This window comes from Carcharhinus amblyrhynchos, chromosome 4 (genome assembly GCF_965287045.1).
Source record: "Carcharhinus amblyrhynchos chromosome 4, sCarAmb.v2.hapA, whole genome shotgun sequence".
NCBI lineage: Eukaryota > Metazoa > Chordata > Chondrichthyes > Carcharhiniformes > Carcharhinidae > Carcharhinus > Carcharhinus amblyrhynchos.
The window spans coordinates 31,442,192-31,514,280 of record NC_137327.1 but is presented as its reverse complement, the minus strand read 5'-3'; the positions used below and the strand labels follow the sequence as shown (position 1 = coordinate 31,514,280).

Here is a 72,089-nt window from a genome sequence, read left to right as displayed (position 1 = left end):
AGGGGGCAGGGGGCTACGATCGGTCTGGATAGCGTGGGGATGGGGGATTAAGAGGTCAGTAATGTTGGAGAGTGGGGCAACGTTTGTGGGGACCAGAGGGATTCATTAACAAGCCTGGGAGCAATGTGGCAGGGGAACATCTTTCTATTTTTTTTACTGCACATGCGCAGTTGAAGGCTTCAATTGGAGCTGCAGGATTTTGGGCATGTTAAGCCCCTCCCACAGGCTTCTGCAGCACAATTCAGAATCACTACTGTTTCTTCAGGCAGAGTGCATATGGGGCTGCCTGAGAATGGATCTGAAAAGTCGGATCTGAAACACTTCCAGTTTCAAGTCTGCCCAGAATTTAGAATCAAAATGGTAAAATGCGGCTCACAGTGTCTGAGTTATGTGCAATCCTTCAATTTATTTTTCACCAACTAAGCTATTATTCTTCTTGTCTTGGTTGGATGAAAAGTACTCGAAGAGCAAGTTCATCACTACTGTAAATTTCAGGTGCAGCTTGCTTCAAAGTGGTTTTCAAATTGAGTAAATCTGTGAGAGCAAAACAACTTTATAAACCTCCTCCCATCTCCCTTCTTTCTGTTTCCAGCTATTTAGGTATTTTTGCATTTTCTCTTCTGAATCCAGTCACACCACTGCTTTTCCAAAACTGTTGATAGTACAATTTTCTGAATATTCTTCCCCAGACACAACGTGAGAGTTAAAAGGCTTTAAACTTCAATCCAAATATTTCAAGAGCCAATATATAAGACATAACAATGAAAAGAATTGATAAGGATTTTTTTAAAAACTCTTCAGCCTGTTTAAACAGAGTTATAGTTTAAAGGAATGCAATTTTGTTGTTGGCATGGTGGCACAGTGGTTAGAACTTCTGCCTCACAGTGCCAAGGACTCGGGTTCAATTCCAGCCACAGATCATAATCTATGTGGAGTTTGCACATTCTCCCCGTGTGGGTTTCCTCCGGGTGCTCCGGTTTCCTCCCACAATGCAAAGATGTGCAGGTTAGGTTGGTTGGCCATGCTCAAATGCCCCTTAGCATCAGGGGGACTAGCTTGATAAATATATGGGGTTACAGGATCTGGGTGGGATTGCTGTTGGTGCAGCTGGATGGGCCAAAATGACCCTCTTCTGCACTGTAGGGATTCTATTCTATTCTATTCTACTTTCCACATCATCAAGAAGTACAAAAGATATTAGAAGACCCAAAAAACCAGCAGAGCCTTAAAAACGTCTGCATTGCTAGGCCTCTTGGAAAAACACTGCTGCCAGTGAGCCCACTTCAAGGCAAGCTCTCAAAATCATTCAGCATGTTTCAAAAAACATCTACAACACACTCCCAACGCCTGATTTGCTCAAAGGAAGTCATGATGTTGACTCTCCATTCACCTGACAAAGGAACAGCGTGTTCCGAAAGCATGTGGCGTTTACTATCAAATAAACCTGTTAGACTTTAACCTGGTGTTGTTAGACTTCTTACTGTGTTTGCTCAGAGGAAGGCCAGAGTTGGCACAGCTGCAGAAATTCCTGCAGCTTGGTGCTCTGGACATCAGTGCCAATCTCATATCAGTCTCTTCAGTCAAGAGAGGACATACAAAAGACAATGAAATCACTTACAAGTTTGCACTGCTGCCTCACAGCGCCACGGACCCAGGTTCAATTCCCGGCTAGGGTCACTGACTATGCGGAGTCTGCACGTTCTCACCATGCCTGCGTGGGTTTCTTCCGTGTGCTCCAGTTTCCTCCAACGTTCCAAAAGACCTGCTGGTTAGGTGCATTGGCCATGCTAAATTTTTCCTCAGCGTACCCGAACAGGCGCTGGAGTGTGGTGACGAGGGGATTTTTACAGTAACTTTATTACAGTGTGAATGTAAGCCTATTTGTGGCACTAATAAATAAACTTAATCTAACAGCTTGGGCAAACTTGAATTACAAGGTGTCTACTATCACTTTATTGCTTCCTGATATTATGCATAAATTTATAATATGAAGGGAATGTATATAATTTTACACTGTTTATTCTACATCTTCAGTTGCTAAAACAGATATTCGGGAATGAGCAGATTATGAACAAATATCTTCCATTAATTGGTATTGTTATGTAAATTTGATCACGATTATTGTAAAAAGCAGTCAACAGAAATAATTTCTCATCCTGCAGTTAACGATGTTAAGATTGCCAATTACTTTTGACGTGTCATTTACCTCTCAGGTATAAAATACACTTAAAAGGCAATCATATAGATAAAAAGAAGAATATTAATTCTGAAGGAGTGATGAACTGTTGGTACTTGTAATTTTGTAGATAAATGTCAAGGCCATGGGATGTATTATCGCGGGAAAAAGAACTTTTTGTAATTAGAGGCACTTCATTTTGGATATAATCATTCTCTCTAACATTTATTTAGACTACATCCATTAACATTCTGATGTTTGACTTATATCATCCATTCACAAGCCATCGATTCTGAGAATATGAAAGTTTTGCAATGTCCATCCATCATTCTTTAAAGAAAGAAATTACCTCTCAAGCTTAATGCTGCAAATGTCTCCCAGAGTCCTCCCAATCAGCCATTTTAATTGAGGCAGAACATTGGCAGGAACCACATTGAGATTTACCAATTGTCCAATGAAACGTCTATAATAACAGCATTAAAATGAGAGGAGAGTAAAAATAGAACTGATAAAAAGTATGGGGGTGAAATTTCCAACCTCACAGCGCCTGGCTCAGATCCTGCCAATACAGGAAAATAGGGTGCAGGCCTAAAAATCAGTTCCGCGCCTGGCGCCAAGCTGTTTGCAATTGCCTGGGTCTCTTACTGCTGGCGTAATCCAGATCCCACCCTGAAAGGACACTAGACAGACTAGCATGAGATTCACCTGATTTCAATCTTAGCAGCGAGTTTGGCATGCATTTGTTCCTTTCCCCACACCAGAATGTTCCCACGTTCCCGGCAGGATGTCACATGGGCGTAAATCAGTACTGGGCTCCCCTAGCAGAGATCAGGCACAATGGCCACACCAGGGGGCTCGGAGGCCATTGAAACCCCAGAGTGGTCAGGGAGCTTGGCTGAGCAGTATCCACCAGGCACCCCATAATGCTCACTGGACACCCTGGCAGTGCGAAAGGAACAGTGTCAGTGGGATGGGGCCTGAGTGGGAGTATGATTCGGGGGCTATGAAGGGGAACCATTAGTGAGAAGCTATGCAGCGGAGGCTATGATTGGGTGCTGTGTCGGGGGGGATTAAGCAAGACTGGAGTGTGAAAGGAGTCAGATGGGCAGATATCAGGGTTCATGATGGGTGCATGTCAGGGGGATGCATCGGGTGGGGGGCACCAGTGCCCTAATGCTGGCGACCCATGTCAGGGAGGAGGTGGGGGAACATGTCACAAAGAGGGGGTCTCCCAATGTCTGTGGGAGAAGGAGAGGTCCCCCAGCACACTGTGAAAACAGGACAGCCTTGTGAAACAGCGCCTGAATGCCCTGCAGCCGGGCTCACCGGCATGCTTAGCACCCCCCAGTTCCATCGTGCAAAGGAAGAAGTGAAACCACAGACTATCTATCAATCAGGATTAGACTTGAGGTGTATTCAACCATGAGGGGATATAAAAATAAATGTAGGCGGCTGGAGGATGATATAAATCCATTGATCTGACAGCTGAATCTTTCATGAAGCACTGCATATTGAATGTGTTACAGATCAAATGCTTCAAGTGCAATAGAGAGGGCTTCAACTTACTGAGAAGCCTCAGCATCCTCAAGTCAAAGCAGTGTACATGCATTGAGACTCAGTGCACAGCTGAGCAGACTGGAATGCGCACATCTCACCAGGTGACACTGACATCTCCTCTCTGGTGAAAGACTTCAAAGGGGCCTGCTCTCACCTGCAGTTTCTGAGGGAGAAAAGAAAATCTGTGCTGCAGAATGGAGAGCTGCAGTGATTTAAAATCCTGCCACGTGACTGGGGGCATGGCCACTTCAGAATTTGCACAGCTGGCAGGCAGGAGTGCAGGTATTGACTATTACACTGCCTGAAATCACCATGCCAGGCAGATCTCCAGGTCTGCCAGGTTGATAAGGGGCAATCCAGTTACAACACCGCCATCCTGGCAGAAAATGGTAAGGTCAACCTATTGCCCTCAGCCTGAACCTGCCCAACTCCAGGACTCTTGAACAACTTGTCCTTTGCAACATGGCAGCAGTAGAGGGACAAATGGCCACTGGACCAACCTTGAGACTCCTCCCCCACTTCCTGCTCCCCTGCACCACCACCAAGGGTCCAAGGTGTCAGGCCAGGGAGTCACTGCCTTGTTGCCAGGGGACAATGCACAATTGGCACTGCCAAGGAGGGTGTCCTGAAGGGAGGCAGAGGGGATGTCTGAGGGGGACATGGATTATGTGGGGTGTCTGAGGGGGAGGTGGCCTGAGTGGAGGGGGGGTGCAGGTTGGGTAAATGTCGTGCTTGTATGTGGTGGGGGGGAGGTGAGGGGAAGACACTTCTCATTGCTGAGGGCTTGGTGGTGGCTTTTTCAACACGCCAGCCCCTCGCTTGTGAGGACATGTACAAAATTCCACCTGGTGCAGATCCTGCTCAGAGAGGAGTGAATAGCGAGAGGTATTTGAATCAGGCATCAAGCCTGCTAATTATATGTAAAGTTGTTTACTTGACGTGCACTTGATTCCTGCCCACTAAGGGCAGAAACCCGATCGGGGCCTGGGAGGGTCACAGCTGGTTTGGTACCCAACTCAAAACCCTGCTTGTACACCAACGCCCGATTCTCCAGGCCATCGTGATTTGTGATTGGAGCGAGCGTGCACAGAGAATCCCTCTCTATGGCACTTCATTTTTTGGGGGGAAAATTCTGTCCTATGTTTGGCCTGCTGTTTGTTCGTGTCACTGAGATGAACTGATGTTTCCTTCAGGGCCAGCTGAGAATGTTAATGTGACTCTGATGCTAACTTCAGATATTACGGTTAAAGCCAGGCAGCCAGGCAGTCCTAGACCATAAGAAATAATCACTCAATCAGATACTGGTTATTGAAGTCTCAATAGTGCAGAAAATATCCCTTGGCAATGCTAAACAAACTACAGGTTTGGACGTAGCAGGAATTATAAATCTACCATGGGAATGAAGGAGCAAGATCTTTCTTATTAATCATGTAAATAACTGAGAAGGTGCACGATTTGGAGAACTAGGTAGAAAAATAAATAGACATGTAAATGTTTGCTTCCAAAGCAAATATTGCAAATCCAACTTGGAGACAGAACAAAATAATTATTCTTTTACTATTTGTCTCACAAGTAGGCTTACATTAATGAAGTTACTGTGAAAATGCCTCAGTCGCCACTCTCTGGCACCTGTTCCAGCATACTGAGGGAGAATTTAGCATGGTCAATGCACCTAACCAGCACGTCTTTCGGATTAAACCAAAGCACCCGGAGGAAACCCATGCAGACACTGGGTGACCATGCAAATTCCATGCAGACGGCTACCCAAGTCCAGAATTGAACCCAGGTCCCTGGCGCTGTGAGGCAGCAGTGCTAACCACTCTGCCACTGTGCCACCGTATAAGTAGTAAAAAGTCTGACAACACCAGGTTTACCCACATCATGACCACCGTATAAGAACATAAGAAATAGGAGCAAGTCATTTGTTAAATATATCACTGTATTTATCAGGCTGATCTATTTTAGTGCTACAAAAGTATCAAAGTGTTTAAAATAAAGTTTACTTATTAGTCACAAGTAAGGCTTACATTGACACTGCAATAAAGTTACTATGAAATTCCCCTAGTTGCCACAGTCCAGCGCCTATTTGGTTCAATGCACCTAACCAACACATCTTTCAGGCTGTGGGAATAAACTGGAGCACCCAGGGGAAACCCACGCAGATACGTTGAGGATGTGCAAATTCCACACAGATAGTGACCCCAGCCAGGAATCGAACCTGTGTCCCTGGTGCTGTGAACCAGCAGTGCCACCATGCCACCCATATTTATGAGTTGTTTACCTCATATCAACGAAATAATGTATTAGTTTCAAATAGAATGCTATATAGAATATTAATTTGTAATGTTATCTGCTAGATATAATGGCCGGAACTCTCCAGTCATTCTTGCCAGTGGGATTTTCCAGTCCCGTTGAGGCACATCCCTGCTGTGGATTTCATGGTAGTGAAGGGAGCTTTCAACAGAAAGCCCATTGACAACGGCCTGACCAGACAATTCCACCACTCATCAATATTGGACTGTCTCCCGCTGCTATGAAACATGCAACAAGTTGCACAGTAAATCCCACCCTATATATATTTATAGTATGTAGGCCACAAATCCCTTCATGGAGGCAGAGGCTGTGAGCTCCAGGTTGAAACCAGAGAGAGGCCATGTGACACAGATCTTGACTGCAAGATATATTGGATTTGAATTAACAGTCAGAGACTGCCACAGGGACTGTAGGAGCAGTGACCTTACCCCCACCCCCCTCCCGCCCTCCCCCCCACTCCCCCCGCTGCCTCTCTCAGCAAAGCTAAGTCCCATTTGTGGTTTGAAAACCCCACCAGAAGACCTCATTGTTACAAAACAAGGATTTTTAAAGGAGAATTGCAACTCAACACCACTGTTTTCAAGAGTAAAGAGAAACAATCAGCAACATATGGAGAGCAACTGCTTCAGTGACAAGCCAAAGCATCAGCTGTCCCCTTTGAAAGTGACTCCCTGGCTGTAAGCAAACATTCAGAAAATCCATGAATCATTCTTCTGACTTTGTTTTTTTTTACTGTAGCAAGTTTTAATAGTTTTGAAAGTTTTTTCATTTACTTTGTGCATGCTTGGGGAAGTTGCATTGTGTCCTTTTTTTTGCATTGGTGGGGATTGGCACAAATTCGTACATTTCAAAACTTTTTTTAACAATTTCTGTATCTTTACCTAAATGAGTTTCCATAATAAAACTCATTCCTTATTTGTTAATTCAAAGAATCTAGTAGGCTTAATTCTTACACCAGGCTTTAGATGGTTAATCACATATTAAATTGACAATATCACCTTTTTCTTAAAGTTCAAACTTTAGGAGAGGGACAAGTCAGCTCACCCTACGTAAACTGGTCATAACATGTTGTTTCAGTTAATTCACTGTATTGAAATTATGGATAAACTACTGTCACATTTCAACTGCAGCAAGACCATTGTAAATATTGGAAATTGCAGATTAGTTCCTAAAATATCCATAAGAGCTTCCCTGGGAGATCTGAAAATGCAAAAGAATTATATTAAAAGTTTAAAATACATTTCATATCTAATCTAGTCCAAAGATGTGCAGGCTAGGTGAATGGCCATGCTAAATTAGCCCTAAGTATCCCAAGATGTGCAGGTTAGGGGGATTAAATGTGTGGGGTTACAGGGATAGGGCAGTAGTGGGCCTGGGTAAAATGCCCTGATGGAGAGTCGGTGCAGACTCGATGGGCTGAATGGCCCCCTTCTGCACTGTAGGGATTCTATGTTTCCATAATCTTGGATTCTTAAATTAATGAGAAGTTATTCAAGTGGATTAGTGAACACTTAGACACAAACAATCCATGTGGTTGAATAATCTGCAGATATTTTAATTGGTACACCACAACAACTGAGTGCGATAATTGGATACAATGAGAAGGATAGACTTGATTAGAGGTAAAGCTACTCCATATTGATTACTTACCCAGCAACATGATTCTGCGTAGAGGGTGAAACTGTATGTCATTTTGACATCTTCAACTGCAGATTAGTTTATTGTGGAGGATTTATTGTTTCATCTTGCTCCTTTTTTTCTTCCCTTGGATACATGAGTAATGAAGGAAAAGGTGCACATTATAGCCATCACTCGTGACCCTGAGATGACTCTGCTGGGCCTTCTTATTTCATCATCATCATTTGGTGACCTTAGCATGATGGATATAGCTCTAATCACCAAGCAACCAGTTTCTCAGTTAGGATGCTGCCAAGAAAATTAATTCTGACCTGCATGATGCTCTTCTGGTGATCAGACATGTTACAAGACACCAGTTAAGCCTTAATGGGCTAGATGTCCTTGTGATTGTTGAAGGCAAGAAAATGATGTGATGGAGTCCACGGGGGGCCTAGAACAGTTGATGAGACCATGAACTTGGATAAACGTTTTGTACAAATCCTAGAGCTTCACTCTGCTTCCTGCAGATAACAACTGAGAAAATGATGGAAGTGTTTGCTCTATGGCATTGGTCACCTTCTCAATGTAAGCATGAACTGCTGACTGACTGATGGCACTGATAACCTTTGTGATGGTGTAGAAGCAGCTCGAGGCAAAGAAGGTGAGGGTTGGAATGAATTAAACTGCAGCGGGTAACACTGCAATAATTCTGGCAGGTGGGTTACAGAAGTTGGCATAACTCTGTCATGACTTCTAAGGTACGGCAGCCTCCATCTCCATTGTTCCTTGGAGTTCTGAAGATATGTTGTCCTGTACATACACTGTCTTGCAGGGATATGAATTCTTGCACACAGATCTTTATATTTGTCTCTCAGCAATTCTATTTGTCCCTTCTTTCTGTTGCTGCTCTTATCCCTCCTCCAATTCCACTTGGTCCTCAGCCTCTAACAAGAGTGAAGGTTTTATTTTATTAATCTGTGGGACATGGGTGTCACTGATTGGTCAACATTTATTGCCCATTCCTAGTTGCCCTCGAACTGAGTGCTTGCTAGATCATCTCAGAGGGCCAATGAGAATCAACCACATTGCTGTGGCTCTGGAGTCACATGTAGGCCAGACCAGGTAAGGACATTAGTGAACCAGATGGGTTTTTCCAATAATTGACAATGGTTTCGTGGTCATCAGTAGATTTTTAATTTCAGGTCTTTTTATTGAATTCAAATTCCACCATCTGCCATGGCGGGATTCAAACCCTAGGTCCCAGAACATTAGCTGAGTTTCTGGATTAATAATGTAGTGATAATACCACTCAGCTATGGCCTCCCCAGGTGCCAGAAAGGAAGGAAGGCATGCATCATTTCAAGTGCTTCAAGTGTTCACCGCCACCACAAACATTGATCAGAATCTAACAATCAAAAAAACTGCCAAATTAAAACAAGTAAAATGTCTCCCTGACCTTTACAGCATTCCGATAACCCTTTAAATACCATTGGAAATAACCACTTCCCAACTTGTACCATCCATCCCTGGTGCATGGGCAGGTTGAGGCACTGGTGGCTGTGAAACGAACAGGGGCAAAAGTGGTATTCTAATCTGAACAGACCCTGATTTAACTCCAATGTTTATGTATGAATACAATTCCCACAGTTTTTGATGGGAGTTTCAGCTGTTTCATACCAACATACAAATTAGAAGCATTCAGTAGCTGGGGTCATTTGCTAAGATCATAGCAGAGGTCTAATTGTGGCCTCAACTCCCCCCTTCCACCCACTATACCCTTAGACTCTCTTGTCAAATCAATAATTTAACTCAGCCATAAAAATATTCAATGAATCTACTTCCATTGGGAGAAGAGATTTCCACAAACAATCCTCAGAGAAAACAATTCTCCTCATCGCTGCCTTAAATGGGATACCCCTTGTTTTTAAACACCTACAATGTCAGGTCCCCTCAAGCCATCACAAATTACAATAAGATCATCTCGTATTTTTTTAAACTCCAATGGGTACAGGCACAAACCTTCTTCATAAGATAACCCCTTCAGCTCAGGAATTAGTAAAGTGAACCTCATCCGAACTGTTCCCAATGCAATTATATCATTCCTTAAGTAAGGAGGTCACAACTTAAGGAGGTACACAAGTCTCCAGATGTGGTGTCAACAACAGATTGTAGCAAAAGTTCCTTAATTTTATATTCCATTCCCCTTGCAATAAATGCAAAATTCCATTTGCTTTCCTAATTATTTGCTACATCTGTATTCTAACGTTTTGTGATTCTTGTACCAGGGCACCCAGATCCCTCTGTATGATCCTTCTGTACCTTAAGAGTATTGCAATTTCTCTCCTTTTAAACAATATACTGTTTTTCTATTGAGAATGCTCAGTTGAAATCTGTCCAAAAATTGGAAAGGTTGGGCTTCGATGAATCAATTCCCTGTGCTCTTGTTCCAACAACAACCCATTTGTATGGTCAGCAAGATCAAAATCACCAAAACTAATTGACCCTAGAGCAATTCATACCAGATTTAGTGTGAATAGTATACTAGGAATGACCATTATAGCAAAACTCAACAGTTATCGTTCTGAAATCTGCAAAACAGTGACTTGAAAACAAACTCAACGATCAAAGTAATGATCAGTAAACAGTAAAATCTACTACAGGCAAAAGAATGGGGCAGAGGAAGGGGAGGGCAATGGGTATAGTGCAAAGTCGCTAGAGGCCCAAACCAGTAGAGACCTTGGCCCCATTTCCAAGCCTTCGGAAAGCTTGGATAGCAGCTGACTACCAGATTATGGTCGAACTCAGAAAAAAACTTCTGCTTTCTTTGGCCCCAGAAAAAGTTGATTTGATTTATTATTGTCACGTGTTGGAATACAGTGAAAAATATTGTTTCTTGCACATTATACAGATAAAGCATACCGCTCATAGAGTACATAGGGGAAATGGAAAGGAGAGGATGCAAAATATAGTGTTACAGTCATAGCAAGGGTGCAGAAAAAGATCAGCTTAATATGTGGTAGATCTATTCAAAAGTCTGATGGCAGCGAGGAAGAAATTGTTCTTGAGTTGTTTGATACAGGTTCTCAGATTTTAGTATATTTTTCCCAGTGGAAGACAATATGTCCAGGGTGCGTGAGTCCTTGATTATGCTGGCTGTTTTTCCAAGGCAGTGGGAACTGTAGACGGAGTCAATGGACGGAAAGCTGGTTTCAGTGATGAACTTGGCTACGTTCACAACCCTTTATAGCTTCTTGCAGTCTTGGGCAGAGCAGGAGCCATACCAAGCTGTGATACATCCGGAAAGAATGCTTTCTATGGTGCATCTGTAAAGATTGATGAGACTTGTAGTGGGCATGCCAAATTTCCTTAGCCTCCTGAGAAAGTGGAAACGTTTTTGGGCTTTCTTAACCAGTGTCACATGAAGGGACCAGGACAGGTTGTTGACGGTCTGAACACCTAGAAACTTGAAGCTCTCGACCATTTCCACTTCATCACCATTGATGTAAACAGGGACATGATCTCCACTAAGCTTGATGATGCTGTATTGACTTTACCTATCTTGATATAGGTATGTTGAGCATACTCCCTTTAAATTGCATCAATATCCAATAAAGGTCCTAGGATCCAAATTGGGTATAATAATGAGGCTGTCTCCTGATTCACAATCATGCCTGAGCCACTAAACAGAAGCCCCTGCAGAAAATGTTGGCTAGCTGGTAGAATCTGGGGGGGGGGGGGAGGTACATTCATGTTGTGCAGTGACTTAGTGGGCTCTCAGTGGCCTGAATTAATATTGGCCATTTTTGATAGGGTCATGGTAGGTAAAATAATTGGTTAAACATGCTAAACAAATCTAATGATGACCTTACCACTCAGAAGATAAATGGCAGGAAACAAATAAGGATTAACTTTGAAAATCGAGCTTCAATCAATCTTGAAAAGTGCTCAAGGGAAAAAAAAAGAATGTGCCCAGACACTTGTCCTGTCCAAACTCAATGAACAAAGTAAATGATTTAAAGTATCACAAGCAGGAGTACTCCAATGTGTTCAACGATAAAATTATAAGCTGCCTCTGGCTAGAATTTACATTTCCCCTGACTGCTTCCTCCACTGCTAATACAGAATCCCATAAGAAAATATTAGAACAAATGATGAGAAATTTGGCCAAAGTAGTAGGTTTAAGGAGCGTCTTAAAGAAGAGGGGAAAAAAGGTTTAGGGAAGGAATTCCAAGGTTCAGGACCAAGGCAATTAATGGCACAGCTATCAATAGTTCAGCAATTAAAATGAGGGATGATTAAGAGACAAGAATTGGAGGAGCACATATACCTCTGAGAGTTGTGGGGTTGGAGAAGATCATACAGATAGAGAGGGGCAAATCCATGGAAGGATTTGAAAACTAGAATGAGAATTTGAAAGTTGAGCCATTAGACTGGGAGTATAGGGATGTTCTGTCAATGGGACTTGATGCAGTCTAGGAAACAGGCCACAGATCTTTGGAACAGCCAAGTTTACAAAGGATAGAGTGTTGCAGGATGGACAAGAATGCTTTTGAGTAACTGTGTCTCACAGTAACAAAGACGTGGGTGATGGCTTCAGCAACTGAGGTATTAGAGGGACTGGCAATAGCAGGTAGTATTGCAAAGAATCAGAGGTAGCGCAACCAATGACTAGTATGTTTAACTTAGCTTTCTTGCACATAATGATGTAATATTGGAGTAGAATGGGACTTCTGCCCTTCTATTTGGCACAAGGTTGCCTGCTACCTGATAATGTTATTGTGAAAGGTATGAATTGATAACAAGATGGAAAATAAAGATTTATTTTTACAATGCACCACAGTGAACTCTTTTCTTAACTAAATATGGGCCAATTCTAGAGTCTGGCCAGAAGCTAAAAAAAGGCTTTCAAAGATCTTTATCCAAGCTCCTCTTCTGATGATGGTATCAGGGAACATTTGGCAGATCACCCATGGGTAAGACACCAGCCCTAATGTCACAAGAGGTAAATGACAACAACATATATAATATAAAAAACATGCTTAGAAATAAATCTGAAAGTTACCAGGAGTCAAGCATAAAAATTCACAATAATGTGAGATAACTTGGGACAATACACATCTCCCTGCTGCCGGCAACAAAATCGATTACTTTTCGTTTAAGTCAAAAAAGCATGAACGGATAATTTAATCCAGGAAAATGATGACAACCATTATGATTGATCCGTGGTTGAGGAACTGTGGTGGTGAATTCCTCATTGTTTTTGGTTGGGAAGTAGAAGAATGGCATAAAAGTTCCAGGAAAGAATGGAAAGCAAAACACTGTAGAAGTTGGAAATCTGAAGTACTGGAAACTCACAACAAGTCTGGCAACTTCTGTGGAGAGAAAAACAAATGTTCCAGGTCACAAACCTTTGATTAGAACTGAGCAAAATAAGAAATGTTTTGACCAGGTGATGGCTGGGGGGTTAGGGGACGGTCTGGGTGGATTGGGGTTAGAGGGGGCAGATCGTAGGGGAAGAACAAAAGTGGAGTTCTATGATAGGCTGGAGGGCCGGACAGAATACATGACGAAAAGGTTTTGTGGTACACAAGCCAAAGAGAGTGGCAATGAGACAAGTAAAGAAATAAAGATGTGCCTTCCATGTCAGGGTTTCTGATATATCTTCCATTTCCCTCAACTGAGGATTCCCTGCATCGTAATTAACAGGGCCCTCCACCATTCCTGATATATTTCCCATCCTCCCAGAATGATTGTCGGATCCCCTTGATATCACCTTCCCCCCCAGCAACCGCACATGGATCATCCTCCTCCATGTGCACCATCTCCAGCCACAGCCAAGCATACCTTACCCCCACTTCCCCTGTCAGCATTCTGAAGGTACAGTTCCCTCTGTGATATCCCAAACCACTCCTCACCCAAACCGAAGCAGCCTCGGCAGGATTATCTGGCCATGCCCACCCAAGGCAGGAAATTCTACCTGAGGTCAACAGATTCTATGCGTGGTCCATCTCTGCCCAGTACAATTCCCATGGCAGGCGGGACAGGAAAATTCCGCCCCCTCACTTTCTATGCAAGTACGCCTTTCCTTCTCGTGATTCAAAGCACAGATGATCCTTCCCAGCGAGACAGCAATTATTTGTACCTCTTTCAATTTAATATATTGGGCAAAATTTTGAGCCCGTGTTTGCCCCCAGTGTAAATGGCGATTTGGATACAAAATCCCACAATGATTGGGATTCCATTTTGGAATTTTGCACGATCCTTGCCCGTGACGTATTAAGGTTCCTGCTGTAGAAGGTCAGGAACCTCATATAAATGCATTAAAATCTCATTAGCAAGCTGTTCTCCCCCCTTGACCTCCACCCTCACTCAATATTCCTTATCCGCGGCATGACATCACACCAGCGCGATTTACAACAGTTGCAACATAAAAATGAGAACCTGGCAGTCTCACCCCTGAAGGGGATGTTGGAAATGAGTGCTCAGGTCGCCCTCACTTTCCAGGGTATCTAATAGAGAAAGGGCACTGGTGGGGAAGTGGGGAAACCAGGTAAATGTTTATTGCGAGGGTTGGGTCTTGCCATGAGAGAAGGGAGGTGCATGCTCATGGGTTTTTATTGTTGCTGGCTGTAAGTCTCCAAGGGGTCTGGCACCTGTCTCAGGTCCACCTTGCCGGGGCTCAAAAGATCTTCCCTCAGAGGCAGTGCCTTTCTGCAGTAGCAGCTAGAAGTGGATAGGTGCAGGAAACATCACAGGGTCAGCACAGAAGGAGACCGTGAGGTCCATGGGTGGGGTCCCATGAGAGGCCAGACTGCATGGGTTGATCAGGGGACCTGACCCACATCAGGGTTGGCGACTAATTGCATGAGAACAAATGGACCCAGGAGTGAGGGATATGCCGTGGCACTGCTGTCTGGCACTGCCCTGACACATCTTAAATGTTACAATAAGATCATCTTTCATTCTGCTAAACCCCTGAGATTATAAACCCAATTAACACATCCTCTCATTATAGGAAAACACACTCATTCTGGGAAACCTTCCCTGTACCAGCCCCAATGAGAGACATTAGAATAAAATCTCACAGTCAGCCCTGTCAAAGGATGCAGTCAGGTCCAGTACAATCCAATCCAATTCTCTCCCCACACCTAATGGTACAGAAAAGCAGACTTTCATCTGTTTCCACAGCTAATAATTCCCAGGACAGATGTGTTGCCAGGTGCTCATAGCTTGAGAGGCACCACGCCACATCAAACATGACTGACCAGTGATCTCTCCCCCTCTTACCACCAGGCACTGGCATGGTTGACACACTCACCCTAGTTGACTGCATTATGAATGCACCTTCCTTGCATTCCCATCAAATCCTGGGGTGAAACTTGAAATCGTAGCTTCGGGCTCAGAGGTGGAGACTGCACCACAAGATCTGTTACAGGCCAATTGGATGTGGCAAAATATTTGTCTTCACTGGTCACCAGTGGAACAATTGTGTTGCATGGCACCCTGGTGATTTTCACATTCACTGTTCTTGCCAGCTAAATGCCAGAGTGCCTTGGGGCATTTTACTGTGTTAAGGCGCTATGTAAATAAATACAAGTTGCTTTGTTGAGCTTGTGAATGTCTGATTGGCAGACATCATACATTTGTCATTGTCACCATGAATAACCGTAACACGTGAGGAACCTCTGCTCAGTGAGGTCGCTCTACCTGGCTGGTACATCTGCTGCTTGGGGCAACATGAAACCTACAACTTAACTCACTCCCAGAAGGCCTCTGCTGCTTGAATTGTCCCTCTTTGCACGAACGCTGTGGATCTTATCAACGAACCTTTTACAGACAGAAACAAACTGCTTCCAACACTGATTTACTTGTAGCTGAACCAAGTTGTTTCCAATCTGATATTTCAGTTTCGTTCTAAAGTGAAAAAGATATTACTTTCTGAAAAGAGAGGCAAGCTCAATCCAAAAGTAAAACAATTTTGTTTATGACACCCAATCACAGACAAAATCCCATCAGATACACAAGGGTGAGTTGAAAAGCAATGTATGTGTCATTCACAAGCTGCATGGGTCTGTTCAGAAACTCTTCCAAAATACAATTCACAGGCTCACCACTTGTGTTTTAAAACGAGATTAATTGTAACCTCTGACTCCTTTAATCGTTGTTGGAAATGACAACCCAAATTTGAAAAAATGTGTGTGTTTCTGATTGATGACAGAGGGATCACTGGAAACTGGGAAAGGTCACTATGTATCACTCCTGATGGACTAACCAAGTAATGATGAAAAGTAAAGTATGTATCCCATTATCTGGTAAATGCTAAATTACGTTGAACAAATGGACTGACGTTAATCTGCTGTAATGCAATGTGAAACAATGCAGTTTTAGTGAATGGCAGTTAATTTAGTTTTATCAATGACAAGAAATGTCTGTAAAAAAAAATGCAAAGTGGATGATGAAGAACAGGGTACAGATTATTTACGAGCAGCAATAGATACAACTGTCCCTTTAATTTCATACTTTTGCTCAGAATGTCAATGTGAAACGGAATGAGTGCTCCTCACCAGAGGGTTCACTGATTCTGGCCAAGGCTTTAGATCATTCCGTTTCTGACTTTAGCTGGAATGGTTCTAAGATTGAAAAATGTCATTGCTGTTCACTTACTGACACAGAGACCCTACAGGAGAGTCGAACATTAATCAGTTTAGGGGTATGATTCTGACCCTTTGCTGATCTTTGAATTGAAAGAAGTCCAAGCAGGACCTGATTTCAATCTGACTGCAGGAAAATCTTCAGATGGCTGCAGTAAATCTAAAAGACATAAATCACAAATCCTGTCAAAGTGTCCGAATGCACTTTTAATCCCAAACAAGAAAACACATTTGGTCCATTTCTTGTTAATACGAGAATTGCAACAGAGGAATACATTTCATTCAATAGACTGAAGAGATTTAATGTTATAAGCATTTAGTAATTCCCCTGTGAAGCCTTTCATTAGACATTGTGACTGAAGATTTTCTAACAGCTTTCTTAAGTAAAATTGACAGGGACAATGAAGGTGAACATCTTTTCAAGGCCAGGAAAATTCTACTGGAGGAATAATACGAGGAACAAAGAAGAACAAAGAAAATTACAGCACAAGAACAGGCCCTTCAGCCCACTGACCCTGCACTGACTATGCTGCCTGACTTAACTAAAATGAATAGGATGTGAATAGAGGGACCATATCCTTCTACTCATGTATTTACAACTGCTATACAACTACTACACAACTACTAAAAGTTTTTACACTCAAAATGATGCTGAAACAGGAGTCCACTGCAATCTATTTACTTTGTTGCCACCGACAGTGACCTTGCTAAAATGTTACTGAGGAGTGAGACAAACATTATAGATAATTGGAAATAGTCACTATATCTTCTAATGTTAGTTTCAGCTGTTTCTTGAAGACTTTTAATTTTGTGTCTTCTGGATGTTGTAACAGATACAGGGCAGCACGGTGGCACAGTGGTTAGCACTGCTGCCTCTCAGTGCCAGGGACACAGGTTCAATAGCTGGCTTGGGTCATTGTCTGTGTGTAGTTTGCACATTCTGCCCACATCTGCGTGAGATTCCTCCAGGTGCTCTGATTTCCTCCCACAGTTAAAAGACGTGCGGGTTAGGTGGATTGGCCATGCTAAATTGCCCCTACGTGTCAGGGGACTAGCTAAGGTAAATGCAAGGGGGTTATGGGGATAGGGCCTGGGTGGGATTGTGGTTGATGCAGACTCGATGGGCCAAATGGCCTCCTTCTGCACTGTAGGGATTCTGTGATTCATAATCCTTGAGCAAAATGGAATTTTTGTTTTTAAAATATTAACATGAGATAACGAATAAAGAAACCAGGAATAAACATAGAATACTAACTTTGAGTTCCTTGGTAAAATCAAAAGTATTTCATCACTTCAACTGATTTTAAGCTATGTATGTAAACTGAAACTTATGCTTTCAACTTTCAAAATACTTTGACCCAAAATCATCCAATACGCTAATCAGTACTTGTGCAGCTAATTAGAAATATAGATATAGCCAATTGCATAATAAATACCATTATTAAGAATTTGATACTGAATGATATATATCCGTGTTTGGCCATATTGTTTGATTATTGCTAAAATAATGAGGCAGAAATGAGAGTCAGTAGTGGCTGGAATTTTACTGCCACATCCGCCCTGGAATTGGGGTGGGCACAGCTCACAGAACAGAATTCACTATTGGCCTCAGGCAGGATTTTAGGAGCCTCACCCATCGAAATGGTAAAATACTTCATTCCAACGGGATTTAGAGTAGCTCCCCACATTCTGGGAGCTAGCAGGAGACCTCGTTGGAATGAAGGGGGCAATCAGGGCCCCCCGGGAGGGGTTAGGCAGCAGGGATGGTACCCCCTAGGCATGGGCACCCTGGCAGTGCCAGCCTGTGCCCCTGGCACTGCCCAAGCGGCAAAGTGCCCATGCCCAGATGGAACCACCTTGGCACTGCCCACTGGACATCGGGCAGTCCCAAGGGGGCAGGGCCTAATTTGGAGAGGGTCTAGGGGATCGGTGGGGATGGGGGCTCCTGCTGCCACTCTGCATTGGGATCGGTCAGGGCTGGCCGGAGGCCAATGATCGGAGCAGGCTGAGGGGGTAGTCTGCCGGGGTGAGGGGGGGGGTGGGGGTATTGCCACTGTTGGAGGGGTGGGCTAAACATCGGGGCACTCCGGGATGGGGTGTGAGGGCTGGGCCAGGAATTGTTGTGGGGACTGCGATCGGGCTAAAGGTGGGAGGGTGGCTGGAGCGGCAGCTTTGCAGGGTTCTGGGATAACCAGCAATCGAGTGGGCCACAGACAGGTAACTGACAGATCGAGGCCACTGCACATGCGCAGAGTTCCAGAACGGTTAGGCTCTGGCGCAAATAGGCCCTCTCCCCTCGGTTTTTAGTGATATTTGCGATTGTAATCTCAGCATCGCACAGAGTGGGGAGATTTGAGTGTGAATCTGCACTGAAAAAACAGTCGTGATCTAGAACAGTTTTCCCACCAATTCAGCTCTTTTGGGAGAATCATCCCCAACATTTCAAGTCCATAGGATTCTTCTTCAGAACTGCTTCAGAAATTCTGAAGAAGAGTCATACAGATTGAAATGATTCTTTTTCTCTCTTCACAGATGCTGCCAGGCCTGCTGAGGTTTTCCAGAATTTTCTGTTTTTAATTTCAAATTTCCAGCATCTGCAGCATTTTGCTTCTACTTATGTTTTACACTGAATTTTTTTTAGGTTTTTTTATGTACATATAGCACAGAGGCAAGCACTGCTTCTTCACAGCACCAGGGACAAGGGTTCAATTCCCAGCTTGGGTCACTGTCTGCATTGGGTTTGCACATTCACCCCATGTCTGCATGGGTTTCCCCCGGGTGCTCCGGTTTTCTCCCACAATCCAAAGATGTGCGGGTTAGGTGAACTGGCTCTGCTAATATTGCCCCTTTACTGTCAGGGGGGCTGGCTTGGGTAAATGCATGAGGTTATGGGGATAGGTTCTGGTGGGATGGTAGTCGGTGCAGACTCAATGGGCCAAATGGCCTCCTTCTCCACTGTAGGAGTCTATGATTTATGAACTGCATTCGCCTGTATTCTATGTTAACACGTTTCTCCGAAAACTTGCGCCACCGGCTAAATTGGAGTTGCCGTAGCGAGTCATTGATTTTTATTGGCCTGTGCTGTTTTCACCAATAGGCCTTAAGCACACATTACTGGTAAAATGGCATATCTCCTTTTTCAATCATCTACTTGTCAATCTCTATTCACTCGCATGTACTGCAAACAAATTAGAACCAGAGATGCAAATTGATTACTGTAACAACACTTACAATTACATTTTAAAAGAAACAGAACAGAAAGGAAAAGCGCTGACAGTACAATATGTTCCGTCTTGTAATCGGTTTCAGGGTAGATGTACAAGAAAGCAGAGCAGAAGAATATTGCAGTAGTTAAATAAAAAAAAGGAGGATTTGGTTTTCGTGATGTTGATTAATGTCTCCGCAGCAGCTAAAATTATTCCATCTGTTACTTTGATTGCATTTAATTTCAGATGTGCACCATCTTTGTACACTTTTTGTGAATAATAATGCTGTATGACAGATTATTGACTGTTTGCTTTAACTTGCGAAAGCTGTTTACTGCTTGATACTTAAGCTATTGTGCAAAAATAATGAACATCACCCACAAACAGAAAAGAGGATGGATGCACTTAATAGAAAGCACATAACAGAGATTGATTTATCATGAAAGTATGCTGAAAATGTATGCAAGAACATAAAATAAGAATTATGTACCAACTTAGCATCATTTAATGCCATGCAATATATTCTCAAACTAGATCCTAAGATGACACTTGCATATTCCATGCTGTCAGAATGTATTTTAAATGAATTGAGGAATGGGCTAATAAAAACTTGAAAAAACAGCAACGAGCAACATGATGGCATAAGTGGCCTTAATGGAGTAAAATAATTAAAGAACTTGCATCCTCTCAAAACTGTAGTAAACATGCTGCACCTAAATTTGTTCATAAACAACAAAAAGGAACACAATAAAATTATATGCCCACAGATTCAGCAGTAGCCATATATTAGTCCTCAGGTGAAATTTTATGAACAATCCTTTGCGAGTCAGAAATTGTGGCAATGACTTTCCAACCAGAGGGAGCAATCTGCCCCTTATACACTCCATGAAGGAGGAGGTCCATGTAGAGTATTTGTTGGACCAAATAGCCCCTTTCCATCAGAATATACTCATAATCTTGAATATTCAAGAATACATGATACTTCAGAAGGACATGACATAGGAAAAGGTGGAGGAGTAATCTGTTAATTAAGGATGACATTAGTACCTTGGTGTCAAAGATCAAGATGTAGAATCAGTTTGGATAGAGATAAGAAATGGCAAAACATGGGAGTAATTTATAGGCCCCCTTACAGTGTCTGTAGTATGGTGTTTACAGAAAGAAATAATGAGGGCTCTTGACAAAGGTACAATGATAATGATGGGTGATTTTAATCTCCATTTGGATTAGATTAAACAGATTGGCAAGGGTAGCCTGAAAGATAAGTTCACAGAGTATTTTGGTGCTGTTTCATGGAGTTGGACATTCTATAGCAAACCAGGGAGCAGGTTATTCTAGATATGGCAATCTGCATTGAGACAGGATTAATTAATGATCTCAAAGTAAAGGTGCCCCTAGGTAACAGTGACCATAACACAATGAATTTCGCATTCAGCTTGAAGGAGAGAAGAGTGGATATATGACTAGTGTTTTAAACTTAAATAAGGGCAATTAGCAAGGTTTTAAAGACAGAGTTGGCTAAAGTGAAATTAGATTCACGGTAGGTCAATAGAGATGCAGTGCCAGGCATTTAAGGATATATTTCATAATACTGCAGAGATACATTGAAGTGAAAAAGAAAGATTCTGAGGGGAGGACTCATTGTGCATGGCTAGCTAAGGAAGTTAAAGATAATATCAAACTGAAGGAAAAAACATGCAATTCTATGAAAATTAGGGCAAGTCAGAAGACTGAACAGAAAATAAAAAGCAGAAAGCAATGATCATGTGTATAATAAGGAGAGCAAAATTAGAGAATGAGAGAAAAATAGCTATAAGTATAAAAATAAATAGTAAGAGTTTCTACAGATATTTAAAAAAAAGAGGAAGTAAAGTGAGTGTTGGCCCTTTATAGAGTGAGTCTGCTGAATTTACAATGGAAAATAAGGAAATAACGGATGAATTTTGGATCTGTCTCCACTTTAGAGGATACAAATGAAATTCCAGGGACAGTTACTACTCAAGCGGTGATGGAAGAGAGGAACTTAAACCAATTGCAATTACCAGGGAAAAGGTACTGAGAAAATGTTAGAACAAAAGGCTGACTCCTCAGGTCCTGATAGACTTCATCTTCAAATCATAGAATCCCTATAGTACAGAAGGAGGTCATTTGGCCCATCAAATCTGCACTGACTCTCTGATAGAGTGTCTTACCCAGGCCCTCATTTTAAATGAAGTGGCTGCTGAGATGGTAGAGGCATTGGTTTTAAGTTTCCAGAATTCCTTGAGCTCTGGAAAGGTCCTGTCTGATTGGGGAATAACAGACATACCTCTTCTATTCAAGGAAGGAGAGGGACATAAAGCAGGAAACAACAGGCCTGCTTTTTTGTGGATGGGCACTTGGAAAGCCTCAATGCAATCAGGGAGAGTAAGCATGGTTTTCTGAAAAAGAAATCATGTTTAACTAATTTATTAGCATTTATTAGAATTCTTTGAGGAAATAACAAGCAACACGGATAAAGACGAACATGTGAATGTTTTGTACTTAGATTTCCAAAAGAGATTTGACAACGTGTCACAGGGACCTCAACTATTTACAATCTCTATCAATTATTTAGACAAAGGGCTTGAACGTATGGCTCCTAAATTTGCTAATGACACAAAGATAGGTGGGACAGTAAGCTGTGAAGATGATATAAGGGGCCCACAAAGGGATAAAGATAAGTTTAACATGAGGGCGAAAATTTGACAGATGAGGTATAATGTGGGGAAATGTGAACTTGTCCATTTTGGCAGCAGGAATAGAAAAAAGCAGCATATTATTTAAATAGAGAGAGAACTCTTGAGATAGAGTGAGATCTGGGTACCCTGGTACAAGAATCAAATAAGGTTAATATGCAGATATAAAGAATGATTAGGAAGGTAAATGAACCTTGTCGCTTATTGCAAGGGGAATGGAATATAAAAGTAGGGATATTTTTCTACAGTTGTACAGGGCATTGATGAGTCTGCATTGGGAGTACTGTGTACAGTTTTGGTCCCTTTATTTAAGAAAGTACACTATGCTTTCAAAGTAATTCAGAGAAGGTTCACAGTTGATTTCTGGGAAAGGCTGGAGGAATTAGGCCTGTATCAATTAGAGTTTAGAAGAATGTGAGGTGATTTTACTGAAACATAGAAGATCCTAAAGTGACTCGACAAGATGGATGCTGAAAGGATGTTTTCCCTTGTGGGAGAGACAAAACTAGGGGGAGCAGTTTAAAAATAAAGGGTGTTCCATTTAAGATGGGGATGAGGAAGGAAGTTTTTCTGTCAGAGGGCCTTGGGTCTATGGGAATCTCTTCCCCACAGAGTCGTCGGGACAGGATTATTCAATATTTTTAATGCAGAGAGATAGATTCTTGCCTAACAAGGAAATCAAAGGATATTGGGGGTGGTTAGAATGTGGACTTAAAGCCACAATCACAGCAGTCAATATTCTTATCGAATGGCAGAGCAGGTTCAAAGGGAAGAATGGGCTACTCGAGCTCCTAATTCATATGTTTGTATGTAAGTTTCTGTTCAAATGAACATGTGATGGATTGGTTCAAATAATGCAAAATTGACTTAAATCTGAATTTGAGTCAAAAGTCCAATGGGTAAATAATTTATTTTAGTACCAATTAAATATTTATTCTTCCTCCACTTCTTGTCCACCAGTTTTTCTCAATTACCTCCTTGTTGAGGTACAGACGATTGGTACTAGCTAATAGCTGATGGAAAGTTCTGCCTTACTGCATGTTGGCAGCTATTCCCTATGGTGGACATCAAAGCTTTGTCTGATCCTGCCTTCACCTGAAGTCCATAGTCTTTTATTTCCAACAGAAATAACTGGATACTGACCAGGGTCGGAAAGTCTGATCGACTTTTCCTTCCCTGAAGCAGAATCCTGAATTATAGGGCTTCTCCCATTCCAAGGATGAGGTAATATAATTAATTAACTGGCTTGTGATCCAACCTGGCAATCTTTCAGTCTGCACAGCTCAGTTATTTACTTGGTGTACAGGTTCAGCCATTGACAGAGCCTCCAATAAGACTTTAGGCAGATTGGCTATGCTAAATTCTTCCTCTGTGTTTCCGAACAGGCACGGGAGTGACTAGGGGATTTTCACAGAAACTTCATTGCAGTGTCAATAGAAGCCTACTTGTGACTAATAAATGAATAAATACATTTTATTAGCTCACTCATGGTTATGAGATCTTTCCTGCACACCGAATAAATCTGGTTCCCCCAAACTCCTCACTGAGCTTAATTGATTTATAATTGCATTCAGAAACATTCAAACCAAAGTTTTTCACAAAAAGTCGATTGTTTGGGAAGGGGGATGAGACAAAAATATCTGTCACTGTTATCATTATGAAAATGATACACAAATCACCATGATAATTCATTCAAACACATTTAAATATTTTTACCTTCTATGTTTGTAAAGGAACAGAGATGGATTTGTCAAAAATGTTCCTGAGAATATCGAGTCTTTCCATTGGTAGTTAGTCTGATATTCATCATGTCTGATAAATATGTAAATAAAAGCTAATAACAGAAAGCAAAAGAACACAAAAAAAGTGTAAGTGGCAGCTAAAAGCTTTCAACAGCTTGTATGAGTCAGCAACTCTGGAGCTTTCATTCACTGCGATTGCAAAAGAGAAACTCCACACCATGATGCATAAAGAGATTACCAGAATTACAGCACATTCATATCTTGTATTTGCTGCCACTAATACAATGAATGGTAAGCATGGCTTAAAGTTCCTGAAATGGACATGGGCCATAAAGCATGTTGTTTTCACTACTGTTAACAGCTGGCTGTAAAAATTCCAGAAGGATTTGGAAATTGAGTGTGCATCCATAAAATCTCATACTTCCTTATGATTTTCCGATAGGAAGTTTTTTCATAAGAACAGGATGAGCACCTTAATTTGGAGAAATATGCACCGTAATTCTCCCTATGATGGCAGTGATGTATCCGCTGATGAGGAACCCCTTTTTCGGCAAAACTCCGATGAAGAAAGCAGAATAAATGTGAGTATATGTTATAATAGGAATTGAAAAACAAGTTTTTTTGTAATGCTCCTGTAGAGCATGAAGCAGCTTTAATAGTTTATGAAGTAGAAAAAAAAGTCAAAGTTGAATTCCAGGACTGTGACAATATCAAAATCATTGTGCGTGACATTGTGATGGATGTTTATAAAGTAGAGCTAGGAATCCAATTCAGTTGTGCATGAATGTAAGTACACATGATTGCATCTTCACAGGCGTTGTCCCATGTCAATAAATCTTCCAGAGTAAAACCTCTGATTTGTATTTTCTCTATAAGTTAGAGAAATCACTTCAGGGAAAATGCGGAATGCATGTCGTAAGTACACGGCTCATCTGAATTTCAGCGGGTCATGGAGACAATTTGCTCTGAACCCCTCAGCAACATTCCGCTGTTGTGTTTCACTAGTAGGAGCTCCGGATGTTTTGTTGTGGGTTTCTGCGTTACAATCTGACGTAGGTTGCAATTGAAATATGACAATTTAATTATATCTTTGTCTCTGGATGGCTGATGTGTATCTGAATTGCCAACCCGTACACAGCAGCTGAAGGTAGAATAAGTGGCATTGCTTGGTGAAGGAGCAGATTTTGATTGATTTATCCAGCTCCTATCAGTGCACCAGCCGTTGAAATAGTGCACATTTCCTATATGCGCAAAGTATGTAAATCATAGAATCCTTACAGTTCAAAAGGAGGCCATTTGGCCCATTGAGCCTGCACCTGCAACAATCCCAGTCAGGCCCTATCCTCTTAGTCCCCCTGACACTAAGGGATAATTAAGCATGGCCAATCAACTTACATGCACATCTTTGGAGCGTGGGAGGAAACCAGAGCACCCGGAGGAAACCTACGCAAACACAGGGAATGTGCAAACTCCACACAGATAGTGATCCGAAGCTGGAATTGAACCTGGGTCCCTAGCTAGCCACTGTGCCACTGTGCTGCTCCATTATATTGTAAACCTCATGTGTAACTGTTAAAATCTACATCCTGTGTATATAGTCGTTACTCTAGAACTCAAATTAATTTAAAAGTACTGAAGCAATATTAAAAAACAACATTCTACTCCCTTTTTTAGAGCTTTGCAAAAATGTTTAAAATTATTTTCACATGTACTGAGGAAGTTTTTTTTCCAGAAAATGAGATCAATTATTTACAAGCTCTCTTCAGTAGAATGCTGTGAGGATACTTTTCATGACCTTGCAGTTGTAATTCATTGCTTGGCTTTGAATGGAGTTAATCGGATAGATTTCTGTTCCTAGCACCCATGAGGGTTGGTAATCAAACAGGTCGAAAGCATTTTGTTGCCTGTCAGTAGATAAAATGGGCTGGATTTTGCCACAGGCTTTGGGATTTGGGACCAAATGGGCGTCCCGTGTCCACACTTACCAGCAATGAGACTGGCCCGGTGATATTCTGGGAGAAGGCCTCCTATCTGGCAACCTATGCACTCAATATCCTATTGAGGATGCCAAACAGGTTTCCAATGCTGCAGGCCTAATCAGAGGGCCAGCACCTCTAGAGAGTGGAATTGTTAGTCCATGAGTACAGTCTTTCCTTCCCATGGCCCCTTTATTGGAGCATGGAGCCTCTGTCTCAGCTGGACAGTTGGCTTGCTACAGGATTGGCTGCCTTCACTAAGCTGGCAACCTCATCATCCAGTGGCAGGCCGATTTTTGCTACTCTGCCAGTAGCAAAATGCTGAGGAAGGTACACTGGTACGATGGTTAGCACAGCTACCTCACAGCACCAGGGATCCGGGTTTGATTCCCAGCTTGGGTCACTGTCTGTGCAGAGTTTGCACATTCTCCCCATATCCGTATGGGTTTTTTCCAGTTTCCTCCCACAGTCCGAAAGACGTGCTGGTTAGGTTCGTCTGCCATGCTAAAATTCTCCCTCAGTGTACCCAAACAGGCACTAGAGTGTGGATATTCACAGTAACTTCACTGCAGTGCTAATGTAAGCCTACTTGTGACACTAATAAAAGAAGTTTAATTAACAATGTTCATTAGTTGCCCACCTTGATGTGATGCATGGCTGATACACTTCCCTACTTGGCAGTGGGAACCATCTTCCCACTATTTTCTTGGGCCCCGCCTGCCTCCAAACCTACTACTGTGAGGAAAATTCAGGTGTAATTTGAATTGAGCAATGGTGTAGGTTATACAATATTAAGAGATAGAATGACAAATCGGTAGAATGTATCAAAATGATGTATTTGTATGGTCTGCTGCAGTTACTATTGCAGACTTCCTTTTGCAGTGTTGCTCCTAAAGCGTAGAACAAAACCATCACAATTACATGCTTATGGTGGCAGTATGAACATCCATTTGTGATACACCCAACATGCTGATGGTTACATCAACTGAGACAATGCAGTGGCTGGAACTTGTTACATTTCCAATGTCAAGCTGTAGGAGACTTCCTTGACTACTTTGTCCTTCTGGTTCAAGTGGCTTAAAATTTTGGACTTTTTCTCTCCCTCGTCAGGTGCTGTGTGCTAAAGGGACGTAGGTCACCATGGGTCTCATGTTTATCTTGCTCTAGAGGAGTGTATCATCTTTATCAGTGGTACATTCATTCATTTTGTGAATCTGTTTAGAAAGATCATGTTTTTGTCTGCCTCGCTGTTTTACCATTGACCTTTCCCATCAGCATCACATTCTCTAAATCATGATTTCTTATTACATGCCCAAGAAAGTTATAAGTTGAACACCTCAACCTGCAGTGCTTTGCCAAACATAACCATGGACCAACACAAATCAAGCAGCCATCAAGTCGATCAAGGCAAAAGCAGAATACACTTGGGCCATTTTTGACTTCACAGCTAAGCCCTCATAGTCCTCTTAATCATCAGATGTTTCTGGGGAAGGTTTGGAATGGCTGTCAAGTGAATGATCTTGGCAGATCTTCATGCAGAAGGTGGTACTTCCTCTTTAGTGAAATGTATTCTTCTCATGCAGTGCTCCTCACAAAGATCTTCAAAGGATGTGCAAAGCTTGCAAATTCTTTTGGGCAGTAGAACAGATCCATGTCAAAAATGCTGACTGATCCTTCTTCCCTTCCTGTTTCTTATCCTCTGCCAAAGCAAATTGGCAACAGGGGAATTGGCAACATTGACAACCTGACAGCTGTAACTCAGAACCATTTACACTGTGGAGGTGAAATCATTTCCCCTCAGGTTGGAACAGGCAGTTAACTTTATTCAGGTGAAAAGCCACGAGAAGATCTGCAAAAACGCGTTGTGAATTTAATAATCTCTCATGACAGTTTGTTCAGCTGCAAATTTCTCAGTTCAGAAGGTTTGCCAGCATCGGTTGATCCCAGAAAAAGGTAATTTAAGTAATTGACTACTTTTCCTACAATGGTTCACACCACTGCTGGCAATTCTCACAATAATAAACTTCTTTCACCATCACCAAATGCAGGGGATATCCCCACCACAGCTAAAGTCCCAGAAGGAGTTTCTGCTGGTCGTCAGGACAGCAGCAATTCCGCAAGATTTTGGTTTTCTCCCACTGAACTCTCTGATACAGGTGAGATTGAGATGTTCCAGAGTTCCTTCTACACATTGCAGGTAGCGGCTTCGCTATCTCAGCAGATACCTATGACTCATGTCTCTGTAATCCAGCATCGACCCCATCAGCCCCCCTCACTGCCACTGGCCCCTTCCCCTGCACCATCACCACTACCATCACCCTGCCTCTCCCTGTCTCGACTCCTCTCCCTAATCCAAGCCACTCTGACTGTTTCTGCACAGGCTGCAAAGGTGAGAGACACTTCCAGGTCTTTATACAGAAGGAGGCACTTCCTCTTTGGAATGGGAGGGAAGCACAGTGTCTCAGGTGGTGCAGTGGTTAGCATTGCTTCCTCACAGCTCCAGGGACCTGGATTTGATTCCCTGCTTGGGTCACTGTCTATATGGAGTTTATACATTCCTGTGGGTTTCCTCTGGGTGCTCCGGGTTCCTCCCATAGTCCAAAGATGTCCAGGTTAGGTGCATTAGCTATGCTAAATTGCCCTTTAGTGAGCCAGAATGCGTAGGTTAGATGGATTGGTGGGGTAAATAAGTGGCCTCGATGGGATTGTTGTCAGTGTAGACTCGATGGGCTGAATGGCCTCCCTCTGCACCATAGGGATTCTATGGTAAGTGAGGAATCTCTCTGCAGAGCTCACTACTTTCTTGCTCCTCCTCACCCACATATCTCACCGACTTCCCCCAAGGCATTCTTTCATGCATTCTTTTATTGTTTAATCTACAAGGCTGTAAAATGTTTCTTGACTATCTCAGTTCCTTTGCAAGAAATCAGGTAGTCTGATTTGCTTTTACGGTTCATGGTATGTGAGCATCAGTGGATAGGTCAGTATTTATTGCCCATACTTGATTTCCCTTGAAAAGGTGGTGATGAACTGCTTCTTGAACCACTGCAGTTTCTGTGGTGTTGGTCCACCCATGGCACTGTCAGGACAGGTGTTTCAGGATCTTGATTCAGTGACAGTGAATAGATGACAGTGTAGCTCCAAGTCAAGTGTGGTTTTGAGGGAACTTACACCTGGCAGTGTTCTCATGCATCTTGCAGATGACATGAAGCGTAATGGGAGGGTGATCTGTGAAGAGGATACAGAGATTTGGACAATTTGACTGAGTGGGTAAATGCATGATAGATTTATAATGTGGATAAATGTGAGATTATTCCCTTTAGTAACAAAAGCACAAAAGCATATTATTATCTGAATGGCTATAGATTGAGAGAGGGGAATGTGCAATGAGACCTGAGTGTTATTGTGCAGCAGTCACTGAAAGTAAGCATGCAGATTCGGCAGGTGGTGAAGAAGGCAAATGGTGTGTTAGCCTTCCTAGTGAGTGAATTTGAGTACAGGAGCAGGGATATCTTACTGCAGTTATACAGGGCCTTGGTGAGACCACACCTGAAATATCATGTGCAGTTCTGGACCCCTTATCTGAGGAAGGAGGTTCCTGTTATGGACGGAGTGCAAGTTCACGAGACTGGTTTCTAGGATGGCAGGACTGAGGTATGAGGCGAGATTGAATCTGTGAGGATTATACTCGCAGGAGTTAAAATAGAATAAGGGAGGATCTCAAAGAAACCTAACAGGGTCATACAGGGCAGATTCAGGAAGAATGTTTCAGATGCTTGGGGAGTCCAGAACCAGTGTGAGGTGAAATTTCTTCACCCTGAGAGTAGAATGCTGTTGAGGCCAAAACAAAGGAGATAGATACAGCTCTTGGGGCTATAGGGATCAAAGGGAACATGTTACTGTGTTGATGATCAACCCATGATCATAATAAATGGTTGAGCAGGCTCGAAGGGCCTAATGTCCTACTCTTGCTCCTATTTCCGATGTTTTATTCTTGTCCTTCTTAGTGATAGACATCATGGCCAGAATTTTAGCGGTACGCCTGTCCCAATTCTGGGGGTGGGCGAGGCTGGAGAACAGCATTCTCCGTTAGTCATGGCCAGGATTTTGCGAAATTCGGGTGGGCGTGCCAGTAAAATTCTGCCGCATGGGCGTGAAAGGTGTTGTCAAAGGAGGCTTAACAAATTGCCACGGGGAGTATCATAAATTGCATATAAAGCTGACACTATGAGTCAGTGGTAAAGGGAATGAATGGTCTGCCACTCACGTGGGATTCATTTGTCCAGGATCGTGCTGCACTTCTTAGTTTTGTTTGCATTGCGCTCAACCTAAAAAGTGGAGCAGATTCCATCGCACAACTTACTTATGCCTTTTAGATTATGGACAGGCTTTCTCCCAGCCTCTGACCTACTCTTGTAGCCATAGTGTTTATATGGCTGGTCCAATTCAGTTTCTGGTCAACATAAACTGGTTTCTGATATTGATAACAAGTATTCAGCAATGGGAATGCTTTTGAACTTTAAGGGGAGATGCTTCAACTCTCTCCTGTTGGAAGTGGTTATTGAATGACCTTGGTGGAACCCAAACTGAGTACAAGTCAGCAGGTTAGTGCTGAGTCGGTAGCATATGATAGCACTGCCAGTGACACTCCCATCACTTTACTTATGATTAGATTGATAAAGAGATAGTTGGCTGGATTGATTTTTTTCGTGGATAGTGTGTGCATGGGCGATTTGCCACAATCTCATTCAAAGAAAGCTTTATTACTGTTAAACAGTTATCTATTTAAAGTATCACCACAGTAATCTTTCAATTACTTTGTATGGCTTTATACTTAACAACCTGGGTCGCAAGCCCTGATTTTAGTTTATTTCGGCCTATTTGAATGTAGTCAGATCTATTGGACATCTGGGGCAGTGAAGGCAAACTGCCATTGGCCAGCGACAGGATCTTCTCGTCCCACCATTATCAACAGGGTTTCCTGTTGAATCCACCCTTGATCGCTGGGAAATGTGAAGGCTGGAAAGTTCTGGCCCAGGTGCACCTTCCCCAACCTGCCCCACAGGTTTATTATTCATTGACTCACCTTCATCAGCCTCTTTCCTGATTGTAAGCCTAACTTGGGATGACCTAGCAGCTGATCATCTAGCAGCCAGCACAGGGTGGGATGGTAACTGTTGGATTTCAAATGAGTTCCAGGCAAAAAAGGTTTAATAACTTTTCAATGATGGAGCTAAATTCATCTCATGATGTTTTCACTTTCCCTCTCACTGTGACCAGAATCTAATGATATACCTTGCGTGCACCAAGACTTTGCTGAGAACATGTTTCCATGCGTTTCTCAAGATCTATGCTCATGAATTTTTATGTGCTCATGGGATGTGGGCAAGTCCGACATTTCTTGCCCATCCTGAATAGGCTAGTCCATTTCAGAGGGCATTTACGAGTCAACCACTTTCCGGTCACCCAGCCGTTAAAGATACCTACTCTTCCTGCTGCTTCAGAAAAGCAGCCAGCATAATCAAGGACCCCACACACCCCGGACATCCTTTCTTCCACCCTCTTCTATCGGGAAAAAGATATAAAAATCTGAGGCCACATACCAACCGACTCAAAAATAACTTCTTTCCTCTTGTCATCAGACTTTAGAATGGACCTACCTTATATTAAGTTGATCTTTCACTACATCCTAGCTATGACTGTAACATTACATTCTGCACCCTCTCTTTTTCTTCTCCCATACACTTTGTCTGTATAGCATGCAAGAAACAATACTTTTCACTGTGTACCAATACATGTGACAATAATAAATCAAATCAAACATTGCTTGGGTAATGGTCACATGTAGGCCAGACTAGAAGACCAGCTAAGGATGGCAGATTTCCTTCCCTAAAGGGCATTTAGTGAATCAAATGAGTTTTTACATCAATTGACGATTTCCTTTTTTTAAATTTCACCATCCACTGTGGTGGGATTTGAACCCAGGTCTCTGACCTGTTAATTATTAGCCCACTGACACTACATAAGAACATAAGAACATAAGAAATAGGAGCAGGAGTAGGCCATCTAGCCCTTCGAGCCTGCCCCGCCATTCAATAAGATCATGGCTGATCTGTCGTGGCTCAGTTCCACTTTCCCGCCCTCTCCCCATAACCCTTAATCCCCTCTCTTATCAAAAACCCATCAACCCGCATCTTAAAAATATTTAGCGAGGCAGCCTCCACCACTTCAACGGGCAGAGAATTCCAGAGATTCACCACCCTTTGAGTGAAGAAGTTCCTCCTCAACTCCGTTCTAAACCGTCCCCCCTTTATCTTGAGGCTGTGCCCTCTAGTCCTACTGTCTTTTTTGAGCGGGAAGAGTACCTCCACCTCTATCCTATCCATCCCATTCATCATCTTATTCATCATCACTACCACTACACCATCACCTGATTCTCTATTCCAGTCTCAACCTTGTCTTCCAACATACCCAACGTGCCTATTTGAATTCTCGGTATGCAAAAAAAGTCAAACAGCTTATCCTACATCACCTCACACACAAGATCAAGGTCTGCATGTGTACAAACAGTTTAACTGAAGAGGCTACCAACATTCACCTGCCTAAAAGCAAAAATCTTTAATTCTGTCCACAACATTTTATGACATCTCTTCTTCGCATGACGGGTGCATCTCCAAAAATATTGATTGACATGTAAGGATGGAGAAATTAGGCTAGGGAGGTGCCTTGCTTTATTATGTTAATGGAAATAATGAATCCTGGATTCACTATGCCAAAAGTAGAGGCTGAATGGATTGAGATAAGAAATAACATTCAAAAGCACCTGGCTGTTGGGATCTATTTCAGGTCACAGAGTTGAGTGATCCTATGGGTTTTGATTTATAGAAACAGGTTAGTAAGATATTTTTAGATACAAGTACAGTTGGGAAATTTAATCTACTGGGATTTAACAAGGAGGATTATTAATGTGAGTAGGAGTAAAGAGATTCACTTCCTGTCCATCATCATGACTGTTGCTTGATTCGGTTTCAGAATCACATGATGGGAGAGCTGGTTTTGCATCGAACAGCTTAAGGTTAGGAAATATTTTGGAAGCTGTATTATATCACAGTGTAGCTTAGTGTTACAATCACCGTAGATAAGGAAAGCTCAACTGAAAGCCTTATTTTCAGGAGACTTTGAACGAATTATGAAGCAACTGAAGGAGCTGGAATCGATTATTAGGGAGACAAGGACAGCTGCTATAATGAAGGCACATGCAGGGAACCTAAAAGTCAACTTATACCCCTAAATGAAAAACAGAATGAGAAAAGAAAGAAACCAATGTAGGCAACTAAGAAAGCAATGCAAGGAATAAGGGGAAAATATAAGAGGCAAAACTGGATAGCCCACCCCAAAAATGATTGTACAGATGCAATGCACAATTAACCTTCTCGTCTAAATTTTACATAATGTTCATGCTGCCGTCACACTTACATGATATCTACATGCAATCCAGCACTAAATGCAGTGACTGCACATCTCAGCAGGGGTTGCAAATTTGTGCCATTTAAAGCTAACATGCAATATTTAAAACCAGCCAGTACCTGTTAAAGGGGAGGTGGACTCTTCAACTTTATTAATTTATTAGTGTCACAAGTAGGCTTACATTAACATTGCTGTGAACATCCTCTAGTTGTCACACTCTGACGCCTGTTCAGGTATCCTGAGGGAGAATTTAGCATGGCCAATGCACCTAGCCTGCACTTCTTCTGGAGAGTGGGAGGAAACTGGAGGACCCAGAGGAAACCCATGTAGCCACAGGGGGAACATGCAGACTCTGCACAGACAGTGACCCAAGCTGGCAATTGAACCCAGTCCCTGGCACTGTGAGGCAGCAGTGTTAACCATTGTGGCACCATGCTATCGTGGATGGAGCAGGTGTGGGAGGTAGTTTGGGAACATACAAGACTGCCTAATGATGGAACAGGATACAGAGCATGCTAAAATGTTCTGAAGTACAGCACTGGAGGCTTTGGTAGAGGAGATGGACAGCAAGAGAGGGGTCCATTATGCACTGTGGATCAAGCAACCCACCCAACAAACTCCCACAAGGTAATCAGAGCAGGTATCTATCATGTCTAATGCAAGTTCTGTAGCTCAAGGGGATGGATGTCATGCCCCATACAGTTTAATGACATCACACAAGTGGTCAAAGTCAGCAAATTCAACTTCAAATGTCATTTACTTACACCTGAACTACCAGCTCCATTGCTTAATTCACCACCCACTCCTTAACCCCACTCAGCTACCAACAATCTCAATCCTCACTCATACTTCACCTCAGCATTACACGCTTCTCACTGCTGCAAGCCTTACACCCACAACTCACAGCTTGCACACACTGCCAGCTATTCAAACATGACAGGCATATTACCCAAACCACACTCACTGACACACAGCCCTCTCTCTATCACAACAAGATAGTGCATAATGGACAGCAGCATCACACTGATGGGTGACACCTATGGATGTATACATTTATTCCCACTGAGGTATTCACACTGAAGCAGCAAACAGCAGCAGAGCTGAAACCACAACCTCGCTTTGCACCTTTCTCCATTCAGATACCCTAAGAGCTGCCACCTGGCCAGAGGCAAGAGCAAGAGGGGTCGAGGAAGAAAGACAAAATGCCATTACTTGATTTCATGTTTGCAGCCACCAGCTCAGATACTGACAATGCAGGTATTTTAGAGGATAGATTAGAGGCAGAATCTATAGAGTGTGAGTGGCTTGGAACCTTGTATTGGGGAAAGGATAATGCAGATTCCAGCTAACTGGGGAGTGAACTCATAACAAGTTCTGTTACAGAGACTCTGATGAGGGCCTCACTGGGGCAGAGTACAGGAATGCACCGATATATGCATGAGCACAAAAATGATGGATGGATTGACAAGCATTTCCAGAAAGTTTGAAACCATTGCCAAACAGCATAAAAGGAGTTTGGCAACAAGCTATATAGGTGTGTGCACAGAGCTTCTATCCAGCCTTTTCAGCGTAGAATTGGTGGTCAAATCCCTTGAGAACATGAATGGACTCAGTCACAATTCAGCAGTTGGTGGTCAATGCCTCAGCTCCCTTTGCCAGATGGTTGTAACTCATGCTGTTTCGGTGCAATTTAAAACCGGGCCCTCTGGACTGAGAGCTACACAAAGCCATCCCACAAGGTGGTTTGTGTCTCCCTATCTGAAATTCAGTCATCTTCCCCAACTGTGCTGCAACCGCTGAACAGGAACATTCAGACAGGCAAAGACACATGGAAGACAGGCACTAAGGGAATGCACAATGATAATTAGTTGATTTTTTGGAGGGATCTTGGATAGCTTATTTCTTAACATTGGTTAGAACATTTGCTTTATGCTGGTTCTTATTTCAGGGTTGTGTCCAAGATGCCAATGACCAGTGACAGAGGGAAAGGTTGTGCAATGGGAAATTGAAGCTCTATTCATTTGTACACAATCATATGAGCTGATATATCCCAGCCAGAAATAGAATGGGTTGCTCGCCTGCAGCCTTCTTCCTCCTCCACCTGCTCTTCGTAATCAGCCTCTTCTTCCTCCTCTTACTCCTCCTCAGCTCTCCTGGTGACAAGAGCTGTGCCCTCATGATTTTGCAGACTACAATAATAACTATAGGACTCCTCCACAGCAGTCTAGGCAGTGGAGATGTTGCTTAAGAATCACAATGATCAGTCTCATGACGTTTTATGCGGAGGCATGGCTCTCGATCTGTTTTAGACAGGCTGCCTGTCTGTGGGTTATGCATCAGAGTCATGAGCCAGGGCTCGGGTCCATAGCCCTTATCACCCAGTAGGTACTATCTGCTCTCTCGTGCTGCCTCAAATGTTGATGGTAAGGTTCATTTGCTCAGAATAAAAATATTATGACTGATGCCAGATTGCTAGCATTTCCAAGCATTATACACAGAGTATGGTCACTCACCAGCACTGTTGTGCAAGAGAAAGCCTTTTTGGTTTTTGTAGATCCTTGAATGTAAATGCAGCACCCACAAAGAAACTAATGTGCGGAAACCTGCTATCCTTGACAAGCCATGTGCATTCTCTGCTTGCTTCTCCCTGAAAAGATAGAGGACTATCTCTCTTCACATACACTACATCAATCACTTCCTTACATAACAGTGGTTGACAAACAGTGAAATATTGAGATTTACCCTCCTCTAGCTTGGAAGGAGACCAATGCAAAGAAGTTCCTGGCCACAGTCACTTATAAAACCAACTGCAAAGCCACCCTCACAGTGCTCTGAGACTGCAGGTCTGCCACTATATGGAGCAGATATCAATGAATGCCTCTACAGTAACAGAGATGTCTCACGCACACTGTTCCCGGTTTAGATTAAGGTAGGAATGCGTCCTGAAACTTCTGCGTGAATACGACCTCTTACTGTGAGCCCCTCTCTCATTCCCTTTCCTCCTCCCACTTTGAGGGTGGCACATTAGCACAGTGGTTAGCACTGCTGCTTCGCAGCTCCAGGGACCTGGGTTCGATTCCTGGCTTGGGTCACTGTGTGGAGTTTGCACATTCTCCTTGTGTCTGTGGGTTTCCTCCGGGTGCTCAAGTTTCCTCCCACGGTCCAAAGATGTGTGGGTTAGATTGATTGGCCATGCTAAAAATTTCCCCTGAGGGTCCTGAGATGCGTAGGCTAGAGGGATTAGTGGGTAAATATGTAGGGATATGGGGGTGGGGTCTGGGTGGGGTTGTGGTCGGTGCAGACTCAATGAGCCAAAATGGCCTCTTTCTGACTGTAGGAATTCTATGAGCAGCTTGTTCTCCTCTTCTCATTCTCCCTGTCAAGTGGCAGACCAGTAGGGATAGAACCTACAGCACTCAGGAGTGGGAGCAAGTGGTGTGAACAGAATCCTTGAACTGGAAGCTAAAATCACACTACATACTAAACCATTCCCAATAGATTTCAACATCTTTAAGAAGCAGAAGAAATGACCAAACTCTTTGATTAACTCAACAACACTCAGCAAAAATCAATCAAGCTAACCTCAAAGTGGTTGGTGATCCTTTTAAACAGCAGTAGAGAGCTCATTCATGCTGCTGAATATGTGTTGAGCTGTGAGGGTTTGAAGGAGTGTTTGTTAGCATTCAAAAAGTGACATGACTGAGGTCTATTCTGTGTGACTCATTCTTACTCTCAGTGCCCAGGCTAACAAGCTCATCGCAATGCCGTACAACACAGCCTATATCTGAAGTGTACATGCAGTGAGGTATCAGTTCAGTTCTGAAATGACAGCTATGACACCAAAAATATCCACATTTTGCAATGATAGAGTGATCCTCAAATATATATCATTAAGTTTAATGGTAGAGAGACAGGAGTGGAAGGCTATAACAAAACTGGTTAGACAGGCAAAAACTATTTCATCAACTATTCCATCAATGGCTTTCCCTCTATCATAAGGCCAGAAGTGGGGATGTTTGCAGATAATTGCTCATTGCTCAACACCTCAGCTACTGAAGCAGTCCATTTGCAGCAAGATCTAGACAACATTCAGACTTGACTTAACAAGTTGTAAAAATGAGAACAGAATTGCAATGATTATACAATAAAGTAATGTAAAAGGCTTGTATAATTACATATTCACTAAACAGGAGGTCCAGGGCTTTAATTTTGGCTCCCAGGTTGGGAGCGCAGAATCAGGAGAATTTCTGGCTCCGCAAACCCGACTCCTGAAAAACTACCCCAGAAATTCCGATTTTTATCCCAGTGGTGGAGTTGGTATAACGGGAGTTGTTGGCTGCCAAGCCATGAATCTGGGTGAAGCTACTATGCTGGACTATCTGCATCCAATCAGTGCAAGCAGCAAATTATAGACAGGGCTAAGCGACCCCATAACCAACGGATCAGGTCTAAGCCCAGCAGTCCTGCCATATCCAGCCATGAACACTGGTGGACAATTAAACAACTCACCAGAGAATGAGACTTTGCAAGTATCTACATCCTCAATGATTGGGGAGCCCAACACACCAGTGAAAAAGGTAAGGCTGAAGCATTCGCCAAGTGGGTGATTAACCTGAAACTCCTCTTGAGCTCCAGAGCATCACAGATGTCAGTCTTTAGCCAATTCATTTCAGTCCATGAGATATCAAGAGCTGAAGGTACTGGACACGGCAAAGGCTTTGGGCCCTCTCAACTTTCCAGCATTAAAACTTGCTGCACCCTAGTTAAGCTGTTTCAGTAAAGATACATCCTATCCATGAAAAGCAGGACAAACCCAATCCGGCTAATTACCTCCCATCATCTTAATCATCTGCAGGGCTATGGAAGGTATCATTGCTGTACTGTCAAGCAGCACTTACTCAGCAATAATTTGGTCACTGACGCTCAATTTTGGTTCTGCCAGGGTCACTTGGCTCCTGGTCTTGTTATAGCCCTGGTCTTAACATCGTCAAGAGAGCTGAACTCAAGAAGTGTGGTAAGAGTGACTGCCTTGACATTAAGACAGCATTTAGCTGAGTGTATCTTCAAGAGGTGCTAACCAAATTGGAGTCACTGGGAATTGGGGAGAAACTATCACTAGTTGGAGTCAAACCTGACGCAAAGGAAGATGATTTTGGTTGTTGGAGGTCAATCACCTCAGTCCCAGCACATCAGTTCCTCAGGGTAGTGCCCTAGGCCCAACCACCTTCAACTATTCCATCATTGACTTTCCCTCCATCATAGGGTCAGAAGTGGGGACGTTTGCAGATGATTGCTCATCATTCAGCACCTCAGGTACTGAAGCAGTCCATGACCGTATGCAGCAAGACCTGGACAACATTCAAGCTTGGTTTGACGAATGGTAAGAAACATTTGCACTGCACAACTGCCAGGCAATGACCATCTCCAACAAGAGAGAATCCAACCATCTCACCTTAGCATTCAATGGCATTACCATTACTGAGTCCTCCACTATCAACATCCTGGAGGATTACCATTCATCAGATACTGAATCAGTCCTATAAATCCTGTGGCTACAAGAGCAGGTCAAAGGCTAGTAATTCTGCAGAGAATAACTCACCTCCTGACTACCCAAAAACTACCCACCATCTGCAAGGCACAATCAGGAGTGTGACAGAATACTCATCACTTGCCTGGATCCACCAACATCAACATTCAGTCCCTCCACCTCCAATGTCCAGTTGCAGCAATATGTACCATCTACAAGATATTCTGCAGAAATTCACCAAAGCTCCTTTGACAGTACCTTCCAAACCCATCCCTAGCACCTAGTTGGATAAGGACAGCAGATGCACTGGAACGGTACCAACTCTTAAGTCTTCCTACAGGTCACTCACCAACCTGACTTGGAAATATATCACCGTTTCTTCATTGTAGCTGCACCAAACTCCTGGAACTCCCTTCCAAAGTCTGTGTTTCTAAAACTGCTATTGTTCAAGAAGGCAGTTCATCTTCTCAATGGCAATCAAGGAGAGGTAATAATGAGAAATGCTCACATCCAGTGAATGAATTGAAAATAAATCCTCAGCCCCCACCACACAATCCTGTTGCATTTTAACATCTGGTGCTTTCTCTGTGAACCATGGATTACAAGTAAAACCATACATTTCCAAACCCGCCCGACTTCCCCCTGCTCACCACCACCCACAGAAATGCTGGGGACCATGTAATGGGACGGGACTTCCAGATTCAGGCCTCTGCAGCCATTGTGGTGGAGATTCTCCCAAGTCCATCCTCCTCCCAACCTCTACCACCCACACCCCCCAACCAGAGATCCATCTGAGCCTGCCCCCCTCCTCCGGCAGACGCCAGTGGAAGGCCAGGAAGGTGCTGCAGGCTGTCCAATGAGTGCAGTAAGAAGTCTCACAACACCAGGTTAAACTCCAACAGGACTTCACTCACCCTTTTGTTGTCAGACTTCTTACTGTGTTTACCCCAGTCCAACGCCGGCATCTCCACATCAACGAGTGCAGGTCAGAAGGATGGTGGAGGGAGAGCAGATTGACAGTTCAGGACCACTGCGCATGCAAAGAGTTTCGGAACTGTCAGACTCTGGCATGAATAGGCCCTGCCCCCCCACCATCTCCACGCCCCCCCACCATCTCCACACCCCCCCACCAAAGCTTTTAATGATATTCACAACTGTGACCTCTGCAATGCACAGAGTGCGAGAGATTCAAGTCTGAACTCCCACTGAAAAAAAAACAACTGTGATTAGCACCATTTTTCCTGTGAATTCAGCACTTTTTTGGGAGAATCACCCCCCCCTTCCAATGTCTTTGTGTCAAATATGGCTTGATAGATGGGCTTGTCCTTGATTAATACTGAACACTACTCCAGATGTCCTACAAATGCAATGTTTTCTGAGAAATCCGTGTTGGAGCTCACTCTTTCGTCCATGTATATCTCAAATCTGTTACAAGGATACCTAAGAGAAAAGCATCAGGCAATTTTGTGCTGACAAGCTTCTTTTTGCAGTTTCTGCTGATACACTGGTGGTGGAATGTGCTTCTCATTTACTTCAATTGAAGAGATACAGTTTTAATGGAATTGTTGTATGTCACGATAGCTTCAGTTTTTATTTTGCTTTATCTGATCTTATGGGACCACATTACCAAAATCAAATACAAATGTTATTTTGTAAAAGTTCAATATTTTCCTTGCAGTCCATGGCATTTAGTACCATGCCTGACGAGTTGGCATTAGTGACGTCATCAATATTCTACAATCGTATTTCTGGGCAGCCGTTACCAGATGTCAGGGTAGCTTTACTTCGCCTAATGTCAAAGAGCACTTATGCAGAAAATATGCTGAACAGCTCTCAGACATTTTCCCAGCTTCTTTGAAGTGTGTATCCAACTGCATTTACATTGATTCAAAAGAAACTGACAACTAGACAAAAATGCCGTTAAGATTTGGAACCATCTGGAACAAATATTGCCAGGCATGCAAATAAAAAAAACCCATAAGAACCACTCGCGCTCCATTTTAACCATTGGGCTGCTGGAATATTATATTCTTGAAGTTCCAATTGGGTTAGATTGAGGAAATAGCTTAATGGCAGCACTCCCAATGTTAAATCAGATGTGCACCTGTTCCCGGGTTTGAACACATGATTAGGGTTGATGTTTCAGCACAGTACTAAAAGGGTGGTGTCTTTTAAATGAGACATTCTATCCAGGCACTGTCTGCCCTCCCTGGTGGAGGTACAAACCTCCATGTCACTAATTGTAGAACAGCAGGAAGTGGTGACGCGGGGAGGGTAGGGGGTTGTTCGGGTAATCTGTGACAAAATGTATCCTTTCCATCCCCGTACCATCAAGATGAAGCTATTGAGACATTTATGTCACTGCACTTCATGAAACATTGTTGTGTGCATCCAAGTTGACATGTTTACTTCATTATAGTGATGCACTTTAAAACTATTTAATTGGATGTGAAGCACTTTGTCACATGCTGAAATATAAAATGTGCTCTGTAAAGACAAGTTCATTCTTCTGACGATTCGATTTCTCTTGGATAGTTTTAAATAAGTGTGAATTAAGTCAAAATTCAAGATATTGGCTGGAATTTTCTGGCCATTCACTTCGGCAGGATCTTCTGGTCCTGCCAACGGCGCACGTCCACCACGGGTTTTCCAACAGCGAGGGGTGAAACCCCATTGGCAATGGTGGAACCAGAAGATTCTGCCCTTGGCCAATGCCGGCCCACTTCCACTGCCACAAAACAAATGACGGGTTGTGCAGAAAACCACACCCAGTATATACGATACGGAAGTCCTTCTCAAGCTAAAAAAGCTTAAAACAATACATTCCTGGTGATGGATTGTATTTATACCAGAATATGATGGTAATTTGTAAGTTACCGAGAGCAGTTGTGTGGTGCTCTGGGTGCACTGCAGGGTACCACTGTTGGCTCCTAGACCGACTGTCCTTTGATTTAAAGATGATGTCCACCCAGGATCATAAGTTTCTGCCCAAAGGACTTCACATGACCGAACAGATCGAGTCTAAGCCAAAAGATCTCTGACTACATGGGGCAGGAATTAACATGAGGAAGCGGGATCCACAGAGAAGGATTTTCTTCCTTTTCTTTCCTTCTTGGCAATTACTCTGCCTCATCATTTGAGACATTGTGACTCAAAGTGCGGTGCAGTTTGATGGACAAGTTGTTGGCATTTTGGGGGAATGATCAGTAGCAAATTCCACTGAGTCATTAACGTCAATGCTATTGCATTTAAAGGAAACCTACGGAGTGTCTTTGAAATACTTTTCTTTGTCCTTTCCTGGAATGCTGTCCATTTAAGAATGGCAAAACAGAATCTTGGGGAGGAGATTATTATTGGTCACCAAGACACAGTTCTAGTCCATCAAAGTGGATTTTGCTGAGTGTTTGTGGGGCTGGCTAGCTTTGGTTTGATGTTTCTCACGTTGTATCCAGAGGATGCAATTGAGGCATTACTGGTGAAAATATCACTGATACATACAGTCCAAATCTCACAGCAGTACAGGAGTGGGGTGCTTTGTACTCTAAAGCCCGGGTTTTCCAGGGGTTTTCTGGAGGTGGAGGCAGTTCACCATTTGTCACTGGCACTATCTGCTAGTCCCACCAAAGTCAACGGCTAATTGCATTATTTGTCGGCTGCACCACCAGAGAATTCACCATGGTTTGGGCTGGGGGTGGGAGGGAGGTGAGTTAGCAGGAACACATCCTGCTGGTGAAAAGGCCAGAAAATCCTGCCCTAGGACTTCCACTGACTTGGGGAGGTCTTTGTTGTCAAAGACTCACTGGCGTCATTTGCAAAAGGTTTAGTTGGCACAGCTGAGTCAGCGTTGGATCTCTTCATCAATGGTGGCCTTTTGAGAGAGAAGTAGCTGCCAAGATATGGAAAATATTCAACATATCCAGAGTCTCTCCTTCAACATAGGGGAGATACTAACAAATTGGACATAGGCTTATATGATGCCCATATTCAAAATGTATAATACAACAGATACCAGCAGATATCAGATACAGACCCATTAGGCTTATTTCAATTCTATGTAAAATAATGAAATTTATTATAATAATTAGCTGAAACGTAGAAAATATACCGATTAGGTAGCTAATGTCAGAATGGAGAAAACACTGAAAGGGAGCGGTCAAAGATTCAAGATTGGGATCTAATTGATATCAATACTTGAGAAGCTCAATGTAAATTCATCAAATTTGTAAGTAATAACTAACTTGAAGGCTCAATGGAATTGAAGGAAGCAGCATAGAAATTAGCGTGAACTAAACAAAGTATGTGAGCAGACTGAAAAATGGGAAATGAAACTTAATACAGACAAGTGTAAAACACTGCAGATAGTAAAGAAAAATGAGTTCTGCACATATTCCATGAACGGTATTGAAATAGCCAGGAATAAGGTTAACAGGGATCTGAGAGTCATAACAGACACAACAATTAATATGTTCAACCAATGCAGAGAAAAACATCAAGAATGCTAATAGAATCTTAATTTACATAGCAAAACAGTTGAATACAAATCAGAAGAAGTTGTAATATACTAGTACAATGTTGTGGGTCTTGAGCATTGTATCTAAATCTGGTTGCTGAGAAGCAAGTACTGCAAATGTGGATGGAAGCTATATGGCTGATCTTAAGAATCAGGGAATTGTATTATCAGGAAAGACTGGAGTGACTTGCGCAATTCAGCCAGAGAAAAAGGCATCTGAGACATAATCTTATAGAGGTATACAACATAATAAATGTTATGGAAAGTAATCATTTGGATTTCACCTTAGACTGAGCAGCTGGAGACAAGGGGAGGATAATTGAAAGTGGAAAAGTACTTTTTTTATTTCAGAGACCTTTCAGACACAAAATATTCAAAACTTAGAAAGGGTTTCTTGCAGAGCAATCCAGGTGAAAACATTCGGGTAATGAAAACAAATGGATGCCACAAATGTGGGGTTCTGTTTGAATCTTAATTAAATGATCTGAATGGCCTTCCTCATTCAAAACTATTTTGTGATGCCCTCTGTCATATCTGACTTGAAAATTTGCTATTATTTAACCACCCTTTTGTTTTGATGTTTACTTATCCTTTGAATTTTGTACAGATTTTATCATGCAAAAGCATTTTCCCGCACAAATTTTGTGATTAGCTTATAACTTCATTTTCATAGTGTTTACCATTAAATGAAGATACTTGTAGATAAAATAGCATTTGTGAATGCATCAGTAAACCCAAAATGCTCATGCCAAATACAACCAGAAATATTTTATAAAAAGTGGAAAGAAATATAAATGAATAAACAGTTCCTTTGATAAATGGATGGTGAAGCCATGTTCTTGTGTGAGAATGGCTCTCATCAATACATTTAGTAATGTTGATAAAACAAATTATAACAGTCATAGAATTATAAAATAGAATCTCTGCAGTTCAGAAGGAGGTCAATTGGTAATTGAGTCTGCACCAACCCTCCAACAGAGCATCTTATCCAGGCCCTATCCCCATAACTCCACATATTTACCCGCTAATCCCCCTAATACACACATCTTGGAACACTAAGTGTAATTTAGCATGGCCAATCCCTCTAACCTGCACATTTTGGGACCATAAGACAATAAGACCATAAGACATAGAAGCAGAATTAGGCACTTGGCCCATCAAGTTTGCTCCACCATTCAATCATGTCTGATATTTTTCTTATCCCCATGCTCCTGCCTTTTCCCATAATTGTTGACTCCCTTATTATTCAAAAACCTATCTATCTCTGTCTTAAAGATACTCAATGACATGGCCTCCACAGCCTTCTGCGGAAAAAAGTTCCACAGATTCATCACTCTCTGGCTGAAGAAATTCCTCCTCATCTCTGTTTTAAAGGATCATTCCTTTAGCCTAAGGTTGTGCCTTCTGGTTCTAGTTTTTCCTACTAGTGGAAATGTCCTCTCTACGTCCACTCTATTCAGGTCTTGCAGTATCATGTAAGTTTCAGTAAGATCCCCCTCATCCTTCTAAACTCCAATGAGTACAGACCCAGAGTCCTCAGCCATTCCTCAGATGACAAGCTCTTCATTCTAGGGGTCATTCTTGTGAACCTCCTCCGGAGCCTTTCCAAGGCCAGCACATCCTTGTTTAGATATGGGACCCAAAACTGCTCACAATACTCCAAATGGGGTCTGACCGGAGCCTTATACAGCTTCAGAAGTACATCTCTGCTTTTGTATTCTAGCCCTCTTGACATGAATGCTAACATTGCATTTGCCTTCCTAGCTGCTGACTGAACCTGCACTTTAGCCTTAAGAGAATTTTGAACAATGAACTCCCAAGTCTCTTTGTGTTTCTGATTTCCTAAGCATTTACTCCATTTAGAAAATAGTCTATGCCTCCATTCTTCCTTCCAAAGTGCATAACCTCAAACTTTTCCACATTGTATTCCATCTACCACTTCTTTGCCCAGTCTCCTAACCTGCTCAAGTCCTTTTGCAGTCTCCCTGCTTCTTCAATACTACCTGTACCTCTATATACTGTTGTATCGTCTGCAAACTTAGCAACAGTGCCTTCAGTTCCTTCGCTAATGTATATTGCGAAGTACATTCAGAGAGACTAAGGGACAATTTAGCATGGCTAATCCATCTAACCTGCACATTTTTGGACTGTGGAAGGAAACCTGAGCACCTGGAGGAAACTCACACAGACACAGGGAGAACATGCAAACCCCACACAGTCACCCAAGGCTGGAGTCGAACTAGGGTTCCCTGCTTCTGTTAGGCAGCAGTGCCAACCACTGCTCAGTCGTATTTACGACAATTTCTCAATGTAAATCAAGTATAGCATATTCTCCATGTAAAGATCATTGAGCAATGTAAAGTCGGGCTTCTTGTTGATGATAGACGATTGTTAATGCTGTTTATTTTACTTTACAAAAAGAAAGACTTGCGTCTATATAGCATATTTTGCAACCTCCAGACATCTCAAAAGTGCTTCACAGCCAATGAAGTACTTATTGGAATGTTGTCAGGCTTGTAATGCAATTTACGCTATGTTTATATTAGAGGCAATAAAAACAATAAAGTGAAATTTCTTCCTAGAAATATCTTGGGCCCAACATTTCACTCTCTGAAATAAATTATCAGAAGTTAGCTAAGTCAGTTTTTCTTACTATTAAATCAATTAAACATTTGGGTCGTTTCTTCATAAATTTGATCATCTTGCCCAATGCAAACTGCCAAATCAGCATTGCTGGATATTTACATATTGGAAAGTTGTTAATCAGCAGTTTAATCACCATTACATCTGAACAGGTCATAAATACAGCTATACAGTAAAACAGACTGGAAAGTGCAGGCAAGGACTACCTGTAATATTTGAAAGAACAGTTATTCCTGAGGGACCTTGTTAATAATCCCATGAAGTGAATATATTCTAAGGATTAGAAGATTCACTAATAAATTCAAGGTCCATCACTGAAAGGTTACTGCCCCCATAAGGGAACAGTTCAAGTAGAGGAGTCTGTAGACACTTATTTAAAAAAATGAGGGCTCTAATCTTACATTCATTGGCAGGGTTTAAATTACTCGTTCACTTACCCACTTCCATGGTTATGGTTTTATTGATCCTCAAGTTCTGACAGGAACGAAAGAGTGAGATGCTATTTCAGTCAAGAAAACAGATGTATTGAGAACAACTATTGTTCGCAAATGTCACTGCTTCACTCCAGGATCATGTACATCACAGCAAGTAATCAGTTGGACATGGAAAAGCAGGACTCCGTGATGATGGCAAGTACACTAGGAAGGTAAGCTGCCAATGCAGCATTTCCATGATCTAAGCCATTATTGTGACAATCAAGATCTGTCCTATTTCATTCTTCAGAGATTCTAGAATTGCTATTCTGGCAGGTGGATGCTGCAGGATTTTGTAAGTAGACTTACATTAACACTGCAATGAAGTTGCTACGAAAATCCTCTATTCGCCACACTCCAGCGCCTCTCTGAGAGAGAATTTGGTATGGCCAATGCAACCACACTCCAGCGCCTCTCTGAGAGAGAATTTGGTATGGCCAATGCAACCAACCAGCACATCTTTCAGACTGTGGGAGGAAACTGGAGTACCCAGGGGTAACCTGCACAGACATGACGAAAATATTCCACAAAGACTCTGAGCCAAGTAGGAATCCCTGGCAGCAATGCTAACCACTAACCATAGAGCTTACCAGAGAGTGGGATTGAAAATTGCTTACCAGCAGTCTGAAGGTACATGATTTCCTGCACCTTCCCCCACACCTCAAACCCCACCACTGAGGATGTCTGCCAATTAATGACAAGTAAACTTAAAGGAATATCCTTTATATGAGCAACAATTGAAAGAATCAAAAATATTATTAATACCTGTTTGAGCAATTCTAAAGGTTGTTTGGGGCAAAAATGTAATTGGTAACATGCAAAGAAATATGTGGGCAGAACATGGATTCTTTGGGCACTGAGTGGGGGAGAAACGCCAGCAATACTTCTGTTGTGGTGGTTAGGGGAGAACTCCCGATGATTGTCACCATGATTGTCCAGGGGGATGGGGGAGAGCTTCCAACGCCTCCGTGATGGGGAACAGTAGACCGTTCAGTTCCTGTTCTGATCGGAGTGCCCTTTAAAGATGGCACCTGATCCCTGTGCAGTGGGGTACCAGCACTATCAGGCCCTGCCCCACCAGAGTGACAGCAGAAGCCACTCCCAATCATTTTCTTTCTTTAAAGAGGCTCAAAAGGATCTAGAGAGAAAACTGGCCTGTACAGCTGGAGAGCTATACACCAGGTTTCACTCTGAGCCTGACACTTTGATATAATTTGGTAAGATTCTGCCCAGTGAGCATCCACGACCATGCCCAACCATGCCTGCTGCCTGAATCCTATGGAGTCCCAGAGTCTGCAGAAATAAGAGGCAGATTTCATTTCCTTACTATCCTCCAACTAATGGAACAGTACCCAAATCAAAATAATGGGGTTTCCAGTTTCACCAACTAAATGCCGCTTTGACGTCAATTCCAATTTCCAAGCAGCTTTGAATCTTAACAGTAGAAGTTCTCATAGGCTTAACACAAAAACAAATAGTGGTCAAGTGTCATAATGTAGACCCTATGCTGTTTTCATCTCTGCCCACTGGCTACTACCAACCGTGAATGGTACAAATCAGGAGGTGGTATTCAGGAGATTGTTAAAGAGACGGTTACAGAGATGGCCAGAAGGCGGTGAATCTGTGGAACTCATTGCCAAAGAGGGCTGTGGAGGCCAGATCATTGAGTGTCTTTAAGACAGAAATAGATGAGTTCTTAATCAGTAAGGGGATCAAGGATTGTGGGGAGAAGGCAGGAGAATGGGGATAAGAATCATATCAGCCATGATTGAATAGCGAATCTGACTCGATGGACTGACTGGCCTAATTCTGCTTTCATGGTTATGGTTTTATTGATCCTCAAGTTCTGACAGGTAAAGCAGCATGAAGTCATTGGAAGCATTTTTCTGCCAGTTGCTTGTGAGTTTTCCACCATGTTAGGTTCGAAAACAGATGTATTTGTTGCGGCAGGTGTTGCAGTCATGTTGGTTTCTGCTACGTAGTATTGGTTTTTTCCTGTTGTATCCTACTGGTATGTTGCTGCAGTCACTGAGCTGCTGCACTGCCTGATTTCGCATCTCCAAGTTGGCAAGTTATGCAGTTGCACCATCTCTCATGCCTGCAGCTTGCCAATCACCAAATAATAAAGCATGACCACTGTACTCACGCGGATTTCGCTGCCTCCTCTCAGAATTTGCGGGTTCCCTCAGCACCCACCTCCCAATTTATTATGCACAGGTGAAAATCATTCCTAAGGTGCAGCCTTCATGGTGGGTTCAGACAATCCACTTCTGCTTTCAAGATCACATAATCCCTATAGTGCAGAAGGACGTCATTCAGTCCATCGAGTCTGCACTGATAACAATCCCACCCAGGTTATATCCCTGTAACCCCACATATTTACCTCACTAATCCATCTAACCTACCCATCCCCAGACACTAAGGGGCAATTTAGCATGGCCAATCAACCTAACTCACACATCCTTGGACTGTGGGAGGAAACCGGAGCACCCGGAGGAAACCCACACGAACATGGGGGGAACATACAAACTCCACACACTTAGTAGCCAAAGCCAGGAATCGAACCCAGATCCCTGGAGCTGTGAGGCAGCAGTGCTAACCACTGTGCCACTGTACTAGCCTTATCTTGTTCCATTTAATTTTGAAAGTTACAGGAAAGAGTAATTTGCCAAAAGGCAAGAGCGGTGCAGTTTTCCAGTTCCAATACGTGGGTCACCCTCACATGGAGTGCATCTTATTCTTTACAGATCCCATTATTATTCTTAATAATGCTCCTGTTTTGCAGAACTCAGGGAAAAGGTGTCTGCACTGAAAGAGGTAAACTGGAACAGGTAGACATGGATCTCAATCTCCAGTCACTGGGTCTGTGGCAGTGACAAGAATTTTATCTTCCAATATGACAGAGCACACCATGGAGTAATTAACATGTAATACCTTCTAAGTGGTAGCTAGTAATTAGTAATTAAGCGGGTTCCACACAGAACAGTGGTAATGATGTGTGGCTTGTTATTTTAGTGTAAGTGAAATGGTAGGAGATAAAAGCATTTTGTTAGAGAATTTTATTCTGTTTCATTTATATATTTCATGAGTGCTGGCTTGATCAGATGGCTTGATGGTTAGCATATGATTCAGACTAACACCAATAACACAGGATCTATTGCAATTCTGGCTGAGATAGACGTGGGACCTGGCTCCTTGCCCTGCCCTGAGAGTGGAAGACAATGGCAAACCACCACTAAAAATAAATAGTCAAGGGAATGGCTCAGAATGGATGATGGGCAGGCAATGAGCATTGTACATTGTTTCTTTGGTGAGAGCACTTTATTTAATAGACACCATGGAGGTTCCATTGTTGCAATTCAGTGAAGCTATTGTTTAATGAGACAATAGAATCATAAGGATAAATCTTCTGGTCCCATCAACTAGAGGAATCTTCACAGATGAGATGGACAATTTTATGATCCATTGAAAGGTCCATTGACCACAGGTGGAAATCTTTGGTCCTGAGGTGGGCAGGGCTGGAGAATCCCACCCATAGTTCATAGAGCAGTTACAGCACAGAGGGAGGCCTTCTGGCCCATGGTGTCTGTGATCTTTCTCTGAAGGAGCAATTTGTAGTGACTAATGACTTCAATGAGGCCCATGAGGTTAGCCCCTTGGAGTGTGAGCTCCCTGATTGAGGCTGTAATGGCCTTTCACCCCTTTAATCACATTTTGATTTGGTGTTTTAAGTTTCCTTGCCACTTTGTCTTTTGTTTTGGATGGTTCCCCTCCTTATGGGAACTGCTCATTTTAATTTGTCCCTTGTTCATTTGATTTTGTTTATTTTGGGTGGCCAAAAAGATTGTTTTAATGGCCTGCCCAATCAGGGAGTCTTACCTATATATAAATATGGGAGTGTCAAATCCACTGGCACTCCTGACCCTGATTTTATGCCTGAAGCACCCTAGAGCTGTTCATGCCAGCGGGATTTTCCTATCCCAATGCTGTGAATGGAGATTTGTCTGGGTGGCAAATTCTCTGACTTTGCTGCAGTGGGAGCTTGGCATGAACGGCTGCTAAGATCATGGGCTAGGAGTGGAATAGAGTTTGTAAATAAAGGGAATCTGGTGAAGAGACACCAGTCTCTGAGGAATTATTTCACAATTCATCAAATGCCACTCATCCACATTCTCGCCAGTGCCCTGCACATTCTTCCTTTTCAAATAATAATCCAATTCTTTTTTAAATGCCTGGGTTGAACCTACTATGTTCTCAGACAGTGCATTCCTAGCCACTAACTGCATGAAAAGGATTTTCCTCATGTCCCCATTGCCTCTTTGCCAATTAGCTTACATCTGCATGCTCTCATTGCCAATCCTTTCATCTACGAGAACAGTTTCTCCCTACTCTGCTCAGATAGTTCATTGTTTTGAACACCTCGATCAAATCGCGTCTCAACTGTCCCTTCTTCAAGTCATAAACTCTCCAGTCCATCTCCATAACTGAAATTTCTCGTGCCTGGAACCACTGTCAAGATTCTTTCTTGCACTCTTTCCACCACCTTCACATCTTCCCTCAAGTGTGATGCCCAGAAATGAACACAATACTCCAGATGATGCCAAACCAGTGTTTAACCTAACTTTGTAGCTTTTTACTCTTGATAAAGTTCAGGATAGCTTAGGCAGTGAAAGAATGACACTGATTGTGAGGAAAGTGCCTCATGAGGGCAACTGGCATTGCTGAATCCCAAAGAATGTCAAGTGTAGACCTGCAAGCTTTGAAATAATGAGCAAAGATAACCTAGTTTGTCTGAATTAAATAAGTACTTGCTATCAGACATATGTTTCAATAAAACTATTACCAAATCATTCAGATGACGGAAATAAGCCAGACTTGTCGCAGGTAACCAATTATTTGACCTTTCACAATTAATCTTTTAAGGCATCCTCTGAGCAAATTTCTTGCAGTTTGCGTTGTCTTGAAAGATTTGATGATTAGTTTGTTATGTGTAATGCAGAGTCCATGATAGCATAGGTATCATGCACAGTATCTGTTCAATTTGCTGCCCAAAAATGTATTGAACAAGTGTTTGCTTTGTTTATTTATTTATTATTGTCACAAGTAGGCTCACATTAACACTGCAATGAAGTTACTGTGAAAATCCCCTAGTCACCGCACTCCGGCATCTATTCGGGTACACTGAGAGAGAATTTAGCATGGCCAATCCAACTAACCAGCATGTTTTTCAGACTGTGGAGGAAACCAGAGCACCCGAAGGAAACCCATGCGGTTACTAGGAGAATGTGAAGACTGCACACAGACAGTGACCCAAGCCAGAAATCGAACCTGGGTCCCTGGCAATGTGAGGCAGCAGTGCTAACCACTACGCCACCGTGCAGTTTTGCTACAGAATGTAATTTAACAGCAAGAAGATGAAAAAATTATGATTATTTTGAACAAAAACAGTTTCTGCAGTTCATATGATGATGCGCATTCATGAACATAACCAGTAAAACCAAGTCAGAAATGTGACTGAGCATTCTAATCACACAAGAGGGAAGTAATATGTGGTATTTACTTCTTAAACTTGCCGCAGTTACTAATGGAAGGAAAGTATTGATGTATACTTTACTGAACAATTAAGATATCAAGAGCTAACGAGAAAGCTAAGAAATGATTATGACATTACTTACCTCCCCTCTTACATTTGTACCAACCCTCTCAAAGTGCTGATGAATTCTAAGGACATAAGAACATAAGAAATAGGAGCAGGAGTAGGCCATCTAGCCCTTCAAGCCTGCCCCGCCATTCAATAAGATCATGGCTGATCTGTCGTGGCTCAGTTCCACTTTCCCACCCTCTCCCCATAACCCTTAATCCCCTCTCTTATCAAAAACCCATCAACCCACGTCTTAAAAATATTTAGCGAGGCAGCCTCCACCACTTCAACGAGCAGAGAATTCCAGAGATTCACCACCCTTTGAGTGAAGAAGTTCCTCCTCAACTCTGTTCTAAACCGCCCCCCTTTTATCTTGAGGCTGTGCCCCCTAGTCCTACTGTCTTTTTTGAGCGGGAAGAGTCTCTCCATCTCTATCCTATCCATCCCATTCATCATCTTATACGTCTCAATGAGATCTCCCCTCATTCTTCTAAACTCTAACGAGTACAAGCCCAGTTTATTCAGCCTCTCCTCATAGCTCAACCCCCTCAACTCTGGTATCAGCCTAGTAAACCTCCTCTGCACTCCCTCCAAGGCCAAAATATCTTTGCGCAGGTGCGGAGCCCAAAACTGCACACAGTACTCCAGCTGCGGCCTCACCAATGCCCTATACAGCTGCAGCAAGACCTCCCTACTTTTATATTCAATCCCCCTCGCTATGAAGGCCAGCATCCCATTCGCCTTCCTGACCACCTGTTGCACCTGCAAGCTGGGTTTTTGCGACTCATGCACAAGGACCCCGAGGTCCCTCTGCACCGTCGCCTGCTGCAGTTTTTCGCCCCGTAAGTAATAGTCCTTCCTACCAAAGTGGACCACCTCACACTTGCCAACATTAAATTCCATTTGCCATTTCCTGGCCCATTCGCCCAGCCTATCTAGATCCTTCTGCAGACTCTCCACACCCTCCGCACAATTTGCCATTCCCCCAATCTTGGTGTCATCAGCAAATTTCGACACCCTACACTCGGTTCCCTCCTCCAGATCATCTATATAAATGGTAAAAAGCTGAGGCCCCAGCACCGACCCCTGGGGCACTCCACTAGTCACCATCCGCCAATCCGAATAGCACCCATTGACCCCCACTCTCTGCCTCCTATTTGACAACCAATCCCCTATCCACGCTAACACCCTACCCCCAACTCCATGTCCCTCGACCTTCTGCAATAACCTCTTGTGAGGTACTTTGTCAAACGCCTTCTGAAAATCCAGAAAGACCACATCCACCGGCTCTCCTCTATCCACCACCCTAGACACATCCTCATAGAACTCCAGTAAATTTGTCAGACACGACTTCCCTTTAATGAAACCGTGCTGCGTCTGCTCTATCAAGCAATTCCCTTCAAGATGCCTCGCAATTTCCTCCTTAATGTCAGATTCTAACATTTTACCTACCACAGACGTTAAACTAACCGGCCTATAATTCCCCGCCTTTTGCCTGGCACCCTTCTTAAACAACGGCGTAACATTAGCCGTTTTCCAATCATCCGGCACTTCCCTGGAATCCAGCGACGTCTGGAAAATAACCACCAAGGCATCCACTATCACCTCCGCCATTTCTTTCAGAACCCTCGGATGCATTCCATCCGGTCCTGGGGACTTGTCCACAATCAGCCCCTCCAGTCTGTCGAGCACCGCCTCTCTAGTAACAGTAATGTCATTAAGACCCTCCAGTCCTACCACCTTTCCATCGCTAACACCCGGCAAATTATTCACGTCCTCCTCCGTGAAGACAGAAACAAAAAAGTTATTTAATACCTTAGCCATATCCCCATCCCCTACCACTAGGTCCCCTTTCTCATCCTCTAAAGGACCAACATTCACCCTAGCCAGCCTCTTCCTTTTTATATATTTATAAAAACTCTTCGAGCTATCTTGGATCTGGTGCTATGTAATGAGGCGGGTAGAATTAGGGACCTTGTGGTGAAGGATCCTCTTGGGGACAGTGATCATTGTATGGTGGAGTTTCTGGTGCAGATGGAGGTGGAGAAAGTGGGTTCCCGGACACGCGTCCTTTGTTTGAATAGAGGGGAGTACGGTAGGATGAGAGAAGAATTGGCGAATGTGGACTGGGGGAGCGCGTTGGAGGGAGGGTCTATTGAGGAGCAGTGGAGGATCTTTAAGGAGATCTTTCTTGGTGCTCAGCAGAAATTTATTCCAATGGTCAAAAAGGATAGTAGGAGGAGGGGTAATAAGCCGTGGATAACGAAGGAGGTGAAGGAAAGATTGGGTTTAAAAACATTGGACATTTAAGAACATAAGAAATAGGAGCAGGAGTAGGCCATCTGGCCCTTCGAGCCTGCCCCGCCATTCAATAAGATCATGGCTGATCTGTCGTGGCTCAGTTCCACGTTCCCGCCCTCTCCCCATAACCCTTAATCCCCCCTCTTATCAAAAACCCATCAACCCGCGTCTTAAAAATATTTAGCGAGGTAGCCTCCACCACTTCAATGGGCAGAGAATTCCAGAGATTCACCACCCTTTGAGTGAAGAAGTTCTTCCTCAACTCCGTTCTAAACCGCCCCCCCTTTATCTTGAGGCTGTGCCCCCTAGTCCTACTGTCCTTTCTGAGCGGGAAGAGTCTCTCCACCTCTATCCTATCCATCCCATTCATCATCTTATACGTCTCAATGAGATCTCCCCTCATTCTTCTAAACTCTAACGAGTACAAGCTTAGTTTATTCAGCCTCTCCTCATAGCTCAACCCCCTCAACTCCGGCATCAGCCTAGTAAACCTCCTCTGCACTCCCTCCAAGGCCAAAATATCCTTGCGTAAGTACGGATAATTTTAAATGTACGGATACATTTTGTACAAGGCTTCAGGGCCTGGTCCACGCTGTTTAAGAAAGAAAGTGGAATTGCATCATTTGAAACTAAATGCGAAAATTGATTTTTATTAAAAATGATGGGACGGCTTCTTACCTTCAATGGAGTACTACTATGTGTAAGGACTGCTCATACATAAACTAAAACCAAGGATTGAAATGACTATTCTGCAGAATATCTTGTGGGATACCTGTGTAGCTTTGAATGTGATCTGAACACTGTTGGCATAACTGGTGACAGCTATCTGTCTTCAATAATGTCCCATTGGATTCATCACAGTTTGATTGTCAATAACAATACAATTTAATTTTATCACTGCTCAGCATAGAAGTCTTTCCAAGGAATCAGAAGGGGCCATACTTCCTTATGTTTGTTAATGTTTGCAATACAGCAGAAAGGCAAACACAATAGTGTGAAAACAATGAAAAACATTAATGGATTACGTTGTCTGCAATTAGCACTATTCCAGAAATGAACAGAAGTTAAATCAAGTAAGTATTTTTAATGCCTGATTAAAGGCAAATCCTGATAAATGTTCTGAATTATTTAGAATAGTACAGGAGAGCGCAAATCAAAACAAAAAGTCTAACATCAGGTCAGTAGAATTACGCAAGATATCACCACAACAGTGATAAAAGCAAACAGGGCAATTGTAGTTTTCTGCCCCACAGTAGAAATAAACAGGACATTTGTTGAATATACATCCATGTAGATAGCAAAACGGAGAAGGTACAGAGAAAGTACAGAAATATAAGAGTTACAGAATGCACATAAAAATCAAATATAGCAGGACGTCGACTGCAACAGTTAGCTACATGACTGAGACAGAAAAGCAATGCATGAGCAGCTCAGGCAAACAGGGACATTAGAACTGAGATGTGTCCCCTGGTCCTGAATGTTCTATGAGTGCAATAGTACATATTTCACTAAAAATGCCACTGCCTTCAACATTAATGCCACATGGAACATAGCCAATGTTAACTGTTTTCTTTGCGTCACTGCATTTAAAAAAGTAATTGATGTCTGGTATTCCCACACATCCCACTACATACATTGCATAGCAGGAACAACTGAAGTTTGAACAAAGTGTTAGCTTCCCCGAGGTATAGGACATTATCAAAATCCTGTTGCCTACCGAATAAGATTATTGTAGCATTGAATTTGCAAATGCTGTGCTTGCACCATAAGAAAATCAAAAACCTCAAAATAGAATTCCCAGCAACACGGCAATGCTTGTATAGAGGAAATCAAACATGATACAGTTATTTGAAGAACATGGGAGAATGGATGACTGATTCCACTGAGACATGAGCTAATACAATGGGGGAGTTTTCTCAAGTCCTGGACGCAGGCTTAGAATCAGGGTTGTCCAGAAAATTTGAAGAATTCCATTGGACTGTTTTGCCAATGTGTTCTACCTTTGGTCCCTTTGCCCAAGCAATAGGCAGAGTGTGATGTAGGCAATACAGGCAGCAGTGGTGGGAAGTCAATTGAGATTTTTTAGGAAACATTTAAGAAGCTAAATTATCTCTTAGCGTCAGGGGGATTAGCGAGGGTAAATGCATGGGGCTATGGGATAGGGCCTGGGTGGGATTATTGTAGGTGCAGACATGATGGGCTGAATAACTTCCTTCTGCACTGTATGATCGTATGATTGTATGAGGCACTTCCCAGACCTGGACTCTTACCTGCAGTGAACTGGATCAACACACTATCCAGAATTCATCAACGTATAGCAGCCAAGTGTAGTGAGGGAGGGCAGGAAGAGTGACTTGCAACCTGAATTTTAAATGTGGATATCAACAACCCTGAATATCTACAGACTGAGGTGGAGCACAATGGGTCCAGGTTTCGTGTGCCAAATGATTGCACTGACTCAGCTGTAGCATGCAGAATGAGGCTGCCCCTGGTATCCCTGGCACCTATATGTGCAGCTGTTTGTGTCCTCATTACACCCTCCATCCTCCTGTTGCTCCTTCTCCTCTGAAGTTGCTCATCTTTCTATCCTGCTGGAGGTCCAGTCCTCATGGCTATACCATGCTGTGCAAGGCACATCAGATCACTAACCTTCTGGAAATCCTGACCACTGTATATTGAAGGACTCCAGCCTCCTGAGTCACATCCTCAATGTCCCAATTGCTGGCTCAGTTATAACCGTGATGTTCATGTGGCCTCTGTTACATCTTTCCTGCACATCAGTGACAGGGTTCCTCACAGCTTTCATCAGCTTCATCTGCAGATCTCCAAGGAGCCAGCAGCAGACTCAAGGTGTGATATTTATGGGAGACCTGACTGGCATAGAATGCACACAACGGTTTTAAATGAGATTGGAATGACACTTACATCATGCATCACATACCCTAAAACTATACCACTTCAGTAATGCTGGATATGATTCACACTTGTACACAACATATTCCCAGTATTGCTTAGAAATTGGGAGGATCAAATGATTTAACTGGCAACTGAATAAATTTAAAAAGTATGGCTAGAATTTCACTTCTATATTAACTCCACAGACGCGAAGATCCCGTCAACAAGTTACTTTATTTACACCAACATCTGTACACAGCCAGCTCTCCAATTGCTCCCTGCTGAAATGCAGGCTAGGAATCTGACACACCTGCATTAAAAAGGGAGCATGAGGCTTCCTGATTTAACCATTAATTAGGACTCATCAGGTACTTGTTCATACTCTAGCAAGCTAACCTCATTAGCCTGGCTGAAATCATCACAATTTCCTTGGTGGGAGGCACAGCCTGTTTGTAGTTGAGGAGGGTGCCTGGGACTTTAAGTTGCTACCTGATGTCACAGCAACAATTAATCCCTATTTCATTGTCCCTTCCTCCCTAATCCTCAAATGATGCATTCTCAAATAAGGATGAGGCAATACCAAAAATATTTATAATTATTTGACATCTGGAAGTTCACGAAGATCAGTGCCAATTTTTTCAGGTGCACAAAAATCCTACTCTGCTGTAATTGCACCAGACATCATGCTTGGCAGGATAATTTCAGCTTGTCAGAGGTCACGTTTACTGTTGCTTACTCACGTGTTTTTGTTTCTTCATTAGCTTCAAAATCTTTCTATACACAGCATTGCAAAGGAAATAGAATATAAAAGTAGGGATGTTTCACTGAAGCTGTAAGGAATCTTTATGAGACCACATCTGGAATAAAGCTTCAATCTCCTTATCTGAATAAGAATATAGGCCGGAATTCTCCGGCTGTTCTCATCAGCAGGATTGTCTGGTCCTGGCACCTCCCCGCCACGGATTTCACAGCAGCATGGTCTGATCAGAGGGAAATCTCATTGACAGTGGTGGGACCAAAGAATCAAAAAAGACAGTAGGACTAGGGGGCACAGCCTCAAGATAAAGGGGAGGCGGTTTAGAACGGAGTTGAGGAGGAACTTCTTCACTCAAAGGGTGGTGAATCTCTGGAATTCTCTGCCCGTTGAAGTGGTGGAGGCTGCCTCGCTAAATATTTTTAAGAAGCAGGTTGATGGGTTCTTGATAAGAGAGGGGATTAAGGGTTATGGGGAGAGGGCGGGAAAGTGGAACTGAGCCACGACAGATCAGCCATGATCTTATTGAATGGCGGGGCAGGCTCGAGGGGCTGGATGGCCTACTCCTGCTCCTATTTCTTATGTTCTTATGTAAGCCATCTACCACCACCGGAAAACATGTGCTGGGAGGCCAGAAAATCTCATTGCATTAGAAGTAGTTCAGAGAATGCTTATCGGATTCAATCTTGGAATATGGGGCCTACCTTATGAAGAAAAGTTGAACAGATTGACAGTAAATCACAAATTACAAAATCCCATTTTACTCATTTTTTACACAAGACTCAGGAGCAGGAGTAGCTAGTCAGGCCATCGAACCTGCTCTGCCATTTAATAAGATCGTAGTTTATCTGGTTGCAGTCTCAACTCCACTTTGTCACCTGCTCCTCACAACTTTTAACTCCCTTGTCTATCAAAAATCTGCCTTGAATAATTTCAATGATCCAGCCTGTAGGCTGCATTCTAGGGAGGGAAATTCCATACACTAATGATCTTTTGTGAGAAAAAAGAACTCCACTTCTCTGCCTTAAACGGTATGATTTTTAAACTATATTTCCTAGTACTAGTCTCTCCCACAAGTTGGAACATCCTCCCAGTTTCCAGCTATCAAATCCATTCAGGATCTTATATGGTTCAATAAGATCACCTTGCATCCTTCTAAACTCCAATGGGTCTGATTAAATATATGATTCACCCACTTTGCACCAGTATTCTGTTTTCCATAGTAACGTTTCTGAATTTTTCATTACTTACACCGACAATGTGACTCATTTGTAGCTTGAGAAGTGTCAATGAATGGTTATTATAGCTGTATCGTAATCAGCTATTCTTTCATTCATGCTAATGACATTAAACCAATACCGTACACTCCTTCCATCTAATTAGAGAACTATAAATGAAATAATGTTTAAGTACCTTTAGGTAAACAAAGAAACAAAGCTTAAGGTGTTTTATTGTAGTGAGTTTGGATTCTGTTCCAGATTTATTTCTGAATTCTTGCAGCATCTGTCATTCTACTAAATTCTGGAATGATACACTGTATTTACCATCTATTTTCTCTTCCAGGTAATAAGGAACATCAACACATATGCCAGAACAAAGACCATTGCACAGGGCTTTCTAGATATAGCCCTATTTACTGCAAACGCATCACAGATGAAACATCTCCTGCAACAAGGCCCAGGAATACAGTTTTACTATTTCCTATTTTCTCTGTTGGTGTGTATGTGAAATATTTTATTATATAATGCTGCTCATGTGGCTTTACAACTACTGTTTAGGATCTAGATGGCAGTACAGCAGCAGAATGGCACAGGGGTTAGCACTCCTGCCTCACAGCACCAGGGACTTGGGTTCAATTCCACTCTTGGGTGACTGTGTGTAGGTTGCACATTCTTCTCATATCTGTGTGGGTTTCCTCTGGGTCCTCTGGTTTCCTCCCACAGTCCAAAGATGTGCAGGTTAGGTAGATCGGCTGTGCTAAATTGCCCTGTAGTGTCCAAAGATGTGTAGGTTGACTGGATTAGCCATGAAAAATACATGGGGTTACAGGGATAGGATGGGACATTGGGCCTGGGAAAGGGGCTCTCTCAGAGAGTTGGTGCAGACATGATGGGCCAAATGACCTCCATCTGCACTGTAGGAATTGTATTTTTAAAAACTATGGAAAGAAATCACAGTTTTTTTTCTGAAAACTGAATTCAACGTTACAACGTTGGAAATCACAGGGGGTGATTCTCCCAAAAGTGCTGAATTGGTAGGAAAACTGTTCTAGATCACGAGTGTTTTCTCAGTTCAATTTCACACTCGAATCTCGCCACTCTATGCACTGTAGAAGTCCCAGTTGTAAATCTCATTAAAAGCCCAGGGGGGTGCGGGGTCTATTCATGTCAGAATCTGACAGTTCTGGAACTCTGCGCATGCGCTGTGGCCCTGTTCTGTCAGTATACCCGTTTGCTGGCCAGCTTGATCATTGCCGCAGGAGGCAGGCCCCCAACGGCAGATCATAATGCCAAACCCTATCACAGCAAATTGTGCAACTGAATTTAGTAAAATCCTGTCATTTGTGGAATAGAACCAAAAAGGTGATTAACAGAGCTGCTGAATTGTTATAAAAGCACAAGTATTTGATCAACATTCAGAGGAGTTAAATTTGCACGCTTACCTGTTCTGATCTACGCATGACATCAGTCCTATGCTATATGCTAAACTCTTAATCCCCTCTGGATTGCTGGGGGATTTCAGTCAGTTGGGAAAACAATTACAATGGCATTTACAGATGGGTAATAAATGCAGAATTGTCAGTATCACCCATGTCTCCAAACATTCCGTTCAAGATAACTTGATTTGGTTCTATTTGCTAAGACCCAGTTACAATAAAGAATCAGTGATTGCCCTTTGTTTATTGAGAGGTTTGAAGCAGAAGGGGTTCAGTTATTCAGCATTTGTTGAATAACCTTTTTAAAATGAATTAAATTGTCATGTAAATCAGCCCAATTTCCTCTTAAACTGTTTACTTGTAAGACGTGTATTCACAGAAAAACGCATAATTTGAAACAAAACAATGATATATTTAAAAATGCTTCAAGGACGTTGTATTAAATTTAATTATGCATCAGTATAAACCATTTTTATATCTGGAGTGATTAATGTTAAACAATATAATGGGTTTTCTACAGTGTCACACACTGCTGTACATGTTTTGTCCAATGTTAACATGTGTTGTTTTACAGTGCATCTCCATCATACTTCAGTTGATTGTCGCAGCCCTGTTAATTTATAAAGGATCAAAGAACATAGAATACGATGATCCAGAGCGCAGGCTCAGTGACAGGTATATTGGTTCTTACCATATATATGCTGCTTGCTCTTTGAAGATTTATCTCATCTTTCACTTGATAGCCAATATATTCAGATTCAACTTAAAGCAGCCAAGAAATTTCTCAGGTGATGTGTATGTCAGTGGAATAACTAAGTAAGAAAGAGGGGCTAAAATTACAGTACGGATGTTTCCAGTGCAATTCCCATGAAATCAGCCAAACCAATGCAAAAGATCACAGAATCTGAGGGAGAAGTTATGTTCCAGCAATTTTAGCACTGATTTAAAAAACTGTCACACGGGAAGTTGGCCCTGCCCACAAAGCTAGCCATACCCACAGATCGAAGTAATGAGCACAAATGTTTTTGCTAATTGTATCAATTTGCAAGCTTTCAAGGTGGGTCTTCACACTAAGCTGCATTTCTAGGCACAAGGGCACTAATGGATGTCTTTTAAATGTTTTCAAACATCAGAACAATTTAATATATAAATGAATTGCTCCTGTATACCACCAAACCTAGTAAATGGTTTGTATAGTTTTTTTTTAACATCACTTTCAGCTATTTAAAATCTAGTTACTCACCTCAGGTGCGGGACTAAATTCATTGGAAATGCTTCTTTTGGTGATAAATCCTTTTTCAGCTGCCTCAATAAAGCTGAACCAGGTTATCACTCTTAAGTACATCAAGGAGTACTCTGGGTGCAAGAAAAATAATACAATTTACATAATTACATACAAGAAAGCTGCCCATTTTGTGCTGCACGTTATAATGAAGTCATCTTTGTGATGCTGCTTATGCAAATGAGTGTGAACAGAAACTTGAACTGTAACTTAATTTTGGAAATCAAGTGAAATTTTCAGCACAATTACAATTCAGCACAGGTTAACAATTGCACCCCAATGAAAACTCTGAGCCATGATTATAATCTGACAGGATCAGGCATCTTCCTCACAGTTTAGGATTCTGATTAATGTATTTAACGCTATTCAAAATTGGAAGAAAAGATAAACTTACACTTAGGCATTTTTGTGTTACATTATCATTGGAACACTCAAAAAAAATTAACAAGTTATGTAAATGTTCCCATTTCTTGATTTGAATTGATTTATTATTGTCACATGCATTGGTATGCAGTGAAAAATGTTTTTTCTTGCGCGCTATACGGACAAAGCATACCATTCATAGAGAAGGAAAGGAGAGGGTGCAGAATGTAGTGTTACAGTCATAGGTAGGGTGTAGAGAAAGATCAACTTAATGTAAGGTAGGTCCATTCAAAGGTTTGATGGCAGCAGTGAAGAAGCTGTTCTTGAGTCGGTTGGTAAGTGATCTTAGACTTTTATATTAGTTTCTCAACAGAAGAAGGTGGAAGAGAGTATGTCTGGGGTACGTGGGGTACTTGATTATGCTGGCTGGTTTTCTGAGGCAGCAGGAAATGTAGATGGAGGCAAAGGATGGGAGGCTGGTTTGTGTGATGGACTAGGCTGCGTTCACAGCCTATTTTAGTTTCTTGCGGTCTTGGTCAGGACAAGAGCTATATCAAGCTGTGATACATCCGGAAAGGATGCTTTCTATGGTGCACCTGTAAAAACTGGTGTGATTCGTATAGGACATGCTGAATTTCCTTAGCCTCCTGAGAAAGTGCAGGCATTGGTGGGCTTTCTTAACTATAGTGTCGGCATGGAGGGATCAGGACAGGTTGTTGATGATCTAGACACCGAGAAATTGAAGCTCTCGCACATTCACAATGTTTCATTTAATCCAAATTTTGCAAAACTGGAAAAATTCTTTCAAATAACCATGTCAGCATGATACCATTCAGCTTTCTTCTTAATTTTATGACTAGCATTTTGAATCAAAACAATCCATTTGCCATGTTTGTTATCAATTATTGATAAAATATCATCCAAAATGATCATATTAGTTTCCATTAAGTGTATATGAAGATTGGTCGCATTCTCTTCAGCAGAAATTATGGTATTTAACATAAAATTGGCCTTTGGCATCAAAAGTAAAATGAAAATATCATGCTATGGTTAATTTTTATCTTCTTTGCTCCTAGTTTTGTTTTATAGCAAAGTTTAAACAGCTTATCAAAGAGGGACTATTCCTCAAAGACCAACAAGAAACCGTTTATACATGTCACCTGACCTCATAATTCATAGGCAGTCAAATCTTTTGTGTGAAACTTATTCTGATAAGATTTAGTCCAGTTGCAGAGTCTATTTTTTGTGTCAGAGAACTATTTCTTTATTATTTAGCATTTATAGCTAAAGGAATAGAATATAAAGGAAGGAAGTATTGTTGCAACTATACAAGGCATTGGTGCGACCGCACCTGGAGCATTGTGCACAATTTTGGTCCCTTATTTGAGAAAGTATATAGTGGCATTGGAGGCAATTCAGAGGAGGTTCTTTAGATTGATTCCAGAGATGAGGGGTTTGGCATATGAAGAGAGATTGAACAATTTAGGCCTATACTCTCTGGAATTTAGAAGAATGAGGGTATTCAAATTGAGGTATACAGTATGATAAAATATATGGATAAATTAGACGTAGAGGGAATGCTTTCTCTTGTGGGGCATTCTAGGACGTGAAGTCATAGTCTTAGAAAAGGGCAAATTTGAAACAGAGTTGAGGAGAAACTGCTTCTTCCAAAGGGTTGTGAATCTGTCGAATTTGCTACTCCAAATTGTGGTGGATGCTGAGACGGTGAATAAATTTAAGAAGTAGTTGGACAGATTTTTAATAGGTAATGGGTTGAAGGGTTATGAGGTGAAGGCAGGAAAATGGGGATGAGGAGCATATCAGCCATGATCAAACGGCAGAGCGGACGCAATGGTCCAATTGGCCTAATTATGTTCGTATATCTGACATTAGAATTGTGGTAAAAGAATAAGTTTATTAATTCAGAGAGGCTGAAGCAAAGATTGACATTAGCTATATGATCTCTGTTCAATGCACAATGAGCACCAGTGATTTCAAAAAAGAATTTTTGAAAAAGCTGCTTATGATGTTACACTGTCTGTCCGAAGCAGGAAATGATGCTGGACATTAGTCAAGAAACTACATTCCTAGAGCAAAAATAAGTCTGGGTCTGTCAGGAGTAGTTGCTGAAAGGTAAGTAGAGTTGTGTGCAGACAGAAAGAATGACTGCTAATGGCCCAGAAGGGAAACTGTGTGGGAATTGGAAGTGTGAATGACTGGGCTCAGAACTGCCTAATCACAGAGAATGGCAGCCTGGAGTAAGAAGATAACCTTTCTGGTTGTGTGGAATGTGGTCGTCCGGATCAGAAAGAAAATCTATGTGAAAAACAGCAAAAAGCTATTTGAAACGGGGAGAAGTATTTGTGACAGTGAGCTATGCCTGCCAGGAATGGGAAAAGAAATTATGAGGCTGTAACAAGCAGAAGCACAAATGTATGAGGTTAAAGAGAGCCAGTAGCTGAGTGGCTGCTGTTTGCATCGGATAATGTTTAATAATCAGAGTGAGGCCATGCTTAGCAGTAATGTGTTTTTCATTTATTGCACATGTGCTTGTTATGTTAATTCTTACCTTTTGTCAATATGTTAACTTTGTTACCTCAAGATTAAGGCTGGTTTTACATGTTTTGAGGTTTTCAAGGAATGGATACAGCATCTAGTTTACAAGTCAATTGCCCCAATATATACAATGGTGGGATATGGAAGCTGTTAATGTTGAGATGGTAGCAGTGTTTGTAGAGGATGGGAATGGGAGGGGTGGGGAGCTGCTGGGCTGTGGGGAACAGGGGGAGCAGAGTTTTAGTCAGGAAACCTAACTTAAAACTTATTTTATTCATTCATGGAATATGGTGTCACTGACTAGAGCAGCATTTATTTTCCATCCTTAATTGCCCTTGAGAAGTTGGTGGCATGCTGCTTTCTTGGACTACTGCAATCCATGTATTGTGGATATGCTCATGGTGCTGTAAAGGATGGAGTTGCAGGGTTTTTGTCCCTGCAACAATGAAGTAACGGCAATACATTTCCAAGTCAGAATGGTGAGTGGTTAAGAGAGAAACTTCCAGGTAATGGTGTTCCCATGTACCTGCTGCCTTCCCCTTCTAGATGGTAGTGGTTGTGGGTTTGGAAGGTGCTGTCTCAGGAGCCTTGGATGGTCCCTGCAGTGTATCTTGTGGATGATAGACATGGCTGCCACTATTCATTGGTGATGAAAGGATTGAATTTTGCGGATGGGGTGCCAATCAAGCTAGTTGCTTTGTCTTGGATGGTGTCAAACTTATTGAGTGTTGTTGGAGCTGCACTCATCCAGAAGAATGGAGAGTATTTCTTCACACTGCTGACTTGTGCTTTGTGGATTGTGGACAGGTTTTGGGGAGTCAGGAGGTAAGTTACTCATTACAGAGTTCTGAGCCGCTAACTGACTCTTGTAGCCAAAATATTTATGCGGCTAGTCCAGTTCAGTTTCTGGTGATTGCTGAATACAACACAAATGAGTTGATAGATAAATTGTCTGTATTTGATAAAGTAATGTCACCACAACCCATAAAAAGAATAATTTGTCTCATATTTTGCTTTTTGCTTTTGTTTGCTTTTGTTCATTTATTTTTGCAACCTTTGTGATCTAAAATAATTAACTATTGAGCAGTTAGTTAAAATACATTCTGCATGTTCCATAATTATAGTTTTGTTTTAGACTTTATGAAATTTATAAAAAGGCCTTCAGGCTCTATTTATATCCTTAAGATTTTTAGATGAAAAATTTTCTTCAAGAAAGCTCTGTCAGAATCAGCTCCTAGATATATGGACAATGTATAACACTGTGATGGTGATGCGGGAATACTTTTACACTACTTCTGAAGAAAATAAATGGTCAGCAAGTTTTGCCACTGTCGTCAAAAAAAAATAAAATTACCTTTAAGGCAAAAGTCAGTGATAAAATATCTGGCATGTGAAGAAATTGTACCTAACTGAAAGAAATTACATTTCAAAGGCTTCTTTAGGGCAGAGTCATTTTTTAGGAGAGACAGGGGTAGTGGGAAGATATTTTTAAGGATAGAGTCATAGAATCATAGAGGTTTACAGCATGGAAATAGGCCCTTTGGTCCAACCTGTCCATGCTGCCCTTTTTTTAAAACAACCCCTAAGCTAATCCCAATTGCCCTCATTTGGCCCATAACCCTCTACACCCATTGTACCCATGTAACTATGTAAATGCTTTTTAAAAGAAAAAATTGTGCCTGCCTCTACTACCATTCCTGGCACCTTGTTCCAGACACTCACCACCCTCTGTGTGAAAAAATTGCCCCTCTGGGCACTTTTGTATCTCTCCCTTGTCATCTTAAACCTATGCCCTCTAGTTTTAGAATCCCCTACCTTTGGGAAAAGATATTGACTGTCTAGCTGATCTATGCCCTCATTATTTTATCGACCTCTATAAGATCAGCCCTCAGCCTTCCATGCTCCAGAGAAAGAAGTCCCAGTCTATCCATCCTCTCCTTATAACTCAATCCATCAAGTCCTGGTAGCAACCTAGTAAATCTTTTCTGTACTCTTTCTAGTTTAACAATATCCTTTCTATAATAGGGTGACCAGAATTACACACAGTATTCCAAGTGTGGCCTTACCAATGTCTTGTACAACTTTAACAAGACATTCCAACTCCTACATTCAATGTTCTGACCGATGAAACCAAGCATGCCGAATACCTTCTTCACAACTCTGTCCACCTGTGACTAGAAAAGAAAGCACTTGTATTTGAAGGCTGGATGTGTTTTATTGAATGATAGAAACAGTGGATGTACCTAAACCACATGGACTGCAGCAGTCCGAGGAGTCACCTCACCACCATCTTCTCTTGGCCAATTTGGGATGGGCAATTAAAGCTGTCTTGGCCAGCGATGCCCACATCCCATGAGTTCTTAAACAGCAGTTCATGTTTGCTGCTATATCAATAACAATGTATTTGACATTAACAAGAAAATTTAATCGTTGCCTCAGTAACTCAAATTATGGTGAGCTAAGTAGCACAAAATGTTTATAGTTTAATCATTAGTAGGCTTACATTATCACTGCAATGAAGTTATTGTGAAACTCCTCTAGTTTCCACACTCCAGCACCTGTTCAGGGACACTGAGGGAGAATTTAGCATGGCCAATGCACCTAACCAGCATGCCTTTTGGACTGTGGAAGGAAACCGGAGCACTTGGAGGAAATCCAGTAGATATGCAGAGAACGTGTAGTCCCTACATAGATAGTGACCCAAGCCAGGATTTGAACCGAGGTCCCTGGCACTGTGAGGCAGCAGTGATAACACCGTGCTACTGTGCTATCCTATTGCAAGTTAACAATAATTTCCTGACGCCATTGCCCAGTGAACTCCAACTATAGTCTTTGAAAATTAGCAATATCTAAACTTAAGGCACATTAAAATTTTGGAATAAAACTAACTTACTAAGAGGTAGGATAACAAATTGTACCCATAATTGTGTTCCCCAAAATCTCCAAAGCATTGAAATCATGCTGTGCAATATTATTAACATTGACATCAAGATATGTATAAAAATGCCCTTGTTCACTGTGTTAGCAATCACCTGAATAAAATCTTAAAAACTAATACTGCACAGCATCCTAAACCTCAATAAATGTTTTTTTTTGCTGTGTTTGCTGGTACAAAGCCGTGTTTGCAAATTTTAACATGTATCACATTTTAAAAGTTGAACATGCAGCTTTTGGTATTAAGTATGCACAATCAAGTGTAACTATTATCAGTTATTGAATTTTATTGAATCTGTGGTGCCTCCAATTTGCCACTTCATTGTTCTTACTGCTGCTCCAAAAAAGAAGCCAACTATTATCAAACAGGCTGCATTTTTCTGAGTACAATCGAAGGGTACCATTATTCCATAATTACAGTTCTGAGACAGGCAGCAACTGAGAGCAAAGTAAAGTTTATTTATTAGTTACAAATAAGGCTTACATTAACACTGCAATGAAATTATTGTGAAATTCCCCTAAGTCACCACACTCCGCTGCCTGTTCAGGTCAATGCAGCTAACCAGCACATCTTTCCGACTGTGGGAAGAAACCGAAGCACCCAGAGAAAATCCATGCAGGCACAAGGAGAACATGCAAACTCCACACAGACAGTGACCCAAGTTAGGAATCACAACTGGATCCCTGGCACTGTGAGGCGGCAGTGCTAACTACTGTGCTACCATGCCATCCATAAGCAAGGCCAGTGGGTCATTTTATTGTATCAATACACTCTGGTCAGAGAAAACAGTTAGAAGAAAGGATTAGGCAAGATGCAAGGTGAATATAACTCCAAAAATGTAAAGCAATAAAACAAAGATCCATGACAATTAGCTTGCGACCATTATAAAAATACCTGCTGTCCCCTTAACAAATTTTTACCCTCACCACCTATTAATGCTAACCACTTGCTACACACAGACATGCTTTAAATTCAGCAGTAATGAGCCAGAACAATGAAGAGTGATGTGTATAATATCATCACATCATTACCACCTCATGCAATACGCCCATCCATTTTAAGATGGACATTTCAAGTGCTGGACTGAAATAATGTGAAACTTTGGATCTGTGAAAATGTTAGCAATTACAGATCTCTTGCTATTTCCTGCCTGCCTGTGTGAGATAATTGGCTTTTGAACTAAGTTTAGATCATAAACTTTTTCTAAAAGCTGTTGAAGTATATCTCAAGAAGAAAATTACTTTGAGCAACCTGCATATTACTTCACACCAAAAGTTCCATGGACTCCACTCAAATATTAGAGTGAAAAAGAGAGAGACAGAGATAATCCAGTTCACAGCTCTTTCACTTTAACAAAACCTCAGTAAGACATTTGATATCAGAGTATTCACATAATAATTTTATCACCACGATAGTATTTTACTGCAATTTTCTGCTAAGTGGGTACCCGACTATATCACCCAGATTTTTACTGCTTTGTATTTGGACATGTAAATCATTTAACTGTGGTCTCAGCATAAAGCTACTGTTTCACTCCAGGGTGTTTGCAAAACAATTGCTGTGTTAATGGAGCCTAGAATGAGAAATCTTGCAAGTGGATGCACTAGATATCCTTTGAATTGTGTCGGAAATTAAATTATTTATTAAATGAAGCTGATAGAGGTTCTGCCAATTTAAATTAGATGCAGAAGATAGACCTGATTTAATATTTTTAGTGATGCCACTAAACTGTTTTTGTGTTTCAATGCATGAGCAAATATAACAGTACGTGCTTAATCACATTAAGTAATGCTATTACATATTGATTTATTTATTGTGGTGACATTGCTAGGGTTTTGTAGCTGACTAGTTTTGAGGGTTGGGAACATTTTAATTATAGGGGAAGAACTTTGTGTATTATTTGTGGTAAAATTATAAAGATTTGTCAAGACATTTTCTCAAGGTCACTGCACAGGTTCCTGCATTGTGGACTTGCAAATTCCATCTGCTCTCTACTTAAAAACACTGCCATACTTTGGTGACCTAGTAAACATATCAGGCAATTACTAAGCATTCTCAGGATGAGTATTGCAAGTAACTGATGAACAATGAAGAGGTGGTTTTCCTGTTTTTCCTCCCATTCTTATGTTAAGTATGAGCAAAGTACTCTAGAAGTTCTGTCCTGAGATCTCCATGGATCTTTGAGCTGGCAATGGTCCATCAGCAGGCAAAGTGCCATGTTTTCTGCCCATCCCCTTAAATAGATGGTTACACCCTGTCTCACCACACTCATATGCCTTTGACAGACCTGCACCTATTGAAGGCCAAGATCAAACTCTACCCTCCTGAGCCAAGGGCATCATCAAAGGATAGAGACTCCATGAGAAAGTATGCTGCCACTTTCTGAACTGAACAATATTTAATGTTCTGGAGTGACAAAGAATTAGGAAAATCACCTTTATGAACTCCAGCTACACCACTGCACTAATGCCCCTAAACCCCCACCACCCCCACAAATCCCTGTTTCATTCAACTAGGGATTGAGATTTTCCAGCGAGATATTCTGATAATCCTTCTTAGTGAGACTGTTCATTTATTTTTTTTTGCCGAGTTGTGCATAAATTTGTGCTGTGTATCCAAATCTCACAGAGATTGGGTTGGGATTACTCATTGCACTTGGCTGCACCTGGTTGACAAAAGGCTCCTGGGAGCAAAATGGGGGCAACCACGCCCATTTGACCAACCATCCAGTGATGGTGGGGTGGTAAGGTGGGGGTAATGACTCCCTGCCCACCCCTATTGTCCCTTCAGTGGATCCACCACCGAATCCGTCAGCACTAAATGCTATCATATGGAAATGCTGCAACTGGTTCCAGCGCCTCACTCTGCGTGATGGGACGGATTTAGTAGGTACGAGAGCTTTCATTCTTCAAGCTGACATTCAGTGTTTAAAAAAAAATCAGCATGCATCCCGCCATGACCTTGATGTATATGATTCCTAGCTCTTTACTCTTTGCTTTCAGAGTACATCTGCTGAATAATATTGTAACCGGTTTGATCCTGGTGATCACAGCTGTCAATGTTTTCATCACTTCGTTTTGGTTCAGTCCTTCCCTCTCCACGCCGGAGGAACAGCGCCTCAGTCAAGTTGCGACCTGTACTGACTGTTGACCGTGATCTGTGCACCCAATAAAACCGGCTGCCGAGAAATAAAGTATAACTGTGCAAAGCAAACGGCTCCAGCACCCTGTTCTTTTACCGGGCACCCACTCGCCCGCCAGTGAACGCTTCCCTTTCTCTGCTTCTGTTTGTGATTGTTCCCATACACACACACACACACACACACACAGTTCTGTACAGCACAGACAAGGCGCCATAACGCTGTTATCTGTGAAAAAAAATGTTTAGCAACGGATGCCTTCATATTGAAGAAGGGAATTCTATGAGATTCTTACAGTTGTCGTTTGCCTCAAAGCTTTTGGAGCATTAAAAGATGGTCACATTAATCATTCAACTGATCCACTCTGAAAGGTCACAGTTAAAAGGGTGCTGATTTAATTTTTTTTGTGTAAAACTGCACTTTTCCGAATCAATTTGCAACTCCCTTTGGAAAGGGAGCTCCCGAAGTTTCTCGAATTCCTAAGGGTATTTTTTCCCGTTGTGATGATAAGGGGATATCAGAAGTATTGGAGCCACACTTTAATCCAGATGTGGGTTGTTGGTCAGATGTGCTAGATGGAGCCTAACTAAATAAAGTGAACTGGTACGGGAAAGCCAAAATACTGCAGATGCTGCAAACATGAAGCCAAACCAAAGTTGAAAAGATTGACCAAGATCAGCCGGTATTAACCCCTTCTAGTTATATTGTAAGACCCTAAAGGGGTAACCGGAGCTCCCTCTTTCTCTCTCTACAAACGCTGTCTGGCCTGGTGGATGTTTTTTTCTCTTTCAGTAGTTTCCGCTTTAGATTTATAGAATTCATACATGCAGAAGGAGGCCATTCGGCCCAAGCCTTGCTGATATATTAGCCTCGATGATATATTATCGAATTCATGCTCAGCTGATTGACAATACAGCGGCGTGCACATCAGCCCGTTTGCGCTTCTGAAGTTATTTCAAATCCTCTAAAATTCATAGCCCAGTGGGAATTAT

The 72,089-nt window shown here is 42.2% G+C and overlaps 1 protein-coding gene across 1 annotated transcript; it reads left to right on the top strand.

Annotated features, from left to right (window-relative positions):
- The first annotated feature begins 24,443 nt into the window (after positions 1 to 24,443).
- LOC145342542 (ninjurin-1-like) lies at positions 24,444 to 71,108 on the top strand. The gene is made up of 4 exons (XM_080188099.1): positions 24,444 to 24,560; positions 59,730 to 59,882; positions 61,397 to 61,497; positions 70,961 to 71,108. Exons 1-4 carry the CDS (start codon positions 24,444 to 24,446, stop codon positions 71,106 to 71,108), a joined length of 519 nt encoding a protein of 172 aa, XP_080044225.1.
- Positions 71,109 to 72,089: the final 981 nt, after the last annotated feature.

Coding starts and splice junctions, on each gene's coding strand:
- LOC145342542 (XM_080188099.1), top strand. CDS start 24,444: ATGAGCACCTTAATTTGGAGAAATATGCACCGTAATTCTCCCTATGAT. Junction 24,561..59,729: donor ATGAAGAAAGCAGAATAAAT/GTGAGTATATGT, acceptor TTTCTCTTCCAG/GTAATAAGGAACATCAACAC. Junction 61,498..70,960: donor GAGCGCAGGCTCAGTGACAG/GTATATTGGTTC, acceptor CTTTGCTTTCAG/AGTACATCTGCTGAATAATA.